This window comes from Ptychodera flava, unplaced genomic scaffold (genome assembly GCF_041260155.1).
Source record: "Ptychodera flava strain L36383 unplaced genomic scaffold, AS_Pfla_20210202 Scaffold_51__1_contigs__length_905262_pilon, whole genome shotgun sequence".
Classification (NCBI taxonomy): domain Eukaryota; kingdom Metazoa; phylum Hemichordata; class Enteropneusta; family Ptychoderidae; genus Ptychodera; species Ptychodera flava.
In genome coordinates, this window is record NW_027248373.1 from 12129 (window position 1) to 84217 (window position 72089).

At 37.3% G+C, this 72089-nt stretch overlaps 1 long non-coding RNA gene across 1 annotated transcript; it reads right to left on the minus strand.

The window, feature by feature from the left end:
* Positions 1 to 12290: 12290 nt before the first annotated feature.
* Positions 12291 to 19628, minus strand: LOC139128368 (uncharacterized). The gene is made up of 4 exons (XR_011551275.1): positions 19332 to 19628; positions 16000 to 16121; positions 14684 to 14760; positions 12291 to 13080 (listed from the first exon to the last, which is right to left on the minus strand). It is a non-coding gene; the product is annotated as an uncharacterized lncRNA (long non-coding RNA).
* Positions 19629 to 72089: the final 52461 nt, after the last annotated feature.

A 72089-nucleotide genomic window follows, 5' to 3' on the forward strand; every position in this document is an offset into this window, starting at 1 on the left:
TAAAGACTAGTAAATAATCTTACTAATGATACCTAACAACTTACATTATATTCTATAAGAAGCTCAGCAGATGACTTAAAAGACGATAGATTCAATAAAAAAGCACGCAAGTCAGGAATACTGAGATTTTGCTGTACCCTTCAAAATCTGACTGTTACAACTACAGAATTCCAATCTTTTTCTGTTAAAAGTCTATTTTATATTTTTGACATGACCCATTACCGAATGAAATAGATTTCATACAAATAAATGCCGGAATTTATATGTCTAGGTAAAGAAAATGGTAGAATTTGATTTTAGCAATGACTGCAATTTTCAATGTAAATTTTGGGGTATGGGTAAGTTTTGGTCATATTTCATGAAAACTATACAAGATATTGCATGTTACAATATGTCATTCTAAAGATTAGTAAATTATCTTTCTAATGATACCTAACAAGCCAGGTTATATTCAAAAACAAGCTCAGCAGATAACTTATAAGAAGACAAATTTAACAAAAATGCATACAAATCTGCTACACTATGATTTTGCGGTACCCTTCAAAATATGACTGTTACAGATGTTGATTCCCAATATTTTTTCTGTTAAAAGTCTATTTCATAATTCTGACATGTCCCTGTACCAAATAAAATAGATTGGATAGCAAAAACGGCCAGATTTTTTGTGTCAAGCTAAAAAATTGGTAGAATTTGGTTTTAGCTATGACTGAAATTTTCAATGTAAACTTTGGGGTAAGGGGTAAGTTTAGGTTATATATCATGAAAACTATAGAAGATATTGCATGTTACAATATGTCATTCTAAAGATTAGTGAATTATCTTTCTAATTATACATAACAAGCCAGGTTATATTCAACAACAAGCTCAGCAGATAACTTACAGGAAGACAGTTTAACAAAATTGCATGCAAATCTGCAAACTATTATTTTGCGGTACCCTTCAAAATATGACTGTTACAGCTGTAGATTCCTAATATTTTTTTCTGTTAAAAGTCTATTCATATTTCTGACATGTCCCTGTACCAAATAAAATAGATTTAATAGCAAAAACGGCCAGATTTTTTGTGTCAAGCTAAAAAAATGGTAGAATTTGGTTTTAGCTATGACTGAAATTTTCAATGTAAACTTTGGGGTATGGGGTAAGTTTTGGTTACATATCATGAAAACTATAGAAGATATTGCATGTTACAATATATCATTCTAAAGATTTGTAAATTATCTTTCTAATGATACCTAACAAGCCAGATTATATTCAACAACAAGCTCAGCAGATAACTTATAAGAAGACAAATTTAACAAAAATGCATACAAATCTGCTACACTATGATTTTGCGGTACAGTTCAAAATATGACTGTTACAGATGTAGATTCCCAATATTTTTCTGTTAAAAGTCTATTTCATAATTCTGGCATGTCCCTGTACCAAACAAAATAGATGTAATAGCAAAAACGCCTAGATTTTTTGTGTCAAGCTAAAAGAATGGTAGAATTAGTTTTAGCTATGACTGAAATTTTCAATGTAAACTTTGGGGTACGGGGTAAGTTTGGGTTACATATCATGAAAACTATAGGAGATATTGCATGTTACAATATGTCATTCTAAAGATTAGTGAATTATCTTTCTAATGATACCTAACAAGCCAGGTTATATTCAACAACAAGCTCAGCAGATAACTTATAAGAAGACAAATTTAACAAAAATGCATACAAATCTGCTACACTATGATTTTGCGGTACCCTTCAAAATATGACTGTTACAGATGTAGATTCCCAATATTTTTTCTGTTAAAAGTCTATTTCATATTTCTGACATGTTCCTGTACCAAATAAAATAGATTTAATAGCAAAAACGGCCAGATTTTTTGTGTCAAGCTAAAAGAATGGTAGAATTTAGTTTTAGCTATGACTGAAATTTTCAATGTAAACTTTGGGGTATGGGGTAAGTTTGGGTTACATATCATGAAAACTATAGAAGATATTGCATGTTACAATATGTCATTCTAAAGATTAGTAAATTATCTTTCTAATGATACCTAACAAGCCAGGTTATATTCAACAACAAGCTCAGCAGATAACTTATAGGAAGACAGTTTTAACAAAAATGCATGCAAATCTGCAACACTATTATTTTGCGGTACCCTTCAAAATATGACTGTTACAGCTGTAGATTCCCAATATTTTTTCTGTTAAAAGTCTATTTCATATTTCTGACATGTCCCTGTATCAAATAAAACAGATTTCAGACAAAGCATTGCATTTTTTATTATGCCTAGCTAAAAAATTGGTAGAATTTGAGATTTTCTGTAATTTGTAATGTTAAATTTTGGGGTAAGGGGTAAGTTTTGGTTATATTTGACAAAAAGTGTAGAAGATATTGCATAATGCAATATGTCATCTTAAAGAGGAATAAATTCCCTTTCTAATGATACCAAACAAGTGAGGTTATGTTAAAAAATGAGCTCAGCACATGACTTACAAGAAGACAGATTTGACGAAAATGCATTTGGCTTGGAAAATCGTGATTTTGCGGTACCCTTCAAAACATGACCATAACAGCTATTGCGTCCCTATATTTTTTCTGTTAAAATTCCATTTCGTATTCTAGGGATCCCAGGGTTCTGAAAAATACAGGTTTGTTATCCTGTGGGGGGGGGGGGGTGCACGTAGACCCCCTCTAGCCCACGGACTAATATAGTCAATGGGCCATCACAGTCTATTGTCTCCCAAATACCATCTTCCCCTAGGCATTTCCCGTCACTATGTTTTCCAGTTAGCTAGGATATTCGGTTATCATAATGTGCTTGTTTGTCATTAATCTGGCGGTGGGTATGAGTGTTGGTCCTGTTGCCATGACACTGCAATAGCTAAAATCTGACATTTCCGAAAATGCCATGACACTTAAGGTATATGTATTTGTTGGTATTTGAAGCTGGTAAGTTAATTGCTATCGCAATATAGGTCATCGAAGGTCATGGTCATACCTACTTAGGGTCGTTGCCAAAGTAGTGCCCTGTCGAAAAAACTTTTTCAGGGAAAAGGAGGAAAAGCTTTATGGCTTATATCATATACCTTTGGAATAAAAATGCACAAAACACAATCTAAGTATCTACAAAATTAGGCCATCTATGCAATGCTTGAGCAATACAGCGCTGTAATTTTTCAAAGTCAAAGTGCAATTTAAACTGCAGAAATTGATGAATTTAAAGTCACTTTCCACAGGTAGAGCAGCACTCTTTACATAGCATGGTTAAACCTGTATTACGCTATATTGAACTTTGCCGGAATACCACTCCCCGATATACGAACACACAATATTGTAAGAAAGCTGAGTATCTGACCTTATTTCTCAGTGCAGTTGCAAGCTGAAACTCCTGAATGAGGTTTTGATCTCCGATAACTTCATGACATGGTCATGTTTCTTTTCAAAGATGAATCTAGGCTCTTTCCATGTAAGTCCTAGTTTTATTTTCGGAGATATTATCACTACCAAAGTGTGATTTATCATTCTTCTGTGGCAGCAGAGAGGTTACTAAACAAAACTACATGGCCGTAGCCTCCAAGGGGTTGGGACGAAAAGGGACAGCTGCCCCGCCCCCTCTTGAATTTCGGGAAATAGGCAATTTTTTCAAATACACAGAGATGCTTATAAAACACTTATATTTTCCGGGGCGAGATCAGCACGTTCATTGGATTGATGAATTTATACTAACCTCCAGTGTCGCTGTACCTACACTGACTCGTCGCTGTAATTTCTATTGTTTCTAAGGTTTATTGTACGCTTGGTTAACTGAATCAAGTGTTTCACCTAAATAAAGTACGTCGTCATTCACACGTTAGTCACTTCGGGTCACATGTTCATAACAACTTTGGCAAACCCAAAATGTCCAAGTTACTTTGTAATTATTTAAAAAATCACTCTGTGCATGTTACTATGTCATTATTTGGTGATTTACTGACTGATAGGCATAGGCCAGGACGGGATTTAATCGATATAACTGTCGGACATTTCTGTCAAAACTATAAAGATATATAATGCAACCCCTCCCGGACCATAATTTAATCGGCTGCATATCAGACATTATTTTGTGCAGTTCTTTCCTTCACTATGGCCCGGGACGGAGAGCAGTATTGAATTAATAATAATTGTCAGAAAATCATAATTAACACTTTATTTGTATATGTACCGGCATTAAAATAGAGACGGTAGTGGTCATTAATTTAGGGCAAGGCCACTATTTTTCATGCAAAAGATTGGGGAAGGTCTCACTATTTTCCACGCAACCAGAGTTGTGCCTCGTGTAACACGGTGCAAAAGTTATACATCAAATATCTGTCCCCATTCTTATTCTATTCGAATAAACCTCGAGTATAATCAAAACCCTTTGTAATATTCCAAGGTGGATCTGTAAGCCGCGAATGAGATCTGCCGAGTGGTCAAGCCAAATACACTGACGTCTTCGAAGTCACCATGACCGAGAGGACAGACTGACAAAAATGAGATTGCGACTGTGACTGACGAAATCACTGCTACGTGATATAACGGATCACGTTATTACACAGACATAAAAAATCACCACAGATGACGCCCCGACGAAACAAATTGTAGTCCACGATTAAGGACGAGAAACACTAAGCGTTGAATTACTTTAAGACGCAGTTCTAAACTTAAAGATCATGCCACGATAAAAAAGCGAGCTGTAACACATGACAAGAAGAGACAAGTACATGAGCAATGAGGTATTTCAGTGTTTCAGGGTCGCTGAGAGGAAACGGCCCCCTTTCACACTAAGAATCTCTGATAAATAATTACCTAGAAACGCATATGAATCATTTAATATTCGAAAGCTTAGATATTACCAAGCCAACTGCGCTTATGTTGTATCAAGTGCTTACTCAAGTATCATGTTACTGAAAATTTAAAAAACCTTTAAAATCCTTTGTGACATGCAACAATATAATTTCCCGCCAAAAAATTGTACACCGAATATCAAAGCTATCAGAAAAGTACTTTTGGGAAACACTTTTTGACCAAAAATGACAAAAAGTGCGCCAAAACTGCAAAATTGTAGATTACGTTATAATTTGAATATCTTACATTTCGCCCATCCCTTCGAACCTGTATACCAAATATAAAGCTGTCAGACAAGTGATTTTGGTGAAACATTTTTTTTTTACGAAAATTGACAAATTTACCTTAAAGGGACATTAGCTGTAACTTTTTACTAATTTTTCACTATCTGTTTCAATGTATCAACTACAGAATTTTACTATAATCCGATCATCATGACCAATGCTCGGTGTCCTGGTTGCCAACACGGCTTGTATATGTGAAATGACCATTGTTATGTATTCTAGTCCAGATCTAGCTGAAATAAAAAATGCTTTCTTGGACTTCTCTCATTGTATCATCACTTTATATGGCAAGTGTAATTGCCTTTGGTCAAGTCTTTTATGTTCTGTATGCCAAACTGTGAAAGCTCGTTAGATATGCAAATTAGATGACATAAAAATGCGAAATGACGTTCAATATTGTTTTAACCTGGTATTATCAATGTACATAGCATGTATCACCTACTTTGATCAAGTAATCCTGGTAACTATCCCTAATTAGGAAAGTTCATTAAGTGTGCAAATTCGGAATTGGTTGAAGTAAAATTGCTAAATGACTTTTAATATTCTTTTATCATAGTATCTTCAATGTACATAGCAAGTTTCATCAACTTTGGTTGAATCAATAAAGATATAGATCCTTAATTAAGAAAGTTCATTAAAGATGCAAATTAGGAATTGGCTGATTTAAAAATGTTTAACATCTTGCAATAATGTTGTATCACAGTATCTTTAATGTAGATAGCAAGTTTTGTAAACTTCGGGGTCAATTCAGATAAATATCCCCATTTGGAAAGCTCATTAAACATGCAAATTAGGTATTGCCTGAAGTAAAAATGCTTAATGACTTTGAATATTGTTGAATCATAGTGTTTCAGCGTATGAGAGTAAGTTTCATCAACTTTGGTCAAGTCAATCAAGATATATATCCCTAATTAGACAAGCGACCTAGCGGCCGATATAGTTCCACTGTGTTTATGTAGAGAATAACTATTTTTGACACATGTTGATGAGAAGGTGGAAATCTTTGATAGCTCATTTCAGTGGCCAGAAAAAGTGGATAAAATAGCTGCTAAAATACACAATTGAAAATGTCATCATACTTTGAATATATCACATCAGATCATCCCTAGGAACATGTCAACCAAAGCTATCTGATGAGTAGTTTTTTGAGAATAAAATTTCTGACAAAAAATGGCAACAATTGCCCCCAAAAAGAAAGATTGCAGATTTCATCATAATTTCAATAAATATCATTGAGTTCATCTATAGGAGCCTGTATACCAAATTTCAAAGCTATCAGATGAGTAGTTTTGGAAATACACATTTTTAGACCAAAAATGGCAAAAATTGCCTAAAAAATACGAAATTACAGATTTCATCAGAAATTCAATACATATCACTTAGTTCATCTATAGAAACCTGTATACCAAATTTCAAAAGTATAAGACCATTACTTTTTGAGAAATACATTTTTTGAACAAAAATGGCAAAAATTGCCTTAAAAATGCAAATTTCATATTTCTGCACAATTTGAACAAATCTGAAATAGATCATCCAAAGGGACATATGTACCAAATATCAAAGCTATCTGACTTATAGTTTTGTAGAAGGAGATTTTTAAAGATTTTTTTACCAAAATGACAAAAATTGCCTTAAAATACAAATATGCAAATTTCACCACGATTTGAACAAATCTGACTGAAGTCACCCTAAGTAAACTGAATATTAAATTTCAAAGCAATCGGACAAGTGGTTACAGAGAAGAAGATTTTTTTACCAAAAACACCAAAAAATGCCCCCAAAATACAAATATGCAAAGTTCACCATGATTTGAACAAACGTAGGTGAGGTTAGGACAATTCATTAAATATGCAAATTGGCAATAATCTTTCATGTAACCCCTTACTATCTTTCACAGCTGATATATCCTGGTGTGATCAACATTTGTAGCAAATCTAATCAAATTGTGTGCAGTCATTCTCAATGTATATCAGTTGTTTTAATCATTAATTATGCAAATTAGCAAAAAGTATGTAAGCCAAACCCACCAAAAACTAATCAGTCTTGCTAACTAAATCTATGTACCATATTTGATTCTAATCTAATGAGCCGTTTTTGAGATATACGGTCAACAGATGGATAAATAGACACACAGACATCGCTGCGACATAAGCTCATGTATTGACTATCCTTAGGCTGGGTTCACATTAACGGTTAGTGGGGGGCTGGAGGAATCGCGATTGAAATTTTAATTTTTCAGATCCACCCCCCCCCCCCCCCCCCCCAATTTTCATAGAGCCGCATATTATTAGGTATGCACTCAAAGAAAAAAAAAACATGTATTGGGCAGTTCTGCTCACAGATGTACAACACTGCTTGTTATTAGCAATTTGTAGAGCCATATTCCTAAGGCAAGTTCTCAAATTAATTAATATTTAAACACATCAGTGGACTTTTTTGATTTATCAGTCCAAGTCAACTTTAGCTAAATCCAACTCTGGCCATGCCAATGGCACCTGCTGAAGAACATACAAAATGACGATCATGAGAGAGTATGCAAATTGTGAATTCCTGCATACATTATATGCTTAAACGTTTTACGAAATTGACAATACTGTAAGTAAAAATATTCTATCAAATAAACGTTTAAATCTCTGACATGTTTGGTGTAACAATGGTAAATTGGTAAAATCAAACCATTTAGTCACATTTATCATTTAAATAAGTCTTTATGAACAAAGTTTTACTTTAATTTGTGTGTTTATTATTTTACTATGAGAATGTGAAAATTTAGAAAATTTAGCATGGTAACCCCCATCTTTTTTCTTTAATATTTGATTATTCTCATATGCCAGAACTCAAAACTCCCTGATAACTTTCAAGTCTCCTGCTCTTCCATGTGCTGCTTTCTGGCCTGATCTTATGAAAAAGTATGTTTCCCTGCCATGAGCGTCACATGACCCAAACTCTCCTTCAGCTATTTCATTGTCAGAGCTATCTCTGTCACTGCTGGTATGCAGTTACACTAACACTGTCCATAGGGAGCAGAAGAAGGGCAGGAGCAGTATTAACTTTGATAATTTTGACAATAATTTTGTTCAGTTTATACAACTGCATTCTTGCTCTTTTTCGTACAGAATATTGCAGTTCGAACTATCCAGTATTCAGCTTGCGAACACAGTCTGTGAATTTGTATCCTGCATTTGTATCACAGACATATGACTTTACTCTGGAGTCTATAATTCAATTACCACCAAATATTCACATATGCAGGCTTTTGATGACAAACTGAATACTGTGTGTTTCAGCATGCTGTAGGGAGACAGCAAGAACTGTATTTGATATATTGCATAGAAATATTGAAAACATTATCAACAGGTGCTAACAAGTGCAGCAGTGCTCCGATACTAATTGGCCTACTTGTTTGTTTTTTTAATGCAAATACATACATGTAAAGTGTACATCTTTTCAAGACAAAAATGGTGAAATGCGACAAAATGCTTCTAGATCTTGTTTAATTATTGCTAACATTAGAAACATTGGATGACATTGAAATGTTATTCAATTTTCATTGAATTACCCACCAACCTTGGAATTGTAAAAAAGGGAAGCAAAATATTTTCATATCCCCCTTCAGGCAGAGCAAAAGTTTCAAGTCCCCCCCCCCCCTACTACCCCAAAAGTTTTCGACTCCCCTCATTTTTGTGAACGCAGCCATACACTGCAATGGAAAATGTGCAAATACCATCTTTCTATGCAACTGATTTACTTGTAATAACGAAAGCAGTCTAGATGTTCGTCAGTGATGTCACCATAGTTTGCTTAACTCACATGGATAACTAAGCTGTATATAGGGTGTATTTGTAGACATCTGTTTCTCATTAGCAAACAACCATCAAGCAAACTATTTTTAAACAACAAAAAGTAAAAACATTAATTTGCACCTACAGGGTATAATTTCAATGAAAAGTATTTCATTATTGAAATAAGAATGTGACGTGAAATTAGAAGATTTACAGGAAGATTTATAATAGTAGAGGTATAATTGCTCACTCATGACAATTTTGATATTTATTGTGTGGTGAGTGTCAACTGCACCTGCTTGCCACTAATTATGCTGAAGTGCTTTCAGCTTTCTAAACAGTCTGGATATCTTATCTATGAATAGCCTGAACTGAAATTCACTTTTCACAGTAACAATGTTGACAATATACATACAGGCTGTGTTAAATAGATGAATACAGACATTTTGACATACTTTAGCCAACAGAGTAGGTGATAAACAGAACAAAATTCCAGAAAAATTGAAATCTTGGAGCTGCTACTCTCGAATATCATTTGGCTTGAAACAGGTTTCTAATATTTTGTCACTCAAAAATCCCTTTGGCTCAAAGTTGGTAGTCAGCGAAGATTTTTTGACCACAAACAGGAAAAAACTGACCTAAAATACAAATATGCAAAATCACTGCAATTTGACAAACCTGACATGTCACCCCTAGCAACCTGCACATCAAATTTCAAACTTGTGCAACAAACTCTTTTAGAGATTTTTTGACCAAAAATGGGAATTGTTCCTAACTTACAAAGTCCGCAAGTGTTCGAACAAACTCTGGTTCCCTCTAGCAAACCACATACCAAATTTCAGACCAGTAGGACAAACGATTTCAGAGTCGAAGATTTTTTGACAAAAAAACCAACAAAATTGCTGGAAAATACAAATATGCAAAATTTGAACTTCAGTTTTCCCTAAGAACCTGCAACTGAACTAGCAGTTCCTGAAAAGAAGATGAATGTTGATGGAACACAGAGGATGGAGGACTGAGGACAATCCACTTATCTGAATAAAGCTCTGTGTCATTGACAGCAGGCTAAAATCTCACTTAGGGGAACACCATTTGATTTCTGGGGGGGTTATGGAGGATTTTGAGATAAAAAAAATTGTCGCCAGGTGAGATAGAAGAAAAAAAAATTGATCCTGCCATGGCCTGAGAAAAAAAAATTATCATAACAGACAATAGTGAAAAAAAAAATTGTCACAATGCACCAGAAATTAGCAAAATTTGGAAACCCTATTCTCATGTATTCTTTGCCGGCGCGCCGCCATAGGCGGCGCAAATGTTTTTACCACAAGCAATTCTTATGTTTTTTTCCCAGCACTTATGATATAAGCATGCACTACATAGGTCTACTTACACCTCAGTGCACTCAATGTTTTCCTTCCCTTTCCTGACCCAAGAAATCATATTTCAGGATTTCTGATGCAATATCTCAATGGCATAGACACTATCTAAAGGGGACTTTTTGAATTCTGTAAATGTGAAAATTTTAAAACACAAGACAGGAGTCAATAAACTAGTGTTAAAATCAATATAGTATTCTCTAAATATAAATATATTAGGAAGATGTACAAGTTGACAATGAAAAATTGAGGAACAACAAATGTAATGAAATATAAGGGAGAGGGTCACTAAAAAATTGAAAACTTCAGGGGCGTTACTCAAAATGTGGAGAGGAGAAGGGGACGGGGTTACTCATTTATTTTGGCGAAATAAATTGAAACACATCTCAGATTGCACCATTGCACACATCCATTTCTCAAAATTTTCAATGCGAGAGGGGGGCACCCCCTCTCGTGCTCTCCCCCCCTGGCTCTTCTAACAGTGTTACTGGTAAAAGACAAATTTAAAATACCTATCGGATTGCACTACACTGCACCGTGGCGCACATCAATTTCTCAAAATTTTCACAGGATCTAGGACAAAACTGAACTGTTGTGAATTCATCCTTTATTATCACAGAAACATGTTTTCATTTACCTCAGTTCAATGACCATTTTGACAGTTAAACATACCATACTCATGCTTTTCATTAGAAGCTGGCAGCTGGAGAAATGACACAGAACGTCACAAATTTTCCGTTCCTGTATATTTATTTATCTTCAGTCTCTGGCAAACAGAACTATTTTTCACAAATTGTATTGTCATTGTTTGGTTGTTGAATATTGTGACACAAACACTGATCATGCATAAAATGTAAAAAAAATATTGCAGTGTTCAATGTCATTTTCAAACAGTTTACCAAATGCAAAATAACCTGAAACTCCTCTCAGATTGCACCATTAAACACATCAATTTCCCAAAATTTCCAATACGAGAGGGGGAAACCCCCTCTCGTGCTCTCCCCCTTGGGGTGTTCTAACAGTTTCACTTAGTAAAAAAATTAAAAAACACCTCTCAGATCGCACAAAACTGCACCATTGCACACATCAATATCTTAAACTTTCCATGCAAGATAGGGGAAAGCCCGTGACACTTCCCCCCAAAGCCTCTCACGTGTTCCCCCCTGTACTTTCAAATTCTGCCCGGTCAGATATCCTAGTGAAAACCCTGTCATAATATCCATCCAATTAAACAATATACTATATGGTTAGATACTGCGTGAGCTTTTATATCTTTATTTTATTGTGACTTGCAATATCATTTTGATGGGTTCACCTTTTTTGAACCATCATGAGATAACTGATGATAGTCTAGCAGAGTACATCAGGATTTCAAAGGTCTTTACTGTTACATTGCTGTATTTTGTAAATTTTACAAATACATGTATTTAACTTTTCTAAGTGGGGGGGATCAGTCAAAATTTCAGAGTTAGAGAGGGGAGTTACTCAAATTCATCATGGTTGACGGGGGGGGGGGGGGGGGGGGGTGTCACTTGAAATTTCTGAGTTTCAGGCCGTAAATAATGACGGCTCCCTTATATACAACGCATCACAAACTTGATGACAAAGAAAAAAAAATTGCATTGCTACTCCATTTGAAAAAAAAATTGATGCAGCTCTTACAAAAAAATTGCTGTCACTGTGACAGGAAAAAAAAATTTGCTCCCATACCCCCCCCCAAAAAAATCAAATGGTTCTCCCCTATGAAGCAGTCTGTAAGAAGTGTTGTGCTTCAGGAGCAAAATTAGTGTGAAAGGAAGATATTGTATAGCGCTGATTCTCACTACATGAAAGATGAAACACACATGCAAAGAAAATATCTGTAAAGGCATTTTTCCATCAAAGTCACAATACTCAACATCGTCAAACTCTAAGGTGATGTTGAACTTGTTCACCCATAATGCAACTAACATTATGTAACTTGACACCCCCTGAAAAAGAACTCACGAAAGATGATACAGTTAAAATTGGTAAATAGGTGCTTTAATTGAAATATATAGATAAAAGGAATATGTTTGAATGAAATAATATTTGAAATTCTCAATGTTTGTGCTTGCAATTCAGTGAGAAGACTCAAAATCACCAACAAAGTATTGCTGTTTTTCTGTATTGCCCTTTGTATGATAAAAAATTAAACAGATAGCAGGCCAACACATTGACATTTCAAATCTTATCACATTTGAAGACAATCACTGGACATACGTGGGTCATGGTGCACTTTCCTCAGTTCACACATGCCAAAGTAATAGCTCCAGACATGAAAATAATAATGGCTGGCAAATTTTGATAATATCAGAAAGAAAGTAACATTGCATATATGTATGCTCCAATACATTGTCCTTGTGTCTATAGGGATTAAAAGCTATTTAAGTTTGTAAGAATTACATCAGCCATCAATTTTACTCCTTTGTACATGTATGTATCATTTATATGAAGATGCAATCCACATGGGGATTGGACTAATCATACCAGTGTGATAATTAATATGATCCTGCATTTGCATTGCCTAGGAGTAGTCTATAGTGATAGTGAAACTGTAGTCTCTTGTAAATGTTTGCTTTCCTAATGCTATGGCTCAGCTTTTAACATGCCATTTCAGTTATTTCCAGTCCCTGTTGTACAAAACTTTTCCCTGCACATGGTATTTTCAGCTTCAGACTTTGTTACTGTGACAAAAAGTACCTGTCAATGGCTTCTTCCTCAGCCTCAGTCGGTGGTACTTTTCATCCATGAATGTAGCATGCTTCCTTCCTATGGAAAGGTAAGAAATGAGAAATTGAACAATTTAAAATTAGAGACATGAGGACACTGAACTTTGATCATTGTTTGAAACTCTTTCATGTTCAGGATGTCAGTTTGTTTAATCCTCTTTCTCCCAAGTGGTATTTATTCTATGCTTTGTCTATGGAGCCTGTTAGAAAGAGGATTACATGGAGTCAAGATACTGCCAGGCATCAAAATTAGTGTTGTTCAATGATAGCCTACACTTGAGTATAACCCCTCACATTGTCTAATATTCACCCCATGATAATTCCTTCCAAAGCCCTCCCAAAAAGTAAAATCCATGGCAAAGTCTTCCAAAGGAACCGATTTTAAAGATCCCATTCAAAGCAAACAATCACACAGATATACCTTGTTAAAGCAAAGCAGTCTGTGGTACTGTCTCAGATTTTGAAGCAGGGGGTTGAATGGAGGGAAATCACTTGCTTAACTGACATAGTTTCTCTGGACTTTAACTTGAATAATGCAATACAGTATAGATAAAAGCTACATTTAGCATCCACTACATCCTGACTAAAAGGCCACTTGAGACTGGTTTGATTAGCTGTAATACATATACTACACATTTGTATAGACATCACAAAAACACACATCATTAGACAGTCTTAATTTAAGTTTAATTAAAGGGACAGTACACCTGTTACTTTTCTAATTTAAAAAAAAAATGTTTTTGTACCAACTAAACTATCTTTTCTTCTCCCTTGAAATGTCAAGTTTTCACCTAATCAAAGTGCACTGTAAATTTTGGTGTGGACTAAAATTAATTTGCTAACAATCACAATTTCATATATGATATATGCTGTCTTCACAAGTTAAACACTGGGCATGCAACATGCTTTTCTCAATAGAAAAAGACAGTGCAGTTGGTACAATTAAGAACAAAATTAATTACAAAATCATCAAAACTTACAGCTACTGTTCTGAGGGAACAAACAGAGTGTCTGAGAGTTATGCTGAATAGATAGGTTGCAGTCAACTCAGATTGTATAGTTTGTTTTTAAAAATTATCAATACAAAAAAGGTTTCACTGAATTTCCCTGGATACCACAGTATCTGGTTTTGATGATATGAATATATGCAACCTATTCATACTCATAATGGAACCCGGATGTGACAGGATCAGACTCAGAGATGGTGGAGATCTTTACACAAAAGCAGTTTATACCTCACTTAAAAGGGATAGAAAGGACAGGATAAAGGTCAAGAAGAGGTATTACTGCAGAAAACTTGGGAAGGAGAATAAAATTCCACAGTTTAATATAATCTTTACTTCACGTCAGTTCCACATTCTAAGCTGCCATGAGTGAGAGGAACAAAGAAACCCTATCAATGATAATTCATCCTTCTAGTGTGCATAAATGAGGTCTATATCTAGAAACATACTGACTGGCTGTAGGCCCTAATGACTGAAAGTTACTAAAATAATTTCCCCTTAATTTAAGAATTAAAGGAAATTATTTAATTTCAGGTAACTCACAACTTAACAGGCAAGCACATGTACATGTACTGTGTTGTCCTTACAACCACTCAGTACACTGGCAAGGCGTCAGTATATCATTAACAATTCACTGACCAGTTTTATATGGCTTCTCTTTCTCATTTCCAGAAGAACATGGTGCTTTCTTTTCCTTTGCATCTTTTCCCTTGAAGCTAAGCAAAAAAAGCATACATCATGTATAAATCATTTAGCAAAACTAAATATTTTTACCTGCAGTCATGTACAATGTAACTGAATATCCATCTTAGAAATGCAGAATGTCTGTATTTGACATTGCAGAAGAAGAGATAACTTATGAGCACTACTCAATCATGATTTGGAGTACCTGCCAGACAGTATCACTTTCCCACCTGCACAGTCAGTAAAAAGCAGTATTGAGCCAAAAGTATATGTATTTTCAACCACTTGGCTTTATCTGTTGTAAGAGCTTAGTCTAAAAATCATGTGTACAGTATCTCTGTCTTCAGGGACCTTCAAATATTCAAGGATATATTAAAATGCACTGTATAGGAAATGTTTGCTTCACAAGTTTTACTATCTGTAAAAAAAAAAATTAACAAGAAAATATTCCCAAATCGTGATAGTCGAGAAAGAAGTCTAAAAACGAGAAGCTTTTAAAAAACAAGGTAACTTTCATTCTCTTTTTTTAGATTACTTTGAATGGGGGAGGTGATCTATTAACAATGCTAAATTACCTTCTGTTAAAACATGCTAGACTTTAATGAAGCCTGATCTTCTAGTCCATCAATTTCATGGTCTGTGAGCACCATGCCCTAAAGAAATTTGCGAGATGCCAGAACAAGAGCATGTGCAGCATTCTGAGACAGTTGATGAATCGCAAGGCACCAGGAAAATGTTTATTTACCAAAATGCACAGGATGTCATGTTCGCAATTTTCTTGGCAATTGATAGTTTTAGCCACATGTATATGGCACAGCCCCTGATATTTTAGGAGGCAGGTTGATGCAGTTGGTCTAGATTAATACGTTCGAGGATGAGAAACAACCCCATTTTTGGCCTAAACGATTGAAAAGCAAACAAAGGGATACTTTGGAATGAAATTTATGTACAGTATACATGTAGTTCATCATGTGAGTGTTTGATGTTGATGACATCTTGTTTATCTTTTTTTGAAGTGATCGGATTGGTTGATATGCAAATGAGCCATTGGTTATTTGAGTCCACAACTGCAGAAATGCCTTTGCTCAACTACGACAAAACAAGGAAGTAACAACAACAAATGCATAAAATGGTCTTATTTATTCCTATTTGTACACACATACTGTTGCGAAGTATTTGTACCATGATAACATGACTTCTAGATGCATGATACTATCTGAATCTATCTGGCATATATTTATACTGCATTAGGAAAATTATTCAGAACTTACAATATCACTTTTATGATCAACATCCTTTGGACAGAAATTCATGACAGCGATCTCAGGACTGGGATCCATGGTAGTGTCCTAGGACAGGTATCCATGACAACATCTTCACCCAACTCCTACAGCTTTTAAAAGAACAAATCACATACACACCGCAGTGAGTTCAAAATGAAAGCTAATGACTCTGAGTCTTGATCACCACTCCTACAACCTTGGCACTTTTCCCCCATGATTCAAAATAAATCAAATTGATGAAGCCCTAAACTGCAACTTCTGTAACTAATTTTACCCGTTTTTGTAAAAAATAATGGGAGTTATAAATGGCAAAATGGCTTTCCCATATTATAGCAACCTAGAAGCTAGCACACATGTGAAAATCAGCCTTGGTAAATTTCCCTTTAAATAGCACAGACTGCAATTTTTAAAATTTCATCAAACTTACAGCAACTCACTGGACCCCATTAAAAGAGTATAAAATTGTATTTCATAATCAGAGTTCTCCACAGGCCCATTAAATGTGGCAGCTAGCTGAGTGTTGGAATTACCCACTTACAAAACATGTAACAAAATAAGGCCACTTTGGAATGTGACTTTCTTTCAACTCTGTATTTTTGCGGTAGTTTTTGAAAGATTAAAACGTTTGGTATTTATCATAGTCAATACTCTTACAAAGTGTTTCAATTTCAAAGAAAATTTTTTTTCTAGAAAACTGACCAGCTTCATGAATCATGCTACATGTAACTTCACTTGATACACAGTGAAGTTCCATGTAGTTACAAAGTTGTTATTCTCAATTGCTTTTTGAGAGTCTATTCATAATGTGATCATCATGTCTACTGAGTAGAGTGACATGTTTAGGAAAGTTGTGACAGGTACTCAAATTTTAGGCAGATAGTATGCTAATGTTATGCTAAAATATGGAAATGAGGCAGCACAATTTTTCAATCCAATCGTGGAGACCATTGATGTTACGATTTACAAGATTTATTATATTAATATGTAAACAGAATTGCTATTCCCCAATATGTCAGAGAATTTGCCGTCTTGATGTTAAGAAAAGGACGGTTTCATTTGATTTGTGAATACAGACTTGGGGGGGGGGGGCAGAATTTGAGAAAAAAAGGGATGGGAGGGTCTCCTTTGGCAATCTCATGCATACCAATTAACACCCCGACCCACCTGCTCATAATTACTGAAGTCTCCCTCAGTTGAGTTTGGTACAAGAAACATAGCTTTTGATTGTTATTGGGAATTAAAACATACCATGAGCGTTAACACACTGAAATCTTGAAAATGTTTTGATAGTACAGCATGCCAGGAAATAAAGATTGTTAATGCTTCCATGTCGATTCATTCTCAGCAAAGTCAGCCACACGTCTGAATTAAATTCTGAGTGAATCGCAAACCATAAGACCTGGGAACTTGGTACATGATTATGGAATGTGAAACATAAATCAGGCTTACCCCTTCAGCATGGCTGACTTTCTGATTATTTTTTTCCAAAGGATATGCTCGATAAACAATAATTATTGCTCGTGAACTTTATATTTATTAGCCAAGATTTAGTTTCAAACTCCCAAGAATACTATAATATTAACATATAATCTACGTATTCTTACTTCACTTGATGATATAATGTTTTAATAAAATCTCTTTCACCCAGGCCCATAGAAAAACTTCAAATATATTATATGTAGACAAAGAGGAAATATATAGGGGAAAGAGCATTCCTTAATTTAAGATACTTAAAAATACAACAATTATTGAATGTTTGGACTGACCCAGGTATTCTAAGTTGGATTCGAATGCACAGTCAAAGGCAATGTGATGCCAATGGTAAAGGCTTACATTCACTGGGTAAAGGGCTGAACGAATAGCGAAGAATCAAGCGACAACTGAACAAAAGAAGAGTGAGCTCTGTCTCCAAAAATCTCCAGATTTCCGGTGGAAGCGCATGTTGGACATGGCCCAGACGTGCACCGTTTGCAGTAGGACTCGGACTAAGTCACCTCGACCCCTATCCGTTTAGACCCCAATATTTCACACTCTCTTGTTGTGCTCACCTCTACCTTGTCACATCTTTCTTGTTTCATGACGTTTTACTGAATAGATCATGTATCTTTCCTGGGAAAATTGGCTTCTAAAACAAACAATTTAGCTGTTTCGATACACAAAATGCGGAGACACTTTTACGACCAAGTGCAGCGCGCAGACTGTTCATAGTTTTTGGCGACTTTGATGGACCCGGCCTAGCCCTACGTACAATGCTGTGTGTTCCCAGAGTTATATGGGGAGGCCATACAAGGCCGGGAACACACAGCAAGTACACCGGCCGGTAACCTGAGAGGTCTGCCAGTTGCGAGCTCGGCCAGTGCCCGCGCCGACCAACTCATGCCATACGCATGCCAACTTAGTTTTTTTTATGTTATTTTGTTGAACATTCAGTAAACAACGAGAACGTCTGACGTTTAACTCTGAAAAACACATTGGTCGACCTCACCCTTTCAACAGATCGCGGGTAGGGAGTACGATCGAGAGGTATAAATTGGCAGTAACAATGACTTAATCATTGATCGTTGGATGAATAACGTTTTATGCTATGGTTTGACGGTAGTAAATCGTAGGTTCAAAGGTATTTTAATGGAAAGCAAAATACGATGTACCACATTCCGGCCGATGTCATCGTGTAGTTAGCGTTGAAGCGAGATAACCTCCATGGCGGAAGGAAGTTTGCAAACATCGCGCTCATGAATGACCTAGAAAATAGAAGAATACTGTAGTCTCATCATATAACCATACTCCTACTGGCCCAGCTCGCAACTGACTGACCTCTTTTTATTCGGCCCGGCCTGGCCCTGCATCAGAATTACACGGCGGCCGTGGTATGCCGGCCTGGCCCTGCATCAGAATTACACGGGGGCCGTGGTATGCATAACCGCGACCGCGACCGCTGTGTAATGAACCACACGTAACTGTGCCCTGAATACCGTGCTGTGTGTTCCCGGCGTTATACGGCGTCCCACCGCACACAATGTATCTGTCGAGCCATTCGGGTGCGTTCCCGACGTTACAAGGTTCCACTAAAGTCTTTCAAAGTGCTATGAGCATCGAAAAATCTGAGGACGTACTTTCGAGATGATAATGATACAAGTTTCATTCATACCGAAGGCATGGAAGGGGTCGAAACGGTCAGGGGTCGAGCGTGGGTCGAGTGACTCGTAGAAGCCACTGCAGTTCACAAGTTACCCACGACAAAAATCGGGAAAGGGTTAACGTTATTAGCTTCATAACAGCCGCACAGTGTCTTATAGGAATACAAAGCAGTAGGCACTTACCACTATCTTTCTTTAACTTGAACAAAAACCGGGAACGTAGTTAGTGTTCGGTAGATGTGCTGTACCACGACCCTCCACGACCGTGGCTGTACAGTCGGTCCAGCTGGCTGAAGCTGTTCGCACTAGTTACGCACACACGGCAGACATAACCATCCGAGTTCAGAATATAGTGCGTGCCGTGTTGGGCTTAAGGTTCCAAGACAAGAAATTTGACCTTTTTAATCTAACAATTCTCTAACGGTTAATAAGCTCAGAACCCCTGTAAAGTATACATTTTCTGAAAGCCTAGATATAGGGGAACATTTTGCTAACCACAGTGTCTCCATTGTTTACATAACTATCACGTGACACGGTAATTTGCATAACCTTTCAAAAATCGGTTTTCCCTATGTTTTGTCTCAATACTTCAAAATGTCTGACTCAAACTTGCTGGAATGCAAGCTGTCACAACGCTCTTCCAAAGTGTGTCTCAGATTTTTTATATCTTGCTTAGTTTTTTTGGAGCACAATTTTAAAGAAATCAACTACGCTTAAATTCACTGCTCTGGAAGTTTTTCTGGCATAAAAACTGTTGTAGAAGGTTTAAAAAAATTCTGAGACACACTTTTGAAGACCCTTTGAACAACTTGCACTCACACAAATTCAGCCACATATCTCAAAGCATTGAAACACTAGAGAATTGTTGGTTTAAAATGGTCAATTTCTTGTCTTGGAACCTTAATTGACACGTTAAAGGTTGATAGTTAGGTGTAATTGTTTGACATTAAGCAAGTACTATACTTTTAAACAATACTAAGAAGATACAAATAGATGAAACTTGGAAATATGATCCGCTACCTCCGCTACCCAAAATCTCATTTGCATAAATGAATCGTGCCTCATATCCTGCGATAATTGACTGGTTGACGAGTATTTTGACGCTTCCTTATTATGTAATTATCAGTGTCTAGAACTGCTGTTCCACTTCCATTATCTAACGGTTTGATCGGTACCTCGCCGTTTTTGATAGCGTTCTCAAAGTATTCTATTCTGTGTTTCGGAAAGGAAACCTAGTTTCAGGAAAGTATGCAATAACATTACACTAGTCTTATTACAGTTATTATTTACTCAGGCATTGATAACAAATGATCACATATGCAAGTTCAAGTTTATTACATTTATGGTTGAGTTTTATTACATTTATGGTTAATTTGTTTTTTACATTTGTGGTTGCGGGTTGTTACATTAATAGTTGACTATTTTATTACATTTGTGGTTGATTTTATTACAATTGTGGTTGATATTACATTTGTGGAGATTATTACATTTGTGGAGGTTACAGCTCATACCAGTGAAGGTAACACGCACACGTAACTGTAAGTAGTTCGGTTACAGTGAAAATATAATTCGTATTTTAACATGTTAAAATACGGGTTCATATCAGTACTGTCTAAACAATAGGACAACGGCAATACAGGCATAGCATGTATGATAAATACAAATAGTCGCATGGGGTACAGAGAAACGCCCCCTTAAATGACAGTTGAACAGATTTTGTGTGTCAAGAGGTAACTAACAATCGTGAGCAGTTTTGGTCAACAGTACTCGACAGAGTCAAGATGTCACTTTTTCAGTCGCACGATGTTTCAAAATTCAACAAGTGATTATGTTATGTTCAAAAACAAAACGCAGAATGGCCAGAAAATGCCAAATTATCTGAAACGGCAACGTAACTTGATGTATATCTAGATTTGCTCACCCCAAATGCAAAGAAAATGTATTGCTCTGTGCCTATTTCACTATCACCATAGAAATATTACATCGTTTTAGTTTTATCACAGAACAATTAGGTATGCTTTTCTATTTCTATCTCACAGTCCGTGTGATTCGATAGTTGAAGTTAACTTTTTAGTTTCACAATTTTACAGTAGTTTGTTTATACGTGTCTTCGTCGTTAGCCATTGTGCTCAGAAGTTTATTTGAGGGTAACAGGCCACTCATACTTTTCCACACGATGACTGTGCAGTAGTATGCATAGTAATTAGTTTTGTGATAGTTTAAACAACGGCAGTTAATTCAAATAGCGTGGACGCCCATAAAACATTGAACATTACCGTACAGAGCAAGAAGGCGATTCTATATATCTATATTTCAGGTCGCCTGTTGATTTGACTAGGGTGTTTTGCCATCGAAAAATTTGTAGAAAGTGGCTGACTTTGTCCCTATGAGTAGAGGAAGGCAGTTTTTGTACTTCATTTAATATGTGCATATCTTTTTCTAATTCTCATAGGAGATAGAGCAAGACTAATGAGTATTGGTGCACAGGGATAACTAGTGGAGGAAGTTTTTTCAATGAAATGTCGTTGACCTCGGTAACCTTTTACCGAAAATATGCATGTAAGCTTATAAATCAGTTCCCACAAGTGCTATACCATTCATATTTTGTATGGTGGGTTATATTTAACACAACATATTCTGTACGTTATTGAGTATGCGCATATCTAATGATGGGCTAGTCAATAGAGCTACTGGTATGATTTTGGTATACAGGGGTGAGTATTGAAGCAATATATTTGAAAAAAGTGTCAGTTAAGCAGCAACTTTCAGTGCCTTATTATTTATGCACATATCACATCCTCTTTTTTCAAATATAGCTTTAGATCTAATTTTTGATATACAATAATATGTATGAGAGGAATTTTGTTGACGAAATGTCACTTTACGCTGATAGCCTTTGACCTCAAATAAGCATATATGCCTATTAATCAGTAATTATAAGTGGTATACCATCATACTCGGTATGATGCGTGACCTTATAACGCCACATCCCCTACCTCATTAATTATGTGCATATATAATTATTTAACAACAAAGAGTGCTAGATGTCTGTTTTATTGTACATGAGGATAAATATGGCAGGGACGTAGTTTTTTTCCAAAATTTCACTGGGCCTTTGTGATCTTTTACCTCAATATGTATATGCCTATAAGTAACTACAAGTGCTAATGCTTTACCCTTCATATTCTGTACAATAGTTTACCTTATGTCTCTATATACTGTACTGCATTAATTTTGTGCATATCTTATTCTTGGCCAGCCAATAGAGCTACAGGTAGTTTTTTAGTACACAGGGACAATTATTAGAGCTAACATTGTTGTCTAAATATCATGTGACATTGATGACCTTTGACCTCCAATAATATATATGCCTATTAAGAAACATTTGAGAGCACTTCAGTGATAACGATTTCATGAACATCGTGTCTCCAGTTCCGACATTGAAAATGGCTTTTATCAGAAGCAGAGAATAATATCACAAAACCATCGTGTCTGGTAACACCAAAGGTACAATTCCTGGCGGCTCATATTAACTGTCTGTCACCCCAAATAGAAAAAAACCGGAACGTTTTCCAGTAATGTTGAAGCCATTTAAAAGACAAATAAAATTTTGGGAATCTGGCTAAATGCAAAGTCATGGTAGTTATGCAGTACGCTAAAATATTTAGAGGGGCCCCACACGTGGAAAGTCGACGAAAGGCAGAGTCTCCAAAGTAAATTTATGCAAATCCAGTGCTATATGTAGCTGAAGGACAATGCCAAAGTGCTACGACTGTGGAAAGAGCAGAAACGTGAGCTTCACTAAGGGTGATCTCCTTCTCTGCCGGGCCTGCAAATTGAAAGGTTCTGTGACTACAAAAGAAGACAGCAACTCGAACAGGCACAAAAAACGCACTGTCCGGTGAGAAATCTGAGCAAACCTCGGTAGCAATGATATATAAGCAAATGAAGGACATTTATTCAAGGCTGTCGTGTCTATCAGATGTACTAATGGCTATCGAGGGAATGGAAAGTGCACAGAATGCGATGTCTTTGTCATTAGAATTCTTGAATGCTCTGGTTCAACACGTGAACTGCACTATCAAATCTTTTGAAGAAGACAAGTTATGACACAGTCCCTACTTGTTAATTCGTACTTTAAGTCCTCTGAGAGGAAAGAGTCCTCTTCATTAATTAAATCTGTGATAAAAATACTGCGATACAGATGGGGCTTAATGGCCAAAAATGAGTTCCATGCTGGTGAAAACATAAAATTAATGTAAGCCGTCATCAAAATGAACCAATAAGTACTTAATCGACAGCATACTGCCAAACCTTTTTGCATCCTCTTCTAACACTATCAGATTATCATCGATACCATATTTAATAAAGTTTGATGCAGTTCTTATTCACCCTAAAAACAAAAATCCATTATGTAAATGCAAACTAGCAATTAATTAAAATATATATAAATGATACCACTTAGTGTCATTAATTTGTATGTACAACACTTCGCTTTAACTTCTCTTTAACGATGTAATGCAATCGAATTGGCGAAAAATCTGAGTAACTAGCACGATATATTACTTTCAATACCACACAACGATTGCGTGGGCAATACTTCTTAACGCAGACTTCTCATGCTTTCTAACATGGAAATCATACATCTTTGTGTTTATCACCGTTCGATAACCTTTCATTCTGAATTCCGTGTAAATAACCTTCCAATACCCTTTCGTTTCTTATTCTCATGTCAACAAGATAAGGAGAGTAGTGTTTGTTATAATACTGAACATGCAATACAAAACAAAAGTTCATGCTTTAGTACTTCTCTTTTACGGTATATAGTGCAATCACATTGGCGAAAAGCCAGTAAATAATACGTATTTTACTTGGAAAACCAGGCAGCGTTCGAGTAAATGCTTGTTTAAGCAGATTATTCATGCTTTCTTACACGGTAATCACGCATCCTGGTGCTTGTCACCGTCCGATAATCTTTCATTCTAATTTTGCGTAAATCACCTCCAACTCCGCTTTCATTTCTTATTGACACAACTAACAAGACAGATTTCCGTGTAAAAGGCATAACAAGTCTGTTTAAACAAGCGTAATGCAATCGCAGTGTATGAAAAACAGTAAATAGCACGTTATATTACTCAATACCGCACAACGATTGCGTTGGCAATACTTCTTAACGCAGACGTTTTATGCTTTAGTAACATGGAAATCACGCACCTTGGTCTTTAACACCGTTCGATAACCTTTCATTCTGAATTCCACATAAATAACCTTCCAATACCCTTTCGTTTCTTATTCTCATGTCAACAAGATAAGGAGAGTAGTGTTTGTTATAATACTGAACATGCAATACAAAACAAAAGTTCATGCTTCAGTACTTCTCTTTTACGGTATATAGTGCAATCACATTGGCGAAAAGCCAGCAAATAATACGCAATTTTACTTGGTAAACCAGGCAGCGTTTCGAGTAAATGCTTGTTTAAGCAGATTATTCATGCTTTCTTACACGGTAATCACGCATCCTGGTGCTTGTCACCGTCCGATAATCTTTCATTCTAATTTTGCGTAAAATCACCTCCAACTCCGCTTTCATTTCTTATTGACACAACTAACAAGACAGATTTCCGTGTAAAAGGCATAACAAGTCTGTTTAAACAACTGTAATGCAATCGCAGTGTATGAAAAACAGTAAATAGCACGTAATATTACTCAATACCGCACAACGATTGCGTTGGCAATACTTCTTAACGCAGACGTTTTATGCTTTATAACATGGAAATCACGCACCTTGGTCTTTATCACCGTTCGATAACCTTTCATTCTGAATTCCGTGTAAATAACCTTCCAATACCCTTTCGTTTCTTATTCTCATGTCAACAAGATAAGGAGAGTAGTGTTTGTTATAATACTGAACATGCAATACAAAACAAAAGTTCATGCTTAGTACTTCTCTTTTCAGGTATATAGTGCAATCACATTGGCGAAAAGCCAGAAATAATACGTAATTTTACCTGGAAAACCAGGCAGCGATTTCCGAGTGAATGCTTGTTTAAGCAGATTATTCATGCTTTCTGACACGGTAATCACGCATCCTGGTGCTTTACACCGTCCAATAATCTTTCATTCTAATTTTGCGTAAAATCACCTCCGCTTTCATTTCTTATTGACCCCACTAACAAGATAGATTTCCGTGTAAAAGGCATAAACAAGTGTGTTTAAACAAGCGTAATGCAATCGCAGAGTATGAAAAACAGTAAATAGCACGTAATATTACTTTCAATACCGCACAACGACTGCATTGGCAATACTTCTTAACGCAGACGTTTTATGCTTTGTAACATGGAAATCACGCACCTTGGTCTTTATCACCGTTCGATAACCTTTCATTCTGAATTCCGTGTAAATAACCTTCCAATACCCTTTCGTTTCTTATTCTCATGTCAACAAGATAAGGAGAGTAGTGTTTGTTATAATACTGAACATGCAATACAAAACAAAAGTTCATGCTTCAGTACTTCTCTTTTACGGTATATAGTGCAATCACATTGGCGAAAAGCCAGCAAATAATACGCAATTTTACTTGGAAAACCAGGCAGCGTTTCGAGTAAATGCTTGTTTAAGCAGATTATTCATGCTTTCTTACACGGTAATCACGCATCCTGGTGCTTGTCACCGTCCGATAATCTTCATTCTAATTTTGCGTAAAATCACCTCCAACTCCGCTTTCATTTCTTATTGACACAACTAACAAGACAGATTTCCGTGTAAAAGGCATAACAAGTCTGTTTAAAACAACTGTAATGCAATCGCAGTGTATGAAAAACAGTAAATAGCACGTAATATTACTCAATACCGCACAACGATTGCGTTGGCAATACTTCTTAACGCAGACGTTTTATGCTTTAGTAACATGGAAATCACGCACCTTGGTCTTTATCACCGTTCGATAACCTTTCATTCTGAATTCCGTGTAAATAACCTTCCAATACCCTTTCGTTTCTTATTCTCATGTCAACAAGATAAGGAGAGTAGTGTTTGTTATAATACTGAACATGCAATACAAAACAAAAGTTCATGCTTTAGTACTTCTCTTTTCAGGTATATAGTGCAATCACATTGGCGAAAAGCCAGTAAATAATACGTAATTTTACCTGGAAAACCAGGCAGCGATTTCCGAGTGAATGCTTGTTTAAGCAGATTATTCATGCTTTCTGACACGGTAATCACGCATCCTGTTGCTTTACACCGTCCAATAATCTTTCATTCTAATTTTGCGTAAAATCACCTCCGCTTTCATTTCTTATTGACCCCACTAACAAGATAGATTTCCGTGTAAAAGGCATAACAAGTGTGTTTAAACAAGCGTAATGCAATCGCAGAGTATGAAAAACAGTAAATAGCACGTAATATTACTTTCAATACCGCACAACGACTGCATTGGCAATACTTCTTAACGCAGACGTTTTATGCTTTGTAACATGGAAATCACGCACCTTGGTCTTTATCACCGTTCGATAACCTTTCATTCTGAATTCCGTGTAAATAACCTTCCAATACCCTTTCGTTTCTTATTCTCATGTCAACAAGATAAGGAGAGTAGTGTTTGTTATAATACTGAACATGCAATACAAAACAAAAGTTCATGCTTCAGTACTTCTCTTTTACGGTATATAGTGCAATCACATTGGCGAAAAGCCAGCAAATAATACGCAATTTTACTTGGAAAACCAGGCAGCGTTTCGAGTAAATGCTTGTTTAAGCAGATTATTCATGCTTTCTTACACGGTAATCACGCATCCTGGTGCTTGTCACCGTCCGATAATCTTTCATTCTAATTTTGCGTAAAATCACCTCCAACTCCGCTTTCATTTCTTATTGACACAACTAACAAGACAGATTTCCGTGTAAAAGGCATAACAAGTCTGTTTAAACAACTGTAATGCAATCGCAGTGTATGAAAAACAGTAAATAGCACGTAATATTACTCAATACCGCACAACGATTGCGTTGGCAATACTTCTTAACGCAGACGTTTTATGCTTTAGTAACATGGAAATCACGCACCTTGGTCTTTATCACCGTTCGATAACCTTTCATTCTGAATTCCACATAAATAACCTTCCAATACCCTTTCGTTTCTTATTCTCATGTCAACAAGATAAGGAGAGTAGTGTTTGTTATAATACTGAACATGCAATACAAAACAAAAGTTCATGCTTTAGTACTTCTCTTTTCAGGTATATAGTGCAATCACATTGGCGAAAAGCCAGCAAATAATACGCAATTTTACTTGGAAAACCAGGCAGCGTTTCGAGTAAATGCTTGTTTAAGCAGATTATTCATGCTTTCTTACACGGTAATCACGCATCCTGGTGCTTGTCACCGTCCGATAATCTTTCATTCTAATTTTGCGTAAAATCACCTCCAACTCCGCTTTCATTTCTTATTGACACAACTAACAAGACAGATTTCCGTGTAAAAGGCATAACAAGTCTGTTTAAACAACTGTAATGCAATCGCAGTGTATGAAAAACAGTAAATAGCACGTAATATTACTCAATACCGCACAACGATTGCGTTGGCAATACTTCTTAACGCAGACGTTTTATGCTTTAGTAACATGGAAATCACGCACCTTGGTCTTTATCACCGTTCGATAACCTTTCATTCTGAATTCCACATAAATAACCTCCAATAATCTTTCATTCTAATTTTGCGTAAATCACCTCCAACTCTTCCACCTTCCAACGCTTTCATTTCTTATTGACACAATTAGCAAAATGGATTTCCGTGTAAGAAAGCATGACGAGTGAATTTAAACAAGCGTATTGCAATCACAGTGTATAACCAGATATGAACTGAATATGCTCACAAAAATTACAAACTTAGTTATCAAGCATTGAAATTGACTGCTGATGACTCGACATGTATTGACATTTATCGGACACTTCTGGACGCATGAAATAATACAGTATGACATGAATTACTATATACGTTTGTCTTTTATGAAGTTGCAATGTGACCCCTAAATGGAAAGATCGATGACTTTGAGTTTGACAAAACTACAAACTTAGTTATCAAGCATTGAAATTGACTGCTGATTACACGACATGTATTAATATTTATCAGACACTATTTGACGCATGAAATAATACAAGATGACATGTATTACTGCATATTTTGTGACTGTTATGAAGTTGTGTAAAACAATTGTACCTTTGTCCTGTCTCATATAAAGTGACAAGACAACGAGCAAGGAGATGTTACGCAACATTTGCAGACCTCAGGATAATCCAAACACAAGAACAAAAACAGACATTGTATATTCTGACAGCAGTTCAATTGAGCACACGACGTGGAGTGGAAGACAGACTTCTGATAAGACTAGCCGTGTATACGGTCTACTGCCAGAGTAAGTATCTCTGACGAGGATTTATTGTATTATGTTTTTCAATATCCCTGTCAATAAATCCAATTCGTATCAATATTATCGACATCCGTTTGAGACGTGTAATAAAAACAATCAGATATCTGTAATATCATTATATGCAGCAGGTTTCATCAATTTTCCCACAGTTCTCTCAGAGTTAAATCACTTATAACAACATTTATTTAATATGTAAATGAGCTAATTATTAACTTGGCACATCCAATGCTTATCAGTTCAATTAAATATTTATCAGATCAGTATCTGAATCAAGTTTCATCAAATGTAATGCTGTAATTTTGGAGTAATATCACTAATTGCAAAGTTCATTAAAGATAAAATGAACCCTTAATTAACTCCACATAACTAAATGCTTTATACTCAATTAGATATCTGTCTGATCAGTATCTGGAGCAGATTTCATCACATTTGGTGCACTAATTTCGGAGTCATATGACTAATGACAAAACTTAATTAAATATGCAAATGAGGTACTTGTTAACTTGAAACTGCCGTATGCTTTTTAGTACAATTAGATATTTATCGGATCAATATCTGTACCAGATTTCACTGACTTTGGTGTCGTTATTTCAGAGTTATCTACCTAATTACAAACTTCATTGGATATATAAATGCACCCTAATTAACTTGACACTACTAAGTGCTTTACACCACAGTTAGATACCAGTCAGATCAGTATCTGCAGCAGAATTCATCAAATTTGGTGCAGTTATATCGGAGTTATATGACTTATTATAAAACTTCATAAAATATGCAAATGAGCTATTTATTAACTTGACACTGCCAAATGCTTCTTAGTATAATAAGATATATAAATCAGATCAATATTTGTTGCACGTATCATCAAGTTCGGTGCAGGAATTTCAGAGTTATGTCACTAATAACAAATGTTCATTAAATATGCAAATGAGCAGATAATTGACATGACACTCACAGTATCATCATAATGTTCTGAGATTGTCATCTGTGAAAAGTTCCATGAAATTGTGTGCAGTATTTCTTGATTTATCTCTACACTGTCATTACCGTCTCCTTAGGGAAACCATTGTATGGAAAAAATGATATTGCGTAACTTTATTAATATGCAAGCCACACTAACCAAAATCTAATCAGTTTTTGCAAGTAGCATATGGTACCCGTGTACCAAATTTGCTTGAATCTGTTCAGGCGTTTTTGAGTCATCGTGATGCCCTTTTGATAACCTTTCATTTTATGTTGCATGTTCAGTACTTAACTATCTTTTCAACATGTTACCCAAAGCTCAACTTTCAGCAATGTTTTAATTTGTACTTATAACAGAAATCACGGTGTAAATGTTATTAATTAATAAGGAAATTTGTTTTTTTTTTTGATAAAAATGCCCGAAGTTCAATTGTCGTGACAAAAATTACTCCGCCTATTGTGAATGAGAAATAATGGGGATTTGGGAGTGATTTTCACAAAATTTAGAATGAAAGATTATTGAACGGTGATAAACAACCAATGCGTGATTTCCGTATAAGTAAGCAAGAAACATCTGCTGAAAACATACATTCACCCGGAAATCGCTGCTTGGCTTTCAAAGTAATATTACTTGTTATTTACTGGCTTTTCGCCAATGTGATTGCATTACACCGTAAAAGGAAGTACCAAAGCATTCATGTGTTGATGCCCCATTGAGACACTGTAATTTTGTGTAACATGCATTTTCAAATATCTTTCTACCATTTTGCTCAAAGCTCAACGTTCAGCACAGGCGCCCAGAAACTATTACTGAGTTTTCTCATTGTTTTCTCTGTCATTTTCTCGCCTTTTCTTCATTCTCTGACTGATCGGAGTAAATAAAAATGATTATATAACCTAACCTAGCCTCTGTGACTCTTTATTTATTTGCATCCATTACAAGGACATTTATCTCTCATACTCACATCTTGTAATTAATTAGTCAACACAACTAATTATGCTACTCCGTGGACTTACCAATGAATTTAAGGGTTGGTGAACATCGCGAACGATAGGAAAGGTAACATCTCTATATTTCCATAAGTCCATGTATTAGCATAATTACTTGTAAAAATGATTTTCAATCGACTTTCTCGAACAATTCCACAGTTTAGAGTTTTGTAAAGCAATTTTTTCCGGTGTACAGTATTTATTAATCAGTACGATCTTTGTATTTTCCGTTATACAGTACACCTGTAGAGCTGTTCTGGAGCGAAACGTTGTGTCACAAGCTCTTTTAAATACGTTCGGACCAAAAAACTAGGTGTGACAGAGTGTATTAATAAAGTTATATATATATATATATATATATATATATATATATATATATATATATATATATATATATATATATATATATATATATGCGCGCAATTTTGATCCAGATGGGGGTCATCCGGACTAACGAGGGTAGTGAGCCTTTAATAGGGTACTCTTTATGCATGTGTGGGTCATTCTTCAGGGATAAGCGTTTTAAAATCTCCATTAACTAATTCGAGTGGTCCGATCGTCCTCCCTTGCTGCTGGTTTTCTAATTTAGTGGCGGTCTGAGACAGTTTATTAGGATGTAACACTTTGCCGATTGGTCGGTTGTAGTGACGCAGCTATCACCTGCTGAGAACATTATATAACGAACAAAGGTAGAAATGTCGCCATGTGTTTATCTGTATTTTAATTGATTGTACCCGTGGCAGCATGCTCAGGTATCACAAAATTGTTTAAAATAATGTGTGGCACAATGTAATGTCGTAACGGGCCATAGTTTGTAAACTTACGAAATAGGATCGTGAAATTCACTTTACCACTGTAACATTGCTGCTACTACTACTATTAATAATGGCGACACTTCAAAAGATAATGTTGATGAGAAACTGAAGGAAACTGACAATAAAGAAAACCCTCGTGCAATCGATAAAAAACTACTAATGAAAAGGCGCTCCCATCAGAGATTATCCCTGCCGATACAGATAACTTTAGTGTCAAAGAAAGGGTCCTAACCCCTCTTTCACCTTTCTCCCCTCTCCTACCTTTTGGCCAGCCTCAGATTACCACGTATCGTCTGATTCTCAACAACCAATTTCCGTTCAGTTTTCTGATTCGTCTCTTACCGGTCCATAAATTCTCTTAAGTGAAGAGTTAAGTAACTCTCAAGATCTCTTTTTCTACTCCTCGTCAGGAAAATGATCACGATAAAACGACGTCTATGACCTCAGAACTATCCGATATTTCCCAGACCTTTGAAAATGTCCGTCAGTTACCGTCCTTTCAATCAATCAAGGAGTTCCTAGAGGATGCTCTCCACTGAAAGAAAATAGTTAACAGATGCATCGAGTTTTGTCCGGATCTCAAAACTTTCAATCACCGCTTTCAATAAATATCGCAAATCCAGCCTTTAACTCGAGCCAAAAAAGCACGTGTTCAAAACATTAGATCTAAATTGAAGCAGCACTTTAATACCACTGGTAAATTCGTCAATTAACTCTCTCCGCTATGTTTAGTCCCTACTTCATTTTACTGGCTGCTATGGCAACAATTTCTGGGTTGACATTAAATGTCCAAGGCTTCCGAGATGCACTCAAGAGATATCAAGTTCAGAATATCTCAAAAATGAGGTTCCTACTGATTTTCAGCTCCTCCAAGAAACACAAACGTTGAAAAGTGACGAAAGAATGTGGCAAGTTATTTGGAACGGAAAAGTCCATTTTTCTCATAAAAGTACAAATCAAGAAGGAGTTGCGATTCTTTTCTCACCCAAGCAGAACATGACATCCTTGACACGAAATAATTAATGAATGGTCGTCTCCTTCACGCACACTTGCTTATCAAAGATAAACAGAGCATGTAATTGATGTTAATGTTCCCCACAAATTCAACAGAAGGTTTCCAGTGTTTTAAAATACTTAAAATACATCTTCATTCCCTTAACAGTGACCCGATTTTCTTGGGTGGAAATTTCAATTGCACTATTGATTCTGATATTGACCATTCTGGTAGAGATCCCGACCCTCGTACTTCACTACTCCTCAACAAAATTATTCATCGTTTTGAATTAGTTGACGCGTGGCGTAATCAAAACATTTCCCTTCATAATTTCACTTGCTCCCGCGATCATTGATATGTCAGGCTTGACAGAATTTATATTAAAAAGCATTCTGCTAATCGGATAAACAGCTGCAATATTATTAATTATTCTCTCTGTTTTACTGATCATTCTGCTGTGAAAATAGTTCTTTCTCAGATATGCACTAATCACCATAATCCTGTGTGGCATATGAACACAGATATTTTAAATGATAATGATTATGGTGACCTTATTTCCTTGTTTTGGGGAAATTGACGTCAAAAGAAATCTAATTATTGTAAGATTCATCATTGGTGGGATATTGAAACAAAGTCAAGCAGCTAACTTAGCAATATTGTTATCACAAAAATACGAAAAAAAAAATTTGAAACGCGACCTTGAAAAAGATATTCGCCAGCTAGAAAATTCCCTCTTCCAAGACCCGTCCGCCCATGCTGTTTATAAAGCTAAGAATGATCGTCGTAAGGAAATTATTGACTATGACTCTAAAGGGGCGGCCATTCGCGCCAAAACATAGACGTATCAGTACGAATGATACTCCAAACATTTTTTCCGTGATATCGAAAGCAATAATGGGAACAGAAAGTCTATTATTCATCTACAGAGGGACGACGATTCACTGACTGAAGATCAAAAGGAAATTAGAAACCTTACGTATTCGTTTTATCAAGATCTGTTCTCCCCGGATCCGACTGATAAGAACTCTGAAAAACTCCTCCACGGTAGTTTGCCTCAACTTAATGAGACAGACAAAGATGTTTTGGATAATCCAATCACTTATGACGAACTCACAAATACAGTAAAACCTCTGTCATGGTCGCTCTCCTGGGATTGATGGCTTACCAAACGATTTTTACAAGACTTTCTGGTCAGTTATTGGTAGAGACGTTCATGAAGTTTTTCTTAAATCCGTTAGCAATGGGGAACTGCCATTGTCTTGTAGAAGAACAGTCATAAGTCTTTTATCTAAATTAAGGGACAATTCGAACCATAAAAACTGGCGGCCAGTTAGTCTTTTTTGCAGTGATTATAAAATACTTACCAAGACCCTTTCCATCCGGCTTCGTAATGTTGTCAGTACCATTATTCAAAATGATCGAAGCTGCAGTGTCTCCCGGTCGGCAAATTCACGATAATATTGCTTTGCTTTGTGATTTTAGTAAACTTCACCGCTGGCTTAATACTTACAATAAAGCGTCAAACTCTAAGACAATTTTTGGTAAGACGGAGGGTCTTTGTGTTTGAAGTTAGCGGGGAAGGAAGGATAGCCCTCTTAACAATCCCTGGAGTAGCAACGGTCTTAAATGCCTCGGTGTATATCTTTGTAACGATCAGCATTTGAAAGCAGAAATTTGACTGAGCTGGTTGATAAACTTCAAACGATATTGACTAAAGGAATCAACACGCTCCAAACATATCGTATCGTTGGGAGTTTTGATTGTCAATATTAAACTTATTAGCAAGAAACTTTGTGTTGTTCCCCACTTTGCCCTCCTGCCTGCACAGTGGCCTACGTTCAGTCTCGCCTCCTTGATTTCTTTTGGCAAGGAAACCATTGGATCCGTGCAGAAAAGTTATACGTTCCTATAATGAAGGAGGACAAGGTCTTGTTCATTTACCGTCTCGTATCACGTCTTTTCGTCCCCAGTTTGTTCAAAGATATCTCTATTCCGACTATGACTATCCCATTTTCCGTTTTGCTGATCATTATTTAATCAAGTTCAACGCCTTTGTTACTTTAAAAATCATTGTACAATTTGCTAACAAGCTGGAATTTACTGTCAAAAAATTCGTAAAACAAATTTTAAAAACATTGATGAAGTCCTTCAAGAGCCCATGTTTTACAATACGGTAATCCTTCACCCAGACACGAGAGAGACGTTAAAAATAGAGACAGGACGTAAATTAGCAGGGGGGAAGGCCGGGGGGATTTGGGGAGGGTCACAAATTTTTGAGCCTCTGTTTTGGGGAGGGTCACAATTTCTTGAGCTCCTCTAAGGGGGAGGGTCACCAATTTTTGGGCTTGTTGTCGGTGCACTAAAAGTAGAAAAGAAATTGTTTGTATAGACAATTATGCTCACATGACATCACTCGCACACTGCCTCCTACTTTCTATTTAGTGCTCATTCCCAACTCTCTGTGTATCTCTTCCCCATCATTATCTTAAACAGGATTGTCCTCTCTTGTTGCTATTCTTATCACCATTAAGTTTATTGCAAATCCAATCTATTGTTCCTCAGCTAACCCACTTTAGGATTCGTGGCATTCTGGCTGCACATTGTACAAGTAGTGTGTTTTGTTAATAAATACTGGACAGCGTTTTTGCTATGGTTGGGTAACATTGGGAACCCTGGTAAAATTTCTGTGTCCGCTAGTATGACTGCACTGATATACCAAGGCTAACCCTGGTAAAATGACTGGGGAACCCCAGTAAGATTTACCTAGGTACCGCCCTTAACAAAAACACTGCTGGATATTACAACAATATCTTCCATTGTTCTACTGATGTAGTCAATCTTGAACCTAGCTATTTGACAATAATATTTCTCATTCCACTTTTTGTTGATCAACAAAAGTTCCTCTCTTGCATAAGCCACTTCCCTTTAAAGTTTAAGGGCGAGCTCCACCCTGCATCAGTCACTTTTTAGGTACATGAATTTTAGTTTTTAGAGATACTTATAATTGTTTGAGATGAAGAGCAAGCTTTGGTGTGATAATTAATAATTTTGATTCCAGAAAAGTGATTTTAGTATACTTAAATATTTAGGTGCAGTCATCTGACTGGTACGGCTACTTGTGGCATTTTCAAGTTTATGTTAGCTTTACCACGTGGTTACTATCTTTGGAATGGATAGTGTTCATTTGTGTTGTGATGGCAGGATATATGATATTTGTTGAAATTTAATGCGGGTAATTTATACAGCGAATTAGCCATGTTGGTCACGTATTCAGATTGAACTTGATTAAATATGGTGAAATCCCAATGTCATTTCAGAATATGAAGACTTGATTGATCATGAAATAGTGTTTGCCACTTCTGTGTCAAATTAGGAGCAGTCTATCCTCTATTATCTAGGCTGCTTTCTGTGATATGTTTAAAATGCAAAGAAATGAGGCACAAATATTGAAAAAGTATTGTCAATGTTAAAACATCACAATTTCACACTATAGCATTCAATCTATGACCATATTTTGAAGTGTTTGCTTAAATTATTGCTTGAATAGGCATAGCCTTTCTGTTGACCTTTCTCACAAACAGGGCAACATGACCAAAACTTCTCATTGTCTACTCGAACACATGGTACATTTTTGTAAAACTGGATTATGGAAATATAATAAATTCAGTGAATAATGAGTCATGCACACAAATGTAGTTCTATATCTGTACCACGAACACATACTTTCCCATATTTCCTCCCCATGTAGAGATTGAACTGCTCAATACATTGTCGATGACCAAATTATATTGTTGTGGAGATCAGTGTCACATTGTGTTTCTGCAGTATTCCCTCAATGGTCAATGTGATACATTCCAAAATTATGAATTTCACTGATATTTTGATAAATGTTAAATTATAATTCCTAAGAAAAAATGGCTGGCACATGTGCATTAATATAAAGAAAACATTTGAAGAGCATTATTTATTACAATCACTCTTGATGGAGTATAAGTGTGCCCTAGTCCATTATGAGCCAATTTGGGCATTCATGATTGAAATTATTAGACAGCCTGTTGAATCATCACATTCCACATCTGCAGTTCAAAGTTCAAACGAGAATGGTAAGAGTATTCAGCTATTGGCTGCTTTGATTGCCTCCAACAACGGCATACTCATCACACACAGGTGCAACCACAGTCGCAACGCGAAGGCCTATGCACCGGTAGAGAGAGCTCTTCTGGGTAAGTAGCTTTCGCGTAGCGACAGTAATACACATAATCCTCCCAGCATAGGGCAATATTGCCGTTGTACCTCAATATTTGGACTGGTGTTTAAGTAGGATGTCAACTTGATCAAACCCTAAAAACGAAAAGCTTAAACTCGAAAAAAGGCAAACCTTCAGTTTCGGAACTGCAGCTACATAAAGCAATATATGATACCACGGTACTACCAAAAGAGTGTGGTAGCTCCTAGCTTTGCATGGCAGGGCTGTGCGTTACCAGTGTTATACGGCCTGTGGTAGGAGGCAGTATAACGCCGGTTACACACAGCCCTGCCATGAAGAGATTGGTAGCTCCATGGTGATACTGATAGTGATACGCTCCTGCTTGGGAAAACAACACCGGGAGTCCGGGACTTGTGAATTGCAATATCAACATCCTTCTGATCCTTGATATTATATTTTTCATAAGCCAATAAGTCAATCATTTAAACATACAGACCTTTATTTCCTGAAAATGATAGGCTACGTCCAGAGAACTTCTTGGTACAGCGCGACACGACACTTGTAAACAAACTTGAATGCGTTGAAAGTTATTTGAATATTTTTAGAATAGTGTTCACAGTCACACTTGGAAGTAGTGACAATTTAGTCCAGTTGTAAGTGAAACATATTTATGATAATCATCATTAAAGCGCAGTGGTCGTCGCGCTGCGCATCCTCCTGAGGGGGTCCCCCTCTGTTGTAAACAAATCCAAGAACGCCGCACATGTTACGGGTTGATTGTAATCTTTGCGATATTGCCGCTTGTTAAAATGGCGACTGATCTGTCACAAGCATACCAACTAACCAAATGTAACACGCAATAAAAGGTCAATTAATCTAAGTTAAATATCTGCTGAATATTGAACAATAATTGCACGCTGGATTGAGATCACATTTGCTCATGATTTTCTTGAATCAGTTGAATGGGGCTCGGCTACTGTTATCGCTCGAGCCATAGAGCTAGACGTACGCATGTATACGCCAACAGACTATCAACGACCGGGCTCTAGTTTTCGACATCGCTAGCAAGGACGAGAGCTTTCATTTCAAGAGGCCCGACAGGAGTACAACAAGTTGTACAAAGACATAACAACTCAAACTACAGAAATCTACAACTCGCAGAGCAATGCCCGTTGCAGCAAGAAGCATCTCTGCATCTGTTCCGTTCCGTGGTCTGTATGAACGTCCGTGTCAAACCGGGTATATGGCGCGCTACACTCGGCTGTGGAGCATCCAACTCAACTACAAAGTTTACCCCGTTTTGGGGTGCAAACGAGAATTCTGAGTACAGGTATCAAGTCAAGCGAAGGACCTTTCATAGGTCTTCTTGTTATGTGGGGGTTATCACACTTGAAAGAGGATTCAGACCTACCCGGCAATCAGGAGGTACAACAACGAAGTTTGCCCAGCACCGGTAGGCCTAGTCTCGCATGCCAGACCTCGAACCTGCATGCGACGAACGCAGGTTTCGAGGTCTGGCATGCGAGACTATACATCACTGCCATGACCGTGCACAGGACCGGGGCACAGGATCTCTCGATACGTCTATGCACGGTGTAGCCGTGCAATTTTCCAGCCAAATGCCGCGAAAACCCGCTCGTTTTGTCTATTGTTTCCTGTCATTTTACTATTTCTTACCACGTAATACTAGGAGAAGTAAGACATGGTGATCAACAGTTGGTTATGGGCCAAGTCGTCGCGGGCCGGCCGGGACGTTGTGGGACCGGATTCTCTATCCGTGTACGTCAACGCGGTGACCGTCTCCCAACAACATCATGCTCTGGCTTGCCGATCATGGTCTTGAGTGTAATTTTTGTGGTAGGCATTGTGCTTGTTGCTAGTCTACAGATATAGGCAATGTTGATCATTTTAGTTATGTATTTTCACTGTACTGTACATAGCATTGTGTACAACCAGCGTGATCGCGCGCGATCAAACCTTTTTGTTCACTGTGTCTGCGTACAGTGAACTCAGCCACATAATTTGCTGAGTGTAGTGTCCCAATGTTCGTAGCTCTACACGAGTTTATAGATAGAAATACACCACTGAAGTTCGTTTCCGATCTTAATATTTTACTATTGCATGATGTTGAGTCTTACAAAGGCCTTAACAAAGTGGGGGACTGCTCCCATCTCACTCCTATTGAAGTTGAGAAGACTTATGTTTACAAAAATTTATGTTTATCAACAAAAAAATCACGCACGCGCAGCGCGACGACCACTGCGCTTTAATTAAGTACTTTCAATACTTCGACCTCAATCAATTTTGACAGTCAGAAAGAACAGACAGAAATAATTGAGTGAAATTAATGACTTATATGACGAATCTCTGACTTAAAGATGACATTAAAGTTACTGTCATTTTCCAGAATAAAATGTTCGTACCAAGCTTGCAGGTCAAGTCCAGAGGGCCAAGTATAATAATAATAATCATAATAATAACAAGGCAGTATTGCTGAAGGCAATGAGTACTTGGGCCGTGATAGAGTAATTTTGAGGACAATATATACTACTATTCAAATATGGTCTTGAATTTCCTCCTGTCAATGAGGCATTTGATTAACTGGTTATTAAACAAAGCAATGGCATGACAACGGCAAAATATGTCTAGCAACTTTTGTGGAGTTTGAGGCAGGGGTTCTTTATTTATAGCGGGAATTGCTTAAACTCCTTAAATATTCAAATTACAGCAAATTTCTTTTGTTCTCGATGGTAGATGTCTAATATTTAGATGGGCATATTTAGATTTCTACCCTATAGTTATCCCTATATACCAAAAATCGGACATCCAGCTCTATTGGCTTGCTCAGAATTAGATATGTGCATAATTAATGAGGTACAATATGTGGTGTCATAAGGTGTCCCATCATACCATTTATGAAGGGTGTAGCACTTGTGGTTACTGAGTTGTGGACAAATATATATATTTGAGGTCAAAGGTCATCGAGGTCACGTGACATTTTGTCAAAATAATTGTATTGCTAAGTTATTCCTATATACCAAAAATCAGACCTCTAGCTCTATTGGCGCGCTCAAAATTATATATGCGCATAATTAATGAGGTACAATATGTGGTGTCATAAGGTGTCTTATCATACCAAATATGAAGGATGTAGCACTTGTGGTTACTGAGTTGTGGACAAATATATATATTTGAGGTCAAAGGTCATTGAGGTCACGTCACATTTTGTCATAATAATTGTATTGCTAAGTTATTCCTATATACCAAAAATCAGACCTCTAGCTCTATTGGCTCGCTCAAAATAAGATATGCACATAATTAATGAGGTACAATATATGGTGTCATAAGGTGTCCTTTCATACCAAATATGAAGGGTGTAGCACTTGTGGTTACTGAGTTGTGGACAAATATGTATATTTGAGGTCAAAGGTCATTGAGGTCACGTGAAGTTTTGTCAAACAAATTATATTGTTAACCTTTCCCTATATACCAGAAATCAGACCTCTCGCTCTATTGGCTCGCTCATAATTAGATATGCACATAATTAATGGAGTACAATATGTGGCATCATAAGGTGTCCCGTCATACCAAATATGAAAGGTTTAGCACTTGTGGTTACTGAGTCATGGACAATAATGTATATTTGAGGTCAAAGGTCACCAAGGTCACATGATATTTTGTCAAAATGTCTGAGATATCTGCGTGAACCGATGGACTCACTGATGCACTCACTGACGGATATGAGCCAATCTATAAGCCCCCTGGACTTTATCCGTGGGGACAAAAAAACTGTGTCACTGCATCCTTTAGGCAATATGAATACGATGAGAAACTAAATTTTTATTTTTCTTGGCATCATACATGCGAGTCTATGGAGAACTGCCTTATACATGGGAGTCTATGGAGGTGTAAACTAAAAAGTCCTCTAACACGGCCAAATTTGATAGCATTGTGAAACAAATCGACGTGCATCTGTATGGGGTTGGGTACTGTAGGCGTGAACGGACGGACGGACGCACGGACATGACCAAACCTATAAGTCCCCTCGGACTTCGTCCGTGGTGATTAAAAACAACGCAACAGTTATTACAGCTACACCGGCGGTAGGTTCATATCCAGAGCCCCGTACGGTCTGCCGCCGTCGCTTGAAAACAATCTCATGCACCCGGCCATATGGGCAGCTGGCCGGATCACAGTCGCTCGAGAGCTATTCAGCTCTGGGACTATTCGCCCCATAGACGAGTATACAGAAGCGAGGTATTTCTCGCTTCTGTATACTCGTCTATGGGGCGAATAGTCCCAGAGCTGAATAGCTCTCGAGCGACTGTGGCCGGATGCATGACTTCCCGGAGAAGGCGAGCTGTCACGTTCACGCTCAGGATTATTTGTCGATCAAATTTCAGTAAATTTACCTTACCTAGATCATGGAGGTAGACCTCCATGCCTAGATGAAATTTTGTCTATAGGCTGAAATTTCGCCGAAGTTTGACAAAATTACATCGATTTTTCAGGTTCATATGCGACATTTTTGAGTTTTGAGTGCAGACAGAAATAAGTTTTGAGCTAATTGAGGCAACATGGCTGCGACCCCATGTTGACCCCTGCCCTGCGTACGATGCTATGTGCTACAGCTAACACACAGCATCGTACGCAGGGCCAGCGAGAGAGTTGCCGACATCGACGGTTATTTACGAGAAGTGAATAAAAGACTGTCATTTTTGGAAGCGATCGAGTAGCTGAGGTAGGCTGGGATACGACTTGGGCCCAAGAACGCTGAATTTCGGCAGTAATTTGGCTTTTTAAGTCAAGTCCCAAAATGGATTTGAAGTCACCGACCCAACGTACGGGTCTTTGCAGGGAGTGTGGTGAGCGGGGCGGTTAGCTGTAGCGGAACACACAGCATCGTACGCAGGGCTAGTTGACCCCCAAGTGAAAATGTGTTCGCGATCAAATCTTCCTATATTTTTTTCAGAATTTTCAACAAAATCATTGCTTCTTACATCTTTTGTAAAATATAAAATACTAAAATAAAACTGCGATGTGCCATGTCTCCAGATTTCTAAAATATCGTTCGTTGACCGCTCGACGCAAACTTGTGACGCAGTTGAAATTCAATACTGACCGCCAAATAAATGAGACGAGATCAGTCTAGACATCCTCCAAATTATCCAACCATTCGCATTGGAGTTCAGCTCGCTTAGAGTATCATAACATTTTTCGGCCCTTTTTTAGATCGACCCTAATATCTCCCATTTAGGAAATAAATACACAAGCTACCTCGACAAAACTTCGTGCACCATCCAAGACCAAACGCACTACAAATCTGTCTTGACGTCATCATCTCCTTACATGGTAATCGGCATACCGTATTTTTTAGCAAAGGGGACACAGAATACGTCGGAGTATTCAGTTTCAAAACGTATTACATTGTGTGATGTTGTCAAAAAAAAGTCATGTTACTGCAGTGGTATAAATTACAAAACACAAAAGTTCAAATCAGTTTATTTTGGACTGGCTTTACCCAACATTTCATATTGTTTCTTATGCCAGATTTGACCACGTGCTTACTGGCGACCCCTTTTCATGCAAATTTTGTGTCAAATGATGTGTTCCCCTGGAAAAACAAACGTACGATTTCTAAATGAAGGAGGCGAAATTTGCCCTCAAGACTCGAAACCACCCCTTGCGGGGTGTACCTAGCTATTTTTAACGAGCTTCTCGAATCTGCAGCTCTATTTTGAAATGATGGTCTGGTTTCTCAGCTCAAGGATAAGTGTTCTCCATCGCTGTGGGCGTTACTATTCTCAACCGGGGGTACAGTTTCCAGTCGTAATGTTTTCATTGTGTCCGGGATATAAAACCTTTCCTTTTCAAACTTTCTCTTTGATTAACACTAATCCACATCTTGTCAGTGATTAAACATGTTTCAAGTTTAAATGTTAAATTCTGGTCTCTAGCCCTCCTGTTCGACCAAACCGAAATTACCCCTCCCACTTTGGCTCGTCCAGTGGGTGTAGCACGGGTCGTGCCATCGCCTAGTAAACGGAGGGTGCATTAATTGTTGCATTTCGATGCACATTTTGATTATATTCAGAAGATTTTGTGGCAAAAACTCAGATAGAGAAGCATTTATATTCACATCTCACTTATTCAAGACTGGCTGAGAGCAGCACTTCCATTCAGTTAACATCATTACGCCATTTATTATGCCAAGAAAGATGAAGCCAATACATTTTGCCCTCCCTGGTCTCAGCCAGAAATGGTTATACCTTACAGTTTTTTCCCACGGAATGAAAACAAATGTACTTGGGCTGAGGCCCAAGTACAATAATAATATTAATTCTTAAAAAACGCACTCCACAAACGTCTCAGTGCGCTGAACACAAGTATTTAAAAGATACAAAAACAGCTAAAAACTCAAAAAACTACAATTATGAGTAAAACTTGGTAAAAAGATGGGTCTTCAAACAACGTTTAAAAGAAGTAACATTTCTGGCACAACGAATTTCTGAGGGCAGTGCATTCCACAGCAAAGGAGCACATACCGAAAATGCTCTTTGACCGTAGGACTTATTAAAATATCCGCGAGGAGGAGTTAAACGCAATTTCTCAGAAGATCGCAGATTTCTTGACGGTACGTGCAGATCAATCAAATTGGTCAGATAAAGCGGTGCATCACCTCTAACAATCTTAAAAGTAGTCAATAAATTTTGAATTGAATACGAGCTTTCACAGGTAACCAGTGTAAATTAATGAAAACAGGGGTGATGTGGTCGTATTTGCGTGTACCTGTGACGAGACGGGCTGCTGCATTTTGAACAGACTGCAGACGGGTCAGCTGGTCATTTGAGATGCCATAGAACAGACTGTTACAATAGTTCATGCATTCGTTACTTCTAGACTTGACGAGTTTCTCAGTAGTGGGCTTGTCGAGTAATTTACGAATTTTACCGATTCTTGATAAGTATGATATGAAATAGGCCCAGAAGAAAGTTTTTAAATAGTTTTGAAACAAGCAGACTGCCGATCTTGTTTATCAGTCATCTTGTACCAAGACTTTAATTTTCTTCACATGATGCAATGCTTGGGTCTCCCTCCATGGTGTACAATATACCGGTACATGATTCGGCACTCAGCAGAGGACTGCACTTTCATATTGGAAATATTTGTGAGTTCACACGGTGGTGTAATCTTACATCCTGTTCAGAAATGGCTAATATTGTACTACTTTGGACAAAGTTTTTTGTCAACATTTTACAGTGCTATCTTATAGTCAATACACCTATTATAACAATGTTCATTGCCACCATTTTAATACTTCAACAGTGCAATGGTCATGCTGCTTGACACTTGAATTAAAAGAATCTGTACTAGATATGTACCAAGTTAAAGGGACAAAGTTGCTCATTTTTGACATTATTTTGCCATTTAAATTTCTTTTGATGGATTATTCTCACTGAAATATGCTCACTCTCTGGTTATTGCAATTCAATTCTCACTTTTTATATAACACACATTAACATGAGAAATTTACTATGTTACAATTTTTAGTACATAAAAGTATTAAGTGATCACATGTTATATGAGTTGAGCTGTGACAACCAGAGATTGCAATTTAGCCCATTTCAGTGAGCAGCAGAAAAGCATACATTCAACGGAAATTAAAATGACCAAAATTTTGTCAAAAATGAGTGACTTTGTCCCTTTAATGGCCAATGAAAATGGCTAAATTCCATGTTTGCTGTTTTGTTATTTTTGCCTGTCAGTCACTGTAATTTGAAACAATGGTGTATGGACAAGATGTTGGTTTTGTTGTTTACTTTGCAGGTCAGAGTTACATAAATTCATAAGATTTCAGAATTTTTCAGTATTAGCTGCTGTATTTTAGCATGATATGCTCAGTATTGATTCAGTTTGTCAGCCTAGCCTGATGACACTTGAGCAGTGGTGTCATTTTTTGTGTCCAGTGAAGTCTTAAACTGTTTTTTTGTTTTGTTTGTTCTACATTTACAAGTGTGCTGACAACATGGAAAATTGAGCATTTCATCAAACTTGTGCAGAAAATCAAACATTGAATTAATTTAATCATAGAGTTTATCCTATGGTGTTCCCAAGAGCAATCTACCCATACCACACTGGAAACAAGAATTCCAGTACTCCCTTATCTGGTGATTGGTTTACTAAGTTTAAACAGTGTAAGAGTTAAACAGTATATTAAACAATTATCATAGCAATGAAATGATAATTGTGTAGGCAGAGAAATCAGGGGTTTCCCTTTTATTAAAAGTACTGAAAAATCTGTAGCAAAAAATTATCCAGATTTTTGTCTACAAGATTAGTTTTAACCATGCTAGTCAAATGTGACTGACACCAAGTCATTGAAAGTGTTCTTAGCTAAGGCTGATATCCATATCTAGACTTGTTCTTGTCACAAGCAGAAGCAAATAAAAAATTTGCAGGCATCCCTTGCTGGTGTCCATCTATATTGCCCTGTGTTGTAAATCCCCACCTCAATTTTTGATCGTTGAAGATTCGATCAATTTGTAATATTCTTATTTTTGAACCTGGGGAGGGTCACAAATTTTTCAGCCTTGCTTTGGGAGGGTCATAAATTTTTGGACTAAATTTTGGGGGAGGGTCATGATTTGATGGCCACTCTCTCGCGAAATCCCCCGCCCCCCTGCTAATTTACGTCCAGTCCCTTATCATCTCTGGCATCACAAAAATTGGCAATTAATTGATCATCAGCAAAAAAACATGGTTGACTGATACAGACATCTATTCTAAGATTGATATCCATTCTCGTCGCATCGCTAAGTTCATTTATAATCATGGCATTTTGAAGGGAATTTCACGACTATGTAAAAATACGATCACCTCCTTTCTCAGGGGAGAAAATTCGATAACTAGGACACCAATACATTGCTGTTATGAACTTCACCATTCTAATGAAATTAACTACCCGCTTACAAAATCCAGGAAGGTGCCATATACAAATATCTTATCAAAGTTATCCAAACAGAACGTCTTCCTAATGCGTCCGGTACGTGTTGGCGGAGCATTTTACAACTCCATGTCTCTGTGATTCCAAATTTTAAGGCTTGCCATTCTCTTCCACTTTCTTCAAAAAATAGGAGACTATTTGTGGAGATTAATTCATAGTGCATACGCAAAAGGCATGCTTCTTTTCAAAACGAGCTATTGTCTGACTCAAAATTGTGCTTTCTGTGGCGAGAGCGAAGCTTGCTACACACTTTCTTTCAAGTAACTTTAATAATTATATATTCAACAATCTTACACGTTTATCATAGCAGCTTTTAAGCGATCAAAATACTACTATCCCACGCCACAGGCTTATTTTAAATCCTCCACAGAAATCCGTCAAATTTCTCTCGAAGCAAGCAAACCGTCTTTGACAAAAGAGGGGAATGCATTCAACATAGCAGCAAAATTGTAGCCGAGACATGTTGAAATGCGTTCGGTAGGACAGGAAAATACAGACACAATGGGTTGCTCTGAATTACCTGTTTTATGAATTCTGGGTCAGGACTCAAAATTAACTTTTATTCCTAGTACTCCCATTGGGCTACCACTTCTGGAGTTGGTAGTCTAGTGGCAAGGTCTGGTAGCGCATGCATGAAGGAAGAATTATTTTTGTAAAGGATATTTTTATTTATGTCTAGACAAAGGTTTATGTCTAGACAAAGGTTTATTTTTCATGATTCTATCCAGGAAGTGAATTTTCTAGTCATTTGACATCAATACCCGCAGATCATAGCCTTAGGAGAACGGTATAGCATGTGTAGTGGACAACGGTGACGCCTCAAAGTTTGACGACCTATTCACACATACGCAGAGCTTATATGCAAATTTTGATGTTCGCCATGACAACGACATTTCACTCAGCGCGTGTAAACATAACATGGCTGAAAATAAGTTGGCTATGAATTTCAGGATGACAGCTTGGTACAGTCATGTTCCTAATAGTTTTCGTGGCAATTTTGGCTATATTTCTCCACCATAGATAGTACACTATCATGGGATGATCTCGTACTCTTCGGAAAGCATAATTTGTGGATGGCGCGACAGCTTTTTCTTTGCAGTTTGAATAATTTTGTGTTTAATTGTGATTGATACATTGTGATCAAATGAACTATGAAAATGAATTTTTATTGGCCATCACTTTCCGCACCTGTCATCCAAGTTCATCAGTTAAGATAATGATATTTTATTCCAAATTTGTCGCAACAAATTCGACTGCACTGTCGCCTTTCAATTTGCATAACAAAGTCATAGTCTGTCCTTTCTGTGTTCAGCTGCGTTGACTGTATGAGCGTCGGTCATCTCACAGAGATCAACATCATGTCGCCCACTAAGTAATTTCGTGTCCCAGGCTTTGGTAGTCCGTGTGGGCTACCATTTCATTGGTTTTGGTAGCCCCAGGGAAAAGTTGGTAGTCTGTGGACGCGGGACTACCGCTAATTTCGAGCCCTGTGAGTAATAATTAAAATAGCAGTGATGTGCGTGGACACGAGATGATCAAGGATTTTGCGCTATCAGGTAAGGGACTGGTCAGTTTCTTCGGCCTGGGGGCGGTGGATTCATGGGGTGGTGACCCTGTTTTTGAAATGCCCAATAAGGGGGGGGGGAGGGGGGGGGGGCGGGCCAGTGTGTTTTTAATTTCAACATGGCTCATACTTGCGAAAAATGCATTGTGCCAGTCACAAATGTCATCATTCAGTTGCATTTTCGGCGCGTCCTTCGGGCGCATAACTTAAATAATAATAAGACATTTTTCAGAGCCCCACTCTAGTGCAAAAGATTAATATATCAGACACACACACACATATATATATATATATATATATATATATATATATATATATATATATATATATATATATATATATATATATATATATATATATATTATATATATATATATATCTGGCATACTTGTATGTTTAAAATTTGTCGGCGAGCCCTTCTGGCGCATTTCTTTAAAATATCAATATTTTTCAGCATGCCCTTCAGCTACATGACTTTCAGATATCAGATATGTCTAGAGATATCTGGATATTTAATATTTTTGGCGCGCCCTTCGGGCGCAGTAAATTAATATATCAGAGATATTATGTCAGATATATCTTGATGTCTGTAAATTGAAAGTCTGTTTTGCAAAGTGAATTTTGATCATTATGACATCTGCATTTCGTGTGAAAAGCATGACAAGTTCCTGATACTTTTCTGTTTCCTCTATGAGAATTCAGTGTTAGAAAACAACATGCACTAATATTTCACGATTACATTTTTCTTACAACAGTTCTGGATATCTGCTCTATGCATAAAAAGAGTGGAGTACATTCACAGCTCATTCAAAATACTGTATTCAAACTTAAGAATTGACACTGTTGAGTTCCTATCTTATTACAACTGACAATGACAACAATTTCTTCAAAACACAGAATGACTGAATGTTTAAATATATATATATATATATATATATATATATATATATATATATATAATATATATATATATATATATATATATATATATATATATATATACAGTAAATTATTCAATTTATATTCCACCTTTTGTTTTTGTTTTTTGGGGTCAGCCTGTTTTCAAAAGTTGGAATAGGGGGGTCAGCCACTTTTTGACGTCGGCAAAAATAATCTACCGCCCCCCCACCCCAGGCCAAAGAAACTGACAGTCCCTAAAATGTTATTATGGACTAGGTCTCATATAGTCATTTGACTATATTAAAGCAATAACCCCCGCCGCAGGAGGGATACACAAAATTTTGGTTACAATGCGCGACATATGGCACAAGCCATTAGGCGAGTGCTTTATGGAGCACATTGTACCAAAGTCGAGTGGATACCCGACTGCGTAGGGGGTTATTGCTGTTTTATTTCATCAACTTGTGTGTCATTGTAGTCATACTTGGGTATTTTCACCACTTTAAGCCCCAAATGCAGACTAGATATGAACTGAAAATGCTCACGTGTTTTATTATATTGCAGTTATGTGTAAATTTGAACCTTTGCCACATCTTTGCAACGTCATTAAAAGTGTTATGACCAACATAATGAATAATATTCACCACAGATTAATTCTAAATTCAAGTATTTATGCCCAATCAAGAAAGTTCATTAAAATATGCAAATTAGGAATTGACTAAAATGTTCTCATTAATATGCAATTATGAATTGGCTGAAGTTAAATTGTGAAATGACTTTCAATAATGTCGTATCATAGTATATTTAATGTTAAAACCAATTCCTCAACTTTGGTCTAGTCAAGACAGATAAATATCCTTAATTAGGAAAGTTCATTGAATTTGCAAATAAGGAATTGGCTAAAGTAAAAATGCTTAATGACTTTCAATGTTGTATCATAGTATCTTTAATGTACATAGCAAGTTTCGTCAAATTTGGTCTAGTCAATACAGATAAATATCCCTAATTAGGAAAGTTCATTAAATATGCAAATTAGGAATTGGCTGAAGTAAAAAAGTTTAATGACTTTCAATAATGTTGTTTTATAATATCTTCAATATATGTTGCAAGATTCATCAACTTCGGTCGAGTCAATTCAGATATATATCCCTAATTAGTGAAGTTCATTAAATATGTAAATAAGGAATAGGCTGAAGTGAAATTGCTTAATGATTTCAATAATGATATATCATATTATCTTCAATGTACACAGCAAGTTTCATCAACTTTGGTCACGTCAATTCAGATGTATATATCTTATAAGGAAAGTTTATTCAATATGCAAATAAGTATTTGGCTGAAGTAAAAATGCTTAATGACTTTCAAAAATGTTATATCATAGTATCTGTAATGTACATAGCAAGATTTATCAATTTTGGTCAAGTCAATTCAAATAAATATCCCTAATTTCAAAAGTTCATTAAATATTCAAATTAAGAGTTTGATGAAGTTGAAACGCTTAATGACTTTCAATAATGTTAAATCATAGCATCTTCAAGTAAGTGTGTGTGTGCGTGTCTGTCTATCTGTCTGTTTAAACGATAACTCAAAAACGCCTAAACAAATTAAAGTCAGATTTGGTACACAGGTACCATATGCTACTTGCAAGAACCGATTAGATTTAGGTTAGTGTGGCTTGCATATTAATGAAGTTATGCAATATCATTTTTTTCTGTACAATGGTTTCCCTACGGAGACGGTAGTGACAGTGTAGACATATATCAAGAAATACTGCACTAAATTTCATGAAAGGTTTACAGATGACAATCTCAGAACATAATGTGAGTGTCGTGTCAATTATCTGCCCTTTTGGATATTTAATGAACTTTTGTTATTAGTGACATAACTCTGAAATTCCTGCTCCAAACTTGCTGATACGTGCAACAAATATTGATCGGATATATATCTAACTATACTTAAAAGCATTGGGCAGTTTCAAGATAATAAATAGTTCATTTGCATATTTCATGAAGTTTTATAATAGTCATATACTCCGATATAACTGCACCAAATTTGATGAATTCTGCTGCAGATACTGATCTGACTGACATCTAACTTTTGATTTGAGGTAGCTTTCCGCCTATGCGACGACCTATTTTCAAACGTGAATTTTGCCATCAAGATGTGTACTTTTACCCAAGTATTACATATCACCTGAAAGCTATTTCTATGAATATTTTTATTTTATCAATAAAATTAGTGTGCGATGAATTTTTTGAAGATCTTAGTGAAAGTTTAAAGAAAATGGGTGGTCTCACGTAGAAAAGTTTAAGTCTGAGCGGGGAGGGGCTATTGTTTAGCTGTTAACGGCCAATTGGTCTTTAGAATACTGGCTACAAAACCGTGTCTCAGATTTTTGAAAAAGGCCTTAGTTTTTTCACATCGTTGAGTCAAAGTTTATCCACCGATTAGTCTTTCAATGCCGCCTAATTAAGCAGCAATAACTCGACTTTAAAATCTTCATAAAAAACTGAGACACGGTTTTGGAGACAACCTACTTTACAAACGTCTGTGAAAAATCTGGTGAACTTCCGTTCACGTGTTCTCGAGTTAAACACTTTTGAACGTGCTGCAATGTGACAAAATGCCGCCGAACTGAGAAAAAGGCGATTTAGTAAATTGGTTCGGTTTTTTCCTTTTGAATGGCAATAAACAATGTACTCAACCGACAAAACACTAAAACCAGATAGTGAAATCAAAGTGTTCAACTTCAACAGTATATTCACTCATTGAAATCAGTGTCAACGGTCGAAATGAGGCTAAAAAGGGTGAATTTTGGGAGCGTTGTGCTCTTTTTAGAGCGCAATCTACACAATAGCTTATGAGTAAATAAACTTGGGGAGTGCCAGGGAAGGGATTATGCATAATCTGTTGACTGATTAGTTGTAAGGTTTAAATAGAGTATTAACTGTTCGACCTAACTGTCGGAACTGCTACGGCATCTCGATGCCGTCTACACGAGCGCTTGGACTAATTACCTCCATGACAAGCGTACACTACAGTGTAAGTTTATGGCAGCATTCGATTCGACCTCGGAAACGACTCACGGCTGCGGAATGAAAGCGAGCCCGATGAGTGATATGGGGAAAACAATATTGGCTGACGACAAAAATATCTGCGTTGTATGTGGATGTACATTTGCGGTGTCTGTGATCATGGAGATAAAAAGAACAGCTCCATGCTGTGATTCATTACGGTTAGAGTAACCGAGGATTCAGTGAGCAGCCATTTTTTAGATCTTCACGCGCCTTGAAAACCGATTAACACTAATCAAACTACGAGCATTTCTGAGACAATAGTTCGTCCTCACTCTGTACAGCGTTTCTGGAGTCATTTATGCTGAAATGAACCAATCGCCTGTCGGCGGCATAAAAGTCAAAGGAGAGAAGTTGAGAAAACATGAACATAGAGAAAAGTACGTCATTTTATCAAGCGCAAGTTGCATGCGATAGACCGCTCGTCAAGCGTCATACGTCACAGATAGATAACTCTGTGCTGTTGTTCGTTTCCAACATGAGTACCATCGATTCCAGGCGAATATGATATCAGACCCGTCTTCATTACATGTAAATCTCAGGATCAGGATGGTGTTTTGCACTTTATTCAAGGAGTTAGCCCATAAGCGTCTCATTCAATGGTTTACCGGCCAATGAAGACATGTTGATGAAAACTCAGGGCGATTACGTTATTACGTTGTGACGGTCAAATTCATATTGAAATTTGTCTTCGGTCCTGCAGCATTTTGGCTACTGCCATGATAACTTATAACAATGTTGTCGTGTCCATTCCCATAAAATCATTTGATTCACATTCGTCCGGTGTACGATGAACATTTGTTTGTCGACGTATGTTTTTACCTTGTCAAGGTCGGTTTCTCATTTAGTTGTAGGGTTGCATTGTACGATTATTGGGTAATAGCGCGGTCCGGAAACGAAATGGGAAAAACGGGACCGCGGGATTGAAACGACTTCGACATTATCAGTTCACTGCCATTGTGCCAAAACGTGTGCAAACCAAAGCAGCTATTGTTTTGTGGCGTGTGATTTCTGCATCGCTATACGTATTTTGCCTTGGGAAAATTTTCTGTCGCGTCTTGAAGCCCATGCAATTTGTTTCCACCTTGTATTTTCTAATCCCAAGTAGTTCCAGTGCCGCGGTTTCTGATATTTCATTTTTATTCATAAATTGTTCAACTCACTTAGTATTCTCATCGAACGGACAATGTCGGGTTTTTAGACCTTTGGCGCAAAGTCGTTTCGGCCGCACAATTTCCGACCCAAGGACGTTTAGGCAACGCGACCAAAGACGTTTCGGCACTACTTGGTTGGGGGAACTCGTGCCAAATGTTACAAATCAAAATAGTGAGAAGTGTAGTGTCAGCATTCACATGCTTTAAAGTTTGTGAGAACACATGATGGTGAAAAACCGTGAGAAAGGAGTTTCATATTATTTTCAATAGCAATAGCCGCCGACACTGTCAAAGTTTAAAAAGCGGCGCCTAAACGGCACTGTAAAAGTCATACTGGTCAGAACGCAAAGGTCACGCTTATGAATATGACTGGTCTGTCAGTTACTAATGAGTTTGAAGGGGAAAAAAAAAATAATCGTAACGGGGGTGTCGAAATGTCTTGGGGCCAAAAGAAGCCGAAACTTCGGCCAAAAGAGGCCGAATGTTGCTTGAATGTTGAAGATGTGGGTGTCTGTTGCGGTATTCAAGTGTTCCCGCTGTACTAGGCCGACAGTGGAACGTACCATTAATGTATACGGGACAGCCTCTTCAAAGATGTTTAACATTACGGAACTTATCCACCACTCCTGGTGCTTTTACAAAAGGACAAAAATGTCCCAGATAAAACATTTAGTGTGTGGGCCATTTGTGTAATCTGAAATTGTACCGTCACAATGTCATAAGTCTGACCTTGTCCGATTGTGTCGATAAATTGTGATCTTTTGGGAGCGGCCACCCCTATGAGAAAAACGGTAAGACCCACCTCCGACGCCTAATTGCCAGGTACACACTATGGTCTTGACCCACGCAGTGAACGGTAGGTGTTAATGGGATTTTCTCAGCGTATGTTGTCTAAGTGCATGTGAATACTGTGACGCTGCTTGCTTAGGTAATCCCCTTGTCAATCAAGACTTAACGGTAGTCTCAAACGCCAAAATCAGCGTGCGAAATAAGAGAAAATAGCTTCAGGTCATAAGGACCTGTACCAAGCCAAAGCTTCAGGTCCTTACAGAAAACTGCAGGTCCTTACTAAATGCTGTTGTTAACGACCATTAAAGTCAACCCTCTCTCCCTCGATACTATGCCTTTGAATGTTTATGAAATATATACTATTCTTTTAGACATACAGCAATAATAGAGATTGGAACAATCTTTAATTGTTCATGTCATTTCATCAATAGAGTCAGCAAGTATTCAGTCTAAAGAACTATTGTTTTAATAAATTGCAGATAGTGTAAGTGAATGATCATGAATTCATTCATCTTAATAATCTGCAATCTCATAAAGATCACAGCCCTCACCTTCCTCGCGGTCATTGAAGTCTGAATCACGTGATTGATAGTCAGAAACAGATCAGGGGCGGGAAAAACATTTTTTGAATCTCTAGCCCCCGGGCTATTTACAAGCCCAGCCTCAGCTCCATAGCCCGCCATTGACTTGCTAATCAAATTTTGTGAAGTTCATGGTTCCACCGCCTGCTCGCAAACTGCAAAATCACACAGTCCCTCCGTGTGTAATAGGACTGTGGCAAAGTGTACGGGAAAATTGCGTTTGACAAAGGGGTTTTCCTAATTAACGAAACTTGTGAACCAAAAATATAGCAAGATACCAATCACTTCTTTTTTAGCGTAGTGCATGACCATTCTTTGAGCATATAATATGAAAGTACTGTGATATTTTTGTGATCCCTGCTACCGCCATGTGAAAATCTAGTTGACCTTATGACCCGATGCATTAGAACCATTCTGTTCTTGGATACCCATGTAATGGTTGCGGAAAGAAATGAAATTACAGCGAAAAACAAAATAGCATTGCATGCACATGCTTCCAAGTGGTATCGATCGCGATGTCCTTTGGTAGTTGACTTTTCCATCCTCAAAGTGTTTTATGAAAAGTGACTTTTCGATCCTCAAAGTGTTTTATGAAAAGTATTGCAGGCTATGATAATGAGTTTATTTGTTGAAAAGAGGTGAGCGAATATCAGGCAGATTTACAAACTCATAATGTTGACAAGATTACCTTATTGATGAAATGAAGCAATGAAGGGTAATATAATATGATGTAGAACGGAAGTTCAAGTGACCGAACTGCCTGTACAGCCAAATTTCTTTGCAGTATTTTCAATCCTCTGTCCCCTTTCCCTACTAGAAGAGTCTTTTTGATGTCATATCCGCCATGCCAGTGTAGCTATAACTCAACGTCGCGAAGGGCATTTATTCATTCTTCACATGGGCGATTTCATCTCTAACAGTACGGTCAACATTTCTCTTAATCACAAGTGACTACGCGAATTTCGCCATATTTTTTTAGTTTGATCTTTGAAAGGTCTGTGTTTTTCCATGCTACAAATGCTTAAACTGCATAATACATGTACTGGAGCCACATCAGTTGAATTTTTACGCAGACGCATGATGTTTCCATGCATAACTCTTGTCTTTTTTTTTCCAAGAAAAAAAAATCAAGCTGTATAACGTAATTTCTCAGAAATACGTGTTCCTACATTCAAGAATTGCGTACGTTCTTTAAATTTGAACCTGGCTGAAGACTTGTGTTCGCTTTGCCCTTAGGCATTTCGGAGCTCTACATCGTTGAATGCCGATTTACATTGATACTCTCCTACTTTATGTAAGCCTGTCAAGTCAGTAGCATCAAAAATCACTTGCCCGGCGGTAAAACTGCGAGGGGATTTGCTCACCCCTGTCAGAATCATGGTCATCGTCTGCATTAGAAGCTGTTACAGGTCTTGACTGAGAATTGTTTTTCATTTATTCCAATTCCAGTCGGTCAAACGGACCGACGTGTAGCTAAAAACGTTCGGCCCGACCAGAACCTGTCGGTCTCGGACCGTCGGACTACGTTAATTTCGCACACTGGCCAAAATGTACACCTGTGCCTCTCGTACATTTTTATTCCAAAATTTCACCCCAAAACAGGAACTTCACGACCAAGATATTCTACACACAAGGAAGATCAATATTATAGGAATACTTTTCAGGGATAAAAGAAAAATCGTGTTTTTGACTCAAAATACCAAAACAAAGGCGGAAAGCTACCTTAAAGCACTTAGTAGTGTCAAGTTAATTAAGGGTTCATTTGCATATTTAATGAACTTTGTAATTAGGTATATAACTCTGAAATTACGGCACCCAAGTCAGTGTAATCTGGTACAGATATTGATCTGATAAATATCTAATTGTACTGACAAGCATTTGGCAGTGTCAAGTTAACAAATAGCTCATTTGCATATTTTATGAAGTTATGTAATTAGTCATATAACTCCGAAATAACTGCACCAAATGTGATGAAATCTGCTGCAGATACTGATCCGACAGATATCTAATCGTGGTATAAAGCATTAAGATGTGTGGAGTTAATCAAGGGCTCATTTGCATATTTAATGAACTTTGTAATTAGTTATATTACTCAAAAATTACAGCATTACGTTAGTGAAACTTGTTACAGATATTGGTCTGATAAATATTAAATTGTACTGAGAAGCATAGGGCGTGTCAACTTAATAATCAGCTCTTTTACATATTCAATAAAGTTTTGTAATTAGTGATTAACTCTGAGATTACTACATATAGGCTACATATAATGTTATAACAGATATCTGATTGTTCTTATTACACGCCTCACACGGGTGTCGATTATATTGGTATGAATTTGGTTTATTGACAGGAATATTGAAAAACACAATACAATAAATCCTCTTCCTCGTCAGAGGTGCTTACTCTGGCAGTAGACCGTATACACGTCTAGTCTTATCAAAAGTCTGTCTTCTACTCCGCGTAGTATGCTCAATTGAACTGCTGCCAGAATGTCTGTCTTTGTTCTTGTGTTTTGGTTAGTGATTATCCTGAGGTGTGCAAATGTTGCGTAACATCTCCTTGCTAGTTGTTTGTCAGTCACTTTAATATGAGACAGGTCAAAGGTACAATTATTTTACACAACTTCATAACAGTCAAAAATACCGCAATTATACGGTGTCGCTCACATTTTATCAGAACTGGTACATACCAGTATGGGTACCAAAGATCAACCAGAAAAACAAGAATGACAAAAGCAAGTAAGGTCTGCAACTTAGGTACTGGAGGTCATCTTTAGGAACATGCATATCAACTTCTATAGCAATGGGACAAGCAGATCCTACATACATAAGCAAATGTCAACAAAAATTAGCCAGAGAAGCTTGACAAAAAGAAAAGGTGGGAGAGTGGGGAAAAAAGAGTAGGAAAAAATATAAAAGGGATCTTTTAAAAAGGAATGCTACCTCATCAATCTTCTATCCCCTACCCCCTCCTGAATATCAAATGTTCCACCCCTTGGTTGACCATGTTTACATAAGACCAGCTGGCAGTATATTTACAACTTTGGGGATGTTTTAATTAATGCTATGAGTGCTATTATTCAAATGTAAACAGCACTTAAATCAGTTACAGATAGTGAAATTCCTTCCACTGTGTGGGGGGGGGGGGGATTATGACATCTGGAATTATCCTGGATCCAAATTTCTCATCAGTTCTTGTGTGTCTTACATGCGAAAGTTGCAAAAATTGGTTCGCAATGAAAAAATTTACCTCAGCTCTGTTTTCAGGATCAAATTTTACTACAAATTGATATTAAACAAGACAAAATTATGTTCACAGCCTTCGAAACTGTCTCACAACAAACCCTTGGTTGGTGTAGGTCATTTAAGGTCACAAAAGAAAATTACCCAAAATATAAATATTTGGGTGTTTCCCAACACTTTGAGCAGAAAATTTATCGAATAACATCCCTCGGGACTTTTGTACCAAATTACAAAGCTATCAGGCAAGTAATTTTGAGAACAAGTTTTCTTGACCAAATATGACAAAATTGTCTTAAAAATACAACTTTTCATATTTCAGGACAATTTCCACATATCGAACTATTGTCATCTCTGGACATCTGTACACCAAATGTAAAAGCCGTCTGTCCAGGGGCTTTAAAATGAAAATATTTTTTACGATTTTTTGACCAAAAATGACAAAAATTGCCCCAAAACAGTAAAATTTCCAATTTTGTCGTAATTTCAACAATTAGAAGGGTAACACCCTTGCAAACATCCCATCCAAATTTGAGAGCAATTGGGCTAGCGGTTTCAGAGAAGAAGAAATTTCACTTAAAATGAGAAAAATAACAAAAAAATTCAGCAAAAATATAAAATTCAAGATATCTTCACGATATTCATCAAACTGATTGGGATTAATCTTAGTAACCTGTATACCAAATATCAAAGCTATCAGATTAGTCATTCTTGAATAAAAAAAATTTGACCAAAAATCCGGAAAATTACCCAAAATTACAAATATAAAAATTTCAATTCAATTTGTATACACTTGACTGATGTCATCCTGAGGAACATGTATACCAATTTTCAGAGCAATCAGATGAGAGGTTTCAGAGTTAAACATTTTTTGACTAAACACTGAAAAAATTACCTGAAAAATAGAAACATGCAAATTTCATCCTAAATTTTACACATCTGCTTTAGAATACCTAAAGGAACCTGCACAACAAGTTTCAACCCTATCTGACCAACGGTTACAGAGTTTTAGCAATTTGCAGGGTTTTTCCTTTTTTCCCCTCATTTGCATATTTTTGATACTGACAAGTTCATTTGAACAAATTCACATCTCCACCCCTAGGTGCACCTGTACACCAAATACTAAGACAGTAGGTTCTGCCGTTTAGCTGTTTTTGATGTGGACGGACATACATACATACATACATACATACATACATACATACATACATACATACATACATACATACATACATACATACATACATACATACATACATACATACATACATACATACATACATACATACATACATACATACATACATACATACATACATACATACATACATACATACATACATACATACATACATATATACATACATACATACATACATACAGACAGACAGACAGACAGACAGACATGCAAATGGCATGCAAATGAACTGATTCAGCTTATACGATTACCTCACATTGGTATACCAAATGTGAGCTAAAAAGTATGCAGTAATTCATGTCATACTGTATTATTTCATGCGTCCAGTAGTGTCTGATAAATGTCAATACATGTCGAGTCATCAGCAGTCAATTTCAATGCTTGATAACTAAGTTTGTAATTTTGTCAAACTCAAAGTCATTTCTTCCATTCAGGGGTCACATTAGTAGGTCAAGTAGTACTGTTGAGTCTATTTACTGGTCATCCAACATTCTGTGAAGCGAACTACTATTAATGAACCTGTTGTAAAACACGTGACCACCTTCAGTTCAATATCTGGATATAAGTTGGGATTACGTACACGCACACAGTATCGTACGATACGCACCACGTTCATCATTATTGCATTTTATTCGCATGCACACGAACCCCAGGGGGTACTCCCATAGAAAGGTGAACGGGTATGTGCCGCCCGAATAGGTCACTTTTTCGCGGAAAAATCCCAAAATATAGGTCGACTTTTCATTGGAAAAATCCTTAAACATGGGTCGGAAACACAGCGAACCTCCTTAATTTTTTTACATTGATTAGAATAACGGTATAAAATCCTCAGACCCATCCCTCGGGCGGCCGCGCTGACTGTGATAGGCGATGCGCGTATGCGGTGTTGTGGTGTCTCGATCGAGAACTTTTTCTGCAGTGACGTGACCCAGGTTGACCCCACTGAAAGACTGTTACTTCGCAACGAATGTCGTCAGTTCCTGTACGTCTGATCCTTGGAAATCATCTGCCATGGCGGCTTTTGGTGTTTAAGGTGTCGCGGGAGGTTTTGCTAGTAACATTCACACATTTGAGGTTAGGATTCCAGTTTTTTTCCCCAGAAAAACCTCATAGTTTAAGTTAAAATAAACCCCCGGAAATAAACCTCGATCTTTTATTCAAATGTTACAAAACAGTACGAAGCTGTGAAAGATATCGGGATTTGATTTCATTCATATGTTGTCGTCTGCACGGCTTCCTTAGCATGGCTTCCAGTCACACATAGCCGGAAAGATGAAATGTGCTGTGCCGAGCGAGCTCAGAGGATATACTGTGCAGTTATTGCGACTTTGCATATTCTCAAAAATGATTCAGGCTACACAGTGAAAATCCATTTCTGTTTTGATGACTCTCGGAAATGTGGGCTTATATAGCACAGTGGCAGTAAAGACATTGCATGCATGATGATTAAGGGACTGGTCAGTTTCTTCGGCCTAGGGGGCGGGGGCGGTGGATTCATGGGGTCACCCTGTTTTTGATTTTGTGATAGGGGTCATCATGTTTTTGAAATGCCAAATAGGGGTCAGTTTGTTTTTGATTTTGACACGGCCTCATAATTGCGTATAATGCATCGCGTAATTTGTTTAATTTTTCGGCACGCCCTTGGGCGCGTAACTTTAATAATCAGACATAATTTTCAGCACTCCCAACTTCAATATATCAGACATACATATATCAGAGATATATCATATCTGTATGTTCAATACCCGGGTTCAATATTTTTCAGTGGGCTCTTTTAGCGCATTACTTAATTAATCTATGAGACATTTTTCAGCACGCCCTTCAGCTGATGACTTAAATATATAAGACATATATATCAGAGATATCAGGATGTTTCATATATGTATTTGGTGCGCCCTTCGGGTGCCGTACTTCAAAAAATCAGAGATATATGTCAGAGATATCTTGATCTTTGCTAAGTGAAAGTGTACCATTATGAAATCTGCAGTTCATATGGAAAGCATGACAAATTCCTGACAAATTCTTTTGCTTTGTTGTATGTGAGCCACGTCTAAGACACACAACAAAAGTACTGTTTCAGTCTCAGCTAATGTTCAATGAATTAGTCAAATGTCACCTCAGATGCCACCAGAGAACACCATTTCCACTCAAAAATTTCATTTTCGCCTTGCGAGAGGGGCACCCCCTCTCGCTCCCTCCCCCTCGGTTGTCTTCGCTACCTCGCTGTCAACCCGTCTACTTTCTTAAATTACCTGGCTACTTTTAAATATAAGGACAACACTTTCTGAGTATAAGTTACATGAACCTCTGAATGTAAGCACATATGTAAGTTTTAAACAGATAAGTGATTAAAGTGGTGCCACACCCAAATGTGGCCGCCCCATGTGAATTTTCAAACAGACAGTGAAACCAGTGCATCAACCTATAAGAATTTTACAGACCAACGTGTTTCCATCCAATAGATCTCATGGGACAGAATATACTTCACTGAGACAAGGTATTCTCTATTTTCATTGTAATATGTGAAGTATTGGAAAATTGCGGGAAATTTAAGATTAACTTATTAGACTATGTAAAAATTCCTGGCTGTTTTGTAACAAATTATTGTTTTCATGACAGTGCAAGGTAATATCACTTTATTGGTAGAAATCAAATAATATCTGAAATTATTGGAAATATTTGAACTTGAACAAATTCAATGACATTGCAGCTCACGGCCCTTTAATACTTTTGTTTGCTAGTATTCTACTTGACAACTGGTCGGCTTATTTTCTTTTTTGATCGCTGCATTATTCCCTAACTATGGGTCTGATTTTGACAAAAAAGTCCCTAACAATGGGTCTATTTTGACAATATACATGGGTAGATGTTTTAAACTTGGGCCGTACAACCCGAGTATACCCCCCCCCCCCCCCGGACACGAACACTATACTTGTCAAATATACCTTCTGCAGAGACAGAAAACGGGTCAAGCGTTTAAATCAAAAGAGAAAGTAAACATTTTTCGTAAATTTACATAGGAACAATAGCCCTCGCTTTTTTGTTAGCATGTGGAACGCAGCAGCACTCTGTTGGCGGGTGGGTAGCAGGGATCGCATCTGACCGGCCGTCACGCTATTCACGTTCGAACGAGCGACGTCCTTATTAGCATATCATAGAAGTCAAAGTACGCTGCTGGAGGCACAGGCGCTTGGCACATTGCTGGGATAATAATCGTATTTATATGTAGAATGTCTATATTGAACTTGATTATTAAATAAAAGAATCACCGTACGCGATATTAGTGTAGGCCTATAGGCTTATACATGTTGACTGGCGAATGGCTATGGCTGTCTGGCTTGGGCCCGGCGAACGCACTGCATAATCATCAATGTGTAGAATGTCTACATGACTTGATTATTTATTAAAAAATAACGGTACGTGATATTACTGTACATGTCGGCTAGCTTAACCGAGCAGCTGTAGAGCTCTGCAGGGCTTGGGCCCGACTTTGGGCCGTTGTCCACTGCTGCACAGACAGGATGAAAAGGCCAGAAAGCTTTTCACCGCCCGATTTCATAAATCAGCGAAATTCACGAACTCTGAGTGTTTCCGGTGATAAAAACTGGTCAATGGTCAGATGGTTGCATAAACAATCGATCGACTGGCCTCTTTTGCCTAAAATCATACCTTACCCTATGCTACTGGCGAGAAATCGTTCTGAAATCGGCTGGGCACACCAACCCAGCGCCGGCCATTTTGAATAAGCTGCATTCAATATATGCGCCTGTGCATACAACCCTTGGCAGATGACGTCATTGCTCTTCTCTCATTGGACGCAGAGCTCTACAGCCGCTCGGTTAAGCTAGCCGACATGTACAGTAATATCACGTACCGTTATTCTTTAATAAATAATCAAGTCATGTAGACATTCTACACATTGATGATTATGCAGTGCGTTCGCCTGTCAACATGTATAAGCCTATAGGCCTACACTAATATCGCGTACGGTGGATTCTTTTATTTAATAATCAAGTTCAATATAGACATTCTACATATTAAATACGATTATTATCCCAGCAATGTGCCAAGCGCCTGTGTGCTGGAGTGAAAATCTTGAGTACTCCTTGGAAAATCAGCCGAATTACGTAAACGAACCAGAAATTTTGTTCACAAAAGGAGTTAGGGAATGAGCAACAATCAGAGTTCAGGCAGGTATAGGTCATTTTATTTAATTACGCTCACTTTGGTTTCTTTTGCCGTTCAAAGTTCAGATACAGTTGTGTCGTCGTAATAGACCCACTTTCGCTGGTAGTTGGCCCGCAGCTATCCGTGGCGGGGTTGACCTTTGACCCGCATAGCGATCTCCGCTACCCAGCCAACAGATAGCTGCGTTTTCCACAGCTAGGTCAATCAAGACTTCCGATGAGTCGAAGGTGGAAACTTCAGGTGAATGTGTCTAACGTCAATTCATATAGATAATGTTACCAATGAGCAAACAGCGGTTACAAAAGCAGGTAGGTAGAAGGAGGGCATGACTACAAAACGGGTTTAATAAATGTTTATTTAGCCAAGCTGAAGCCATGAGAACTGATGTCAGGATGCAAAAAAGGCAAAGGGGTCTTCTCGGATGACAATGAACAAAACCCAATTCGATTGAAAGACGGCGTAGTTGAAGCAAAACGCGGTCACAAAAACAAGCGAAAAACAAAATTGTAAACACACGACGTGGAAACCACCAGGAACTGAAGCGCGTAGAAGAAGTGACACCGTAGGTGACGTGGAACATCGCATAACGTGACGAATGAAACACATACAACATTAAGGCAAACAAAAAAGGCAAAAGGAAAGATAAAAATCGAGTCGCTCTAGCAGTGAATGGTACAAATTACAAAAGAGGGATAAAACTGCAGCACTGGAAAATGGATACAATAAAATATTGACCGACCAGTGGGAGATAAAACACGTGTAAAAAAGCAGAGGATAAAACTGCAACAAGTGAAAATTGATACAGTGAACTACTGACCGACCAGTGAGAAATGAAAACACTTAGTAAATTTCAACTTGATAAAAGCATGGACGTTTCGGATTAAACCCTTCGTAAGCACTTAACTCGCTGAGAAAAACGTGGGGGAAAACACATGACGCAATGAGAAACTGATGTCAGGATGCAAGAAAGGCAAAGTGGTCTTCTCGGACAATGAACAAGACTCAAGTCGATTGAGAGTTGAAGCAAAACGCGGTCACAAAAAAGCAAGCGAAAACAAAGTTGTAACACATCGACGCGAAACCACCAGGAACTGAAGCGCGTAGAAAAAGTGACTGTGGGCTTGGGCCATGAATAAACGTTTGGTGTATTTGTTCTAGATGGGTTAAGTTTACAAACTAGACTTAAACTATGCTGCACTTGATTTATTCTTCATCATCGGGTTACGTGGATATTTTGTTTTCAAGATTCGCGAAGGCTTACATTAATGCACTTGCGACTTGTTAAATAAGTAAATCAAGAAAGAAAATGACCTACCAGATTTTTCAGATACATAACGCTCTGCCATGTTGGAAATACGGCGACCAGGACGTCCTTTCTTACTTGTGATGAAACGTTATGCTGTAGAGCGAAGAAGCCGTTCAGAAGATATGCTTGCCTTCACTTAGTAAAAAAACAAACTGTGCGCAGCAGGGAAATCATCAACGTTTCGATCGGAACCAAGCGTAAAGTCTATCAGTGTAATGCAATCTGACTGCTAACAATAAATTCTAGTGACGTATCGAAACATTGGTATATGGTATCGAATGAAAGCGTCCTTCTTTTGTTGGCGTGTCATAGCAAACATGTAATGTTGTTCTGCAAAACGTTAGCGTAGCTAATATCAGAATATAAGAACTGTGTTAATGGCCAACCTTTTAAAAGACACAAACTATGAAGACACGTGAAAGAGGAAATACAGAGGAGATAAAAAGAAGCATATATCTGAGACATAAAGTGCAATATTTTGTTATTACAAGCAATCATGACACTGTTTGCACTACATCCGTATTCAGACATTGTCAAGTTACATCCACGAGTGTTTTATTGATCTGTACAATCAAATAATACAATTAAATAATGAGTTATTTCGGATTTTTAGTGTTTCCGTGTTCTTATATTTATCGAATCCACTCCAGCAATTAACTACAATACCCTATGTCAGTATTTCAGTGAAAAAAAAACAAAATTCTTCAGCATCACATACGTGTGAGAGACACTAGGGAACAAGCATTATGAAGGGCAGAGGCGTAAGATAAAAAGGGGCCACGAAAAAAACCAGGGTGCTCAAGGGGGCCTTGAAAATTCCAGATTTCTATAAGGAGGGATCCAATTTTTATCTCAAATGATGATTATTATCATCGGCTAGTAAATGAAGAAATCGAATATCGTTCATGTAAAACTAGAACGGCAGAGGACTTTTTTATCATAGATTGTCAGAAAAAAACTATTATAATATATAAAATGGGATGTAAAGACTTTTTATAGTAAATGATTGCACAGTGTAGAACATGAAACATGCTTTCTTGAGTTTTCCCGGAAAATTTACACTACAAAGCATATCAACTCAGAATTCGTGTGTGTAAAGAAAGAAAATCCGCCCGGTCTCATCGTTTTAAACTAGTTGAAATTCAAAAATGTAAACGTAGAGTATGGATTATGCCATCGCTAGAGTGAGCTCTTATCCCGCTCAAGCTGAAACGTACACAGCCCTTTAAAGAGACACCTAACTCCACGAATTTCACCATACCTTCCTTTTAATATATCCTTAAATAAAATACAGCTCGAATTTGCAACACGCGGCGACTGACGGCGCAACGAGAAGAAAAGTTAAAGTAAACGACATTTATGAAAATGAGCTCGGAATACCATGGGCGTTAAAATGTGCAGAGCAAACCTGACGTCATCGGCGAGTCAGGACGATGTGCTTAGCCTGGCCAAGTGGAGCCGGGGAGTACTTGTCAATATGCGTAAATAGTTTAGCGCATAAAAACGACTATGGAGAGTTCGAATGGCGATATTTCTGACATCGAGTATTACTATTCCATACCAATTTGAACTGAAATGTGTAATAAATGGAAAGCAATTGCAGACATGATTCATACCTCAGTTGTTTGCGTTTCGTGTATGATAGTGTCTCTGCTGTTTTATCCAAAGAGTTGAACAGTTATGGCCAGATGACATAATAATGATTACACAATCGTTCGAGCTGGGGCCTTATTTTAATAATCGACATAATCACATAAGCTATACACGTATTTCTAAAAATATGTACGTCGGTGTGTAAAGTGTATGAATGGATCTTTTTAATTACTACATCCACACTACAGAATTGAAGTCGCCCTGCTCTGTCTACAGGGCTAATGTGAACGTTATGTCGACGCTGTCGACATAACGTTATGTCAGGACTGAGGATTGGTTTAGATTTTAATACTTTCACCGCGGGAGGGCGCATTCTGCGCCAACGGCCAGACTGCGGGAGGCGCGTAAACGCGCCAAGAACGTACGCGTTTATATGCGTTCGATATACGTTGGCTTTGTCTGATCTACATCATGTTTGTTGACTATTTCCTCAAGCCTAGTGTAGCGTACAAGTTAGAGGTCAAACCTAAATGAGCATGCGCGCCAATTTTGTAAACAAATGCCGCCATACTCGGTCATTTCTCCGCCGTATAGGATCGTGTGATCAGTTATTTTTCTGTCAGGGGGTATTTAAAGATTGCGACGCGGGCACAGTTTAACACTGACTAAGCCCTTGAGCATGTTTTCCTAGACAGTGATAGTGGAATTGTCACTGATCGTGAAACTGAACTCGACGGATATAGCGGAAGTCAAATTCAAATTACAACTCTAATACCGAACTTGAATATGTTCCCGAACCAGTTGAGCAAAGACAGAGATTGCAAGCAAGACAGAAAGTAGGCCACCTTGAGCATGCTGGGAGAAAAGTGCTACAAAGGGTCGGTGACCGACGTTACCAATGTTGATGGGGTATCCTGTGGCTGTTGTACGACATCAATCTATCAGTGACAATTACACATCGGACTAGCTACAAGTATATAAGCATATATATATAATATATCTCTCTTTTGAATGTCAGATAATACCTGTTCTTCGAAGATGAACTTGTAATAAATATGCATATTTACCTCATTTATGATGATACGTTTTAAAGTATGTGTTACCCCTGCTTAATTTGAGTTAATATAATGTAAGTAGAATTTTTAAAGTGTTACGCTGAAAAAAATACATTATATATTGAAATAACAAAAATGCAACATTTTTTATATTTTTTGTAAAATCCAATATGGCCGCCATTACATGTGACCTTCCAGATGAGTCACGTGACCTTTTGTTCATTTTTATGATGCTCTGTCATATTGCAATACTCACTGAAAAGATTGTCACGAATACTCGTATAGTTACAAAGATACAGGTCATATGTAAATCAATATTTATAAGGCCATATATCCTTAGAAAACTACGCACAGGAATGCACGTATAAAAATTAATTACGCAGTGAAATTAAATTTACAAGCTGCCATACATTGTCTGTTTATATCAACTGCATAGGTCTTAGTAGACACCTTAACACTTATCCTAAAGCGAAGTCGACAAGGGAATAAGGGAAGGGGACATATTCAATTGTGAACGCGAACCACGTTTCCTTATTTTATCCAAATATTGTCCAAAGCTAAGAGGAGGTGCTTAGTCTGAGCGTGAACCTTGCCTTGATAGGGCATTATGTTGATCGATAGGGTAAGTTATTATAAGTGGAAAACACTGAACGACCTAAAATAGTCCACACTGCTTACCACATTGTGGTTTAACCTGTATATACAACGGTAAATTAAAACATAAAATAGGGTAACATTAATTTCAAACAGAAATTAAGAATTACACTTAACATCTCCCTAGTTAGCGGTGTAGTAACAGCGCCACCAGTGGTCATGTTTTCCATGCAATTTAAAGTGAAGACGATGCTTATTTCTGTATTGTTTTCCGAATTTAAGAAAAATGTTGGAATGACTGCAGATTACAAGTCCTACAGATCCCCATCCTGGTGGTAGTTGTCCCATTCTGTGTCATTTTCAAATAGTCTACGCTCTAAAATCTTCCAAGTCACAATCTACTTATTCTTGCACAGCTGAGATGGTTAAGGGGGATGGTCGTCGGAACTGCGCGTGTGCGACTCTCTTGTTTATAAACAATGTATTTCATGCATGATATCTATATGCATCACTTCAAAATAGCTGCAACATTTAAATTTTACGATATTCGTTGTCAACAACATGTTTCAACTTTCATCAATCGCCAACGTAGCCTATATACAGTGTTTACTTCGGTCATAAGGGTCCCTGGCAACCTTTAAGCAGAGTTAGGACGACCGCCTCCCTTTAAATTATAGCAGTTTCTCCCGATTTTCTCGCTTTATAAGATCTTCCAAAGCTTACTTAATGAAAAAATACTAAACATTTTGTCTCTACCTAAGACCGTTGATGAAAAAGAATAAAAATGTTTGAAAGTCGTATCTACAATCAATTTTTTGTTCGTGGAAGGGATGTTTATGCAAATTTTGATTTCCTCGCTTCGATTTAGGCGCGACGCGCACAACTTCAAAAGAAACTAGGTTGGCGTTAGGAGCAAGCATCAGTCTGAATTTTTACCAGGTGACACTAACAATATATCGGTAAAACTGTGTCTCAGATTTCCGGTAAAGTTGATAGAAAAAGAGAAATCTTGACTAAAGTATACAAAAACCAGTAACTTATTCAAAAACCCATGGTGGTTACTTTCACCATGAACAAGCTAGATCCGTTTCCAGCTGCATGCTTTCACATCTCATTGTGCTGAAACTAAAAGGAATTGAACAACTTTGGGACACCTTGCCCCTGAGCGTATTCAACTGTTGATTTCTGTTTTAAAAATACAAGTTGCCATATTTCTAGCGTACCTATTTTTTAAAGTAACGAGTCATCGTTGATGACACAGTCCCCGCTTGTCTGCTTGGTTATAATCTTTGGTGTCTTGGTTGCTGTGGAATGACCTTGATGCAATTGCATGAGGCCTATGATTTGCAAATTAATGTTATTTGTGGAATGTTCAATGAATGACCCATTTATGTGGGTATTAACAAAGTGGTGGCGCTATCACGCGATGAAAATCGACAATTGGCATTAAAAACTCGCGACAGAAAATCTGTGTGAGCACGAACTGAATTCATTCTTATTCTGTTCTGCTTTCTATGTATAAAAAAGGTATTTTCTGTTCTGGTCAGTCTCTGTGACAAGTTTTTTATTCCAAATTTGAACAAAATCATTTCACAGATGTTTGATTTATGGTTCAAAGACATAAAATATTGCAAAAAATGACCGTCTTGCGACCATATTCAAAACCTTTCGCAAAAAAACTTTACATGCATATGTAGGGCATAGTGCTTTGCCTTTGTCGCAAGTTTGAACAAAATCAGTACATGGATGTTTGAGTTATGGTTCAAAGACGTGAAAAATCGCAAAAAATGGCCGCCTCACTAAATAATTGACGTGCACATGTAATCATAGTGCTTTTCCTTTTGTGTCAAGTTTGAAGAAAATCAATTCACAGATGTTTGAGTTAATATTCAAAGACATGGAAAATCGCAAAAATATGGCCACCTTGCGGCCATATTGAATCGTATCGAAAAATAAATCGATGTGTATCTGTAGGTCATAGTGCTATGCCTTTGTGCCAAGTTTGAACAAAATTGGTTCCGCCGTGTCTGAGAAACTGTTGATGACGGACGGACGGACGGACGGACGGACGGGACCCCAATCTAAAAGTCCCCGCCGACTTCGTCCGCGGGACTAAAAATCTCAAAAAAACCGCACATTTTGAGAAAAATAAACATACGTACAGCGATTGAGGAAAACAAATACATTTTTCAAATGTTCAGATATAGAACATACAGAAAATATACAATTCGGGGGTCCAAACGTGAAATTTAATGAGAAAAAGTGGATTCAAAATAAGTACCGGCAAAATTTCATACAATACGATTTTAAACAGCATTGCATATGGAATCATGTAAAATGATATTATGAAAAGGAATTTCTATGGATTTTTAACAGATTATAATTAAAAACTGCGTTCTGTAAACCAATGAAATCTTGTGTAGCCGATTAGGGTGTGTTAAAATATACGTACACTCTGGGGTAGAAGGCTGAACCAGAAGAGACAGCAACAGGTTTACATAAATGTTCTAGGTTGTCGTAATGTATTAACTGATTAACACACAATTTACACGATATAGTTTTTGTGACTGAGACAGTCTAACTCTCTCCGTTAAGATCTATAATGTTACGTCTCTTACTTTACGGTGGCTCAGTTGAGGTATCGCTCGGGGATCGTAACGCTTTATGCAGCTGAAGTTGACAATTAGAGTTGTTGGTTGTGAGCACCAATTTAGATCTTTCCTTGAAGCCTTCAGTCATTAGAGAGGCGGGCCTGTTAGAATCGATAACGTAGTAACTAACCGATAACGTATCAAACCCGATAACGAAGTAAAAATTAACCAATAACGTAGTAAATCATCCGATAAAGTAGTAAATAATCCGATAACGTAGTAACGAACCGATAACGTAGTTCTAACCGACAACGTAGTAAAAATTTACCGATAAGGCCAAAAAAAATATGTGCTGTTCCGATTACCCGACCTATCCCAATTTTATCCCCCCTACCCTAGACTTTTTAGAGCTTCGTAAACCCGGAAGAAAAATAACGATATGAAAAAACGTGAAATGCATGAAATCAGGCGAGAACTATGACGAATCGCGCGAACCATGCGAGAACTATGACGTTATTCTCATAGCAGGCCTCGTCTAAAAAAATGGCGACTCGTGATACACATGACGTGTACTCAATTTCCTTTCGCAAATGCGATCATAGCGAAGAAAGGTCGATTTTGTCTTCCGTTAAACAGAAGCGAACATTCGAAGAAATTTTGGAGGAACACCATCCAGGTTTTTCTGAATGTAAAATGTAGTCTATTCGAGTTGAATGTGCCAGTGATGCTGCCAGGCCGTGGTTGGAAGTACAGTAGACAAATATACAGGTAGCGAGGATACAAACAACTTCAACATAAAGTATGTTCGTTTTTCTCGCGAGGGACTGCAAAAAGCTGAGTAACGTAATAAAGGGAAAGTGTCTTCACAAATCACCCGTCTCGTCTTGAATGTGATTTAATGTGTTTGTGTCTAAATTGTGTTTTGGCTGTTAGTGTGAAAATTCACAAACGAGTCTTTAATTTTAAAGTAAGCCATGGCGAGACGTGGACGTGATTTAAATAATAAATAATAAATTCATGCAATACATTAGCAAGTACAGGGCTCAAATATTCCTATTGCCCGACGCCCGTGGCTGGTGAATTTTGCTTCCGGGAAGTAAAATCAATATGCTTCCCGTCCGACGGGCAGGTGCACCAGCGGTTGCATTAACTAAACTCTGGACAATTCAAGCTCGAAAACGTATTTCATTAGTTCTGTACATGCCTACAATTATTGTAAGTCCTTCTACTCTCAGAAGTTTTTTTTTCTGAAAACCCTTGACAATCTGCCCGACATCGCAAAATAATCGTTCCTGCTGTTGTAAAACACAAAAGTCGTAAAAAGAGTTTTGCGACATTTTCTCTCCGACGTACGTTGAGTGAACTCACTGTTTTCTATGTGTGCCGTTGTGACACATGTATGATGAAGAAGGTGGATATCTTTGATAGCTCATTTCAGGATGGCCTCACCAAAAATGGAAAAAAAAATTCCGTAAAAATACTAGATTTGCATATTTCATCACAATTTTAACAAATCTAAGTTGGGTTATCCCTTGGGACCTGTATACCAAATAACAAAGCTGTCTGACCAGTGGTTATGAAGAAGAAGATTTTTTACCAAAAACGCCTTTTTTGGCATCAATTTGCCTATTTCAACAATATCATAAAATTAAAAAAAAAATTTTCTCAAAATCCTATTTTTCATCTACACAACAAATATCAAATCAGTAAGTACTGCGGTTCTCAAGATATTTGAGTGGACGGACGCCTCACATACATACATACATACATACATACATACATACATACATACATACATGCATGCATGCATGCATGCATGCATGCATGCATGCATGCATACATACATACATACATACATACATACATACATACATACATACATACATACATACATACATACATACATACATACATACATACATACATACATACATACATATACTGACGACGGACGGATACCCATCCCAATAGCTTCTATAGACTATAGTCTATAGTAGCTAAAAATCAAGCAGTAGCTCTGATGTTTTGTAAAGCATAAACCATTTCAAGCTTGAGGAACAATAACTTAGAATTTATTGAAGGAGGAACTGAAATAAATAAATAAATAAATTGTCAAAAGTTACAGCTACTACCACTGTAGCTTTTAGCAACTGAAAACAAGAACTCGTCTGGAACAAAACCAAAAAATATTTGTCAAAAAGTAAAGCAAAACACCAAAACTTTAATAAAGTCTCAAGGACACTGTGCTCTTTTGGTTTGAATTGGTAATAGTACATACAAGTTCTCATACTGATTGAGTTCAGCAGACATCTGGTCAGCCAGGGAGCAATATGTCATATGGAAAAGTTCAATCATCAGTATTTTGTATGAAGTCACACAATCATTGTTCCTTTTCAACTATAGTGTCAACAATGTCATTCAATATTTCTTTTGCAATCATCTCTTCTGCAATGTGTAAATCTGAATGTATGGATTTTGTCAAAATACCACAAGAAGAGAGACAGCCTGCCATGAACTGGGTCAAGTGGACTCAGTCAGTCAAGTGGACTGTTCAACTTGCTAATATCACTCAAACCAGGACACTTGTCAGACAATGACATATTTTTTTCAAGCACAAGTAAATGCCATAAATGTACATGATTTTACAAATATATGTAGGATACCATCATCTCTTCTGATGACACCAGTGATGTTCTCAGAAAAGTTTTCACTGTAAGT